Here is a 70,992-nt window from a genome sequence, read left to right as displayed (position 1 = left end):
ATTCCCACAGCATTTGTTCTCTTTTTCTAATGCTCCAATCTCTAAACTGACTCCATACATTTTCATTCCTGGCTAAAACCCATTTAAAGCCAGTTTTGTGAACAAGTCAAAAGTCACAAGGATCCTTTGCCCGAGATGTGAACAGTATGTCACAGTGTCTCTGCTCAGAGACAACCAAACATTCATTCCAAAAAAGCACATTTTTCTCTTCCTCTGTTAAGGGCTCCTACATATTTGCACCGAAACTGAGATTAGAGATTATGTATGAGACAATTACACATTTGTTTCCCTTTTGCCTGATCTGAAAAAGAACAGCTTTAGAAAGAGGGAGAGAAAAATTCAGGGCAGTGTTTTCAATAGGGCACAGTAATCTGCCACAGATAAGCAGCAGTCTTTTTTTCCTTATTCAAATGTTAAGCTTTCCCAGGAAAATAATATTTTCCCCTGACTGGTCATTCACTCATCTACAACTCCATGCAAACAATTTCTTTTCATTAGCAGGGTCACTCTCACAGCTTCATTTCGGTCAGACATTGCTTTTGTATTGCGTATATTGGTTTGGGTTTTTTCCCTTTTGGCAGCCTCTCTCAAGACCTTTGACAGTAAGTCCACACACTCATCTTTCATTAGGACTAAGCTCTCTCAGATCACTTGGTATTTATCGAGCCAGGAGCTGAGGAGGTAGAGCAGGATCACATGCCTGGGTACCACACACCAGGTTCTCCCAGCACACCAGTGCCAGGCTCTGTGTCCCATTCTCTGTGAGTGCACAGAGCACAGCGGCGAGCACTGGCCAGAACATGCCAGGAGACACTGGCTGCTCCCCACCCAGTAACTTCTGTAACTTCTACAGTCCTACTGGGGTCACTGCTGCTCTCTGGGGGTTTCTCTGTCCTCAGTGACAGCCTCCAGATGAGACTGATGGGAAACCCAAGCCAGGCTTTGGAGCATCTCTCTCTTCCCATCTCTGTGAGAGCGTGTGGGGAGACTGGCCAGCCAAGAGGGACACCTAAATTACATCTCATGGAGTGGACTTCCCACAGCTAGAACAGATCCTGGAGGGAAAGAAGGCAGCAGAGACAAAGCAGGGCTGGAATGTGATTTCCTTGCATATTTGAAATGTTATTTACTATCTAGTAAAGCTGTTTTATAGCACCCTGCATTTTATTTTCAAACACTTCTATCGGCACTCACTGTATATCAGTCAGTATCTGATTATAGAAGTTTTCACAATGGTTTCCGGGCAGCTTTAAAAAGCTGCCAAAGAATTCACTGCAGCGGAGGTTTGAACTTCATTGCTGTTTTTCACAAGAAAAAAAGGCTGAAGAACAAATAACAAAGATGGAAAAAATGGACTTCAGTGGCCTTTGTGAATGCCATAAGGCCCAAATCATGAAAAAAAAATGACCTTTTTGGGGTTATAGAGTTCAGACAACCTGCTCACAACTCTCTGCCAGGGAATCAAGAGATCTATAGACCTCTCTGACTTCTTTATTGAGTCTTGATGAAGAGCAATAAATAAATGTCCTGTCATTACCAAAAAAGCACGTATGAGACACAGAACAAATATTAATTGTACTCAAAGTAGTCCAGTCAGATGTGTGCATCCTAGGGAGATGATGGACAGGTAAAGAACAAAATATCTCCATTTAAAAAAGACAACTGGCTCAGCCCATTTGTTTTTGCTGGCCACACAAGAATAGCATTGTGCCTGTACAGATTACTTTTACATTCTCTGCTTATCCTCAGGGACAATACCTTGTCTTTTTAAGCCATTTAGTTGTGTTGATAATTTTTATTCTTTACACTAGGCTGTTAGCCAAGGCAAATGTTTGTGTTGTTTTAAAAACTTGAAGTGTATCACTGTGGGAAACTTAAAATATACAGATAACTTCAGAAAGCATTTTTGAAAAAAATTGTGATAATATCCCATGTTATTTCACTTTCCTTCTGGTAGCTTACATGTAGCAGTGTTCAGTGCCTTCACTGCCTGTTTTTCTGTCCTCCTCCCTTCCCATTCCAAATATATGAAAATACTGATATGGTGATACTTGAACCAAACCATCAACATTTCTGTAGAGAAAAAAGTTACAGAAAAAATCAAAACTCTAAAACCAAATGTTATTTTTGTCTCTAAAAGAATGTGTGAGATATGCAGCTGAAATAAATAAAACACTTAGAAATGTGTGTATATTCAACATTAGGGCTAAACAGGGCCCAAAACAGTACTGGAAGGACAGGCAAAACTTAATTGAAAAAGACATAATTAAATAAGACACAGACTCTGAGTTCACATAGAGAACATTGGTCTTAGTCAAATGCTACCAGTGCTCTGCTGGGGCTACTGAGCACACAGGGGCTCAAATTGGAAAGATTACAATTTTGTCTTGTGAAGGCTGCTCAGACTGAGTAAAACTCAGACTCAGACTGCAAAACAAAATTAGATGGATGAAAAGATTCAAGGACTGCTTGGCACCCACTGAGAAACCTGGGGGAAGGAGCAGAGTGAGGAGGATCTTCTACCCTGGGGTTAATTTCTGCTGCCTGCTCTGTCCTGAAAGTGGATCCTGGCAGGATCCTCCAGCCAGCAGAATCCAGCTGACTGTCAAAGTGAATATTGATTAAGGGTGAACCTGACTGCAGAGCCTGGGGGGCAGATCTGAACCAGCTTCACCCTGAGCCTCATCATGAGGAACAACTCAGGCACACCCTGCCCGACCTGGATGACTGGACCAGAGCAGCTGGCCTCAGGCTGAGCAGGAGGAGACTTAGATAAGTTATTAGGAAAAATATCTTCACCAAAAGGGTGGTCAGGCACTGGAACCAGCTGCCCAGGGAAGCAGTACAGTCACCACCCCTGGAAGTGTTAGAAGTGGCACTTGGGACTATGGTTTAGTAATGAACATGATGCTGCTGGGTTAGTAGTTGGACTCAGAGGTCTTAGAGGTATTTTCCAAGCTTATTGATTCTCTGATTGTGTGCTTCTGCCTCAGTTTTCATGGTGAGGGCATTGTTGTATGCTCAGACAAGCCAGAGGCTGTCCTGTCACATGAAAGAACTACTCTTGTGTCTGTTAACCAGGTGGTGATTGAGCCCCCAGGGTCCTCGAGCTAATGGTGGTCCTGTGTGGACCCAAATCTCTCCACCAGCTTGTCCTCACAAGTCACCATAACATCAGCCCTACCTCCCTTTCCAAGACACACACAGAGGCACAAGTTCCCACAGGTTTGTTGTTTTAGGGATGGATGACATTAAAGTGGGACAGAGTTGTGTAATGCAGCTTTACTAAGCATGTGCTTTCTATTTGTCATTGCTTAAGCTGTACTTTCATACACCCAGCCCAGGAGTCCTGCTGAAATCTGCAAAACATTTCCAGCAGCGCAGATGAAGGTCCCGAACCCTCTGCAGGCCAGGAGAGCATCTGGCTGGGGAGGCTGTGCTGGGAAGAAGTCATTTTGATGGAATTAAAGGAAATAGTAATCAGGGTTGTAGTGAGAGCTCTCTTCCTCCCGTTAATGTATTTTGTTGAACAAAGCACAGGAAGCTCTAACAGAAAGCTCCTCTGTGCTCCAGAGGCTCACGGCGCCCAGCATCCCTCGGCTTAGCACAAATCCCCTTTGATTGGGGGCAAAGCAGAGATCCTCCCTCAGCAGCACAATCCTGGCCATGCCCCATTCCATCCCCTCTTTCCCACTCCAGAGATGCTTTTCCTCTTCCATATACCTCCTCGAACAGATGATCTGTTGGTGGAATAAAAAGAGAAATGTCAGCTTTACCTCCTTTTCACTGAATTCCATCACTCCAGCTCTCCTGCTGTCTGTAAGGGTGCTTGGAGCGTCTGTTTTTCAGCAATAAGCATTCCCTAACCAAGGTCACACACACTGTGTAAGTGCCAGCTACCAGAAACTTTAAATAAAGTCTTGCTGAAGTAACTGTACAAATATCTTTTTCACAATAATCTGCTCGTTGTCTTTCATGTGTTTGCTAATGAGCTTTACCTCCTGTGGAAACTCAATGGGCTCTAGCTGCACAATTTTCCAGGATTTGAAAAATGTATCAGTTTTGCTGGAAGGAGAGCTGGTGTTTGTTTTTCTGTGGTGAATTTTGTTTTTATTGCTCTAACTGCAGCTTCACAAAATGAAATGTCTGTCAAAACAAATCAGGAGTAGGAATGCTCCAGACTTGCATTTTTGGCACCATTCTGCAACATCAAGTGTTCATCATCTTGACTCTTAAACACTGAACATGGTTAAAATGAACTTCAAGATCAAGACTGAGTAGATGTCCCATTAATTATATTTCTATGTGCAGCAAGCTTCCAAAGTGGAACCCGGGGCCATACGGAGCTTTCCTGATGCCAAAGCCTGAGGGCTTCTCCAGCTCTGCTCTTGCTGCTTTAGTCACTCTCCACACATTCCATCCCCACAACTCACTAAGAGCAGAAGGGGCTGGAGGAATCCCAGCTTTGCAAACATGTGCCACATTAATCATATTCTCAGTGCCAGTGCTTGCAGCACTTACACTGGGAAGGAAAACACTCATTACCATGGGGTTTTTAGGTGTGCAGTGCAAGCACAAGGAATATTTGCAGGTCCCAACAAATGCTCTCGAAGCACCACAGTGCAGTGAACTGCAGTATCTTGGATTATGAGCTGATAATAAAAGCAGGGATGGTAAAACAGAATATGTTTTGTCTTTGAAAATGAAATTAAGTGAACTTTTAATTGAGCACAAGCAATTGGTGTGCATAAGAGTTGATCTGATACTTGTGTCCTTGAATTCATTCTCCCCAGCACAGCTCATGATTTGGGTCTAGAGCCTGCATTGGACATGATCTCTGTGGTAATGCCAAATGTTCTGAGTCTAGAAAGTCTTCAAGTAACACAGTAAAGAAATGCTGAAATGAGTGAAAGCTTTAAGATTAATAGCATTGTCATGATATTAGGGTTCAATTATGATAATGCTGAAAGCTAGTTATACTTATGATGTTACTTTTAAATAATTAATTTCCTAGTGCATAATAATAATAATAATAACAACAGCAACAATAATAATGTTAATCAAATATCAACCACAAGCTACTAATTGTGCAAACCCATGTGTGCCTAGCCTTGTGTGCCTCAGGACAGCCCATACAAATTTTGATGTGCAATCTCTGTGTCCACAGCTGAACAGGTGCCTTCAGAAAAATGTTGGTAAATACTTTCCTAAACAAAAAATAAATAAAAGAAAGTACAGGTGGGCTGCCCTGTTTAATGTCTTCCACATGCAGAATCCCATAGTACAGAGATTAATAAGGGAAAATTATTCTATGTCAACACTACAGCAAATTTTAAAGGCCAAAATCCTCTTGAGTACGAGCTCAGCCATGAGAATATTCCCTCCATGGAGAATCACAGCTCTCTGGTAATAAAATAATGGGGAGGATAATGCTTTGCACTTGCCCAGGGCTGCATGGGGAGTGGCAAATGAGGACAGTGGTTGCATCTACAGAAAAACAAACCCCAGGCTGGGCTCCAAGCCAGCTCTGCTGCTCACCTGCATCTGAGAGCAAGCACAAGCATTTTCTAAGAAACATTTTATTGCAGCATGAAGAATTGAAATGTGAATATTCCAGTGTAATTTTTTTTTTTGTAATTTTAATTCATCCCCCCTGTGCATGTGCATTCTGATGCATTTTTACCAAGTACATCTTGCTTTTCTTCCACATGTGGTGGCAGCTCATCCTTTTTACCCTGGGGCATTGCTGGGTCACAGCCTGAGTCAGCTCTGGCAGGAGTCACCCAGCAGCTCCAGAGGGACACTGAACCAGGGCCCACAGCTCCAGGGAATTTGGGGCCACAGCTCCATCCCAGCTCCACAGCTTCCCTGGGCCACTCATCAGCACCATTCTGGCCTTTAAGGGATATCCCAGTTAAATTTTGAGGTGGCCACAGACACCACCTCTGTCTAGATCTGTAGGATGGATCATGGTGGCCACTCAGGCTGGGTCCTGCCCTCCAGCAGCACAGGGAAGAGGGTGTTAACACAAAGGTTTGCACATCACCATTCCCAAACAACATCCAGGCAGATTGGCTGGGACACGTGGAAGGAGAAGGGTGGCCAAGAGAGGCTCTGCTGGCCATGCTTCACCTCTGACCACCACTCCTGAGAGTGCTCAGTCCCACTGGGTCAAATGACCACCCTGAAAAATCAGGAGTAGCTATTTACTGCTCCCTCCCCTCTCTGCACTGTGCTGAGCAAGTGTTTGGGCTGATAGAATATGCTTAATCTTAGGAAGAGAAATATCTTTATTAGTTTGGGGCAACATTTTTCTTTCAACTTCCATTCACCAGGTTTTGTGTGCCTTTAGATGGTGTTTTATTATGATTTTTAGATGTTAACATAAATCCTGTTGCTCAGCATTATAGCTTCACTGATCTTATTTCATTAATTCTTATCTTTGCTTCTGTGGATTTTATTAATTTCTATCAGGATATAATTAGATTTTTAAGAGCCATCATTAAATTTCTAGCATTTGAAATGGTCCTCAAAGAGTTGCCCTGTAAATGTGACCATCTTCAAGCACTTTTTCCCCTTAATAAGGAGTGCTGTAAGATCTTTTGTTTTATTCATGAAATGTCACATTGTCTAATATCACAGCACTACATCACATAACACTTCCAGCTCTGTAGTAGTAAATCCCTTTATGTTTCTACATTAATATTGCAATTTGCCATATTAATGCTGCAAGTAATGTATAGTGACAACTGAAACTTTCAAAAGAACATACAATTTCCATTCCAGACACCCACTATCATTCCCAGTAATGGGAATCCAGTCTGAATGTATGTCTCCAGCAGATTTAACAGCACAACTGTCAAAGCACCAGTGGTACTTGTGAAACCACAGCTATGCAGGTAATCTGTGAATAGTGAAACATTTCCAGGAACTTTGACTTTTCCATTCCAAATCTTAATTTCTTGTTATTCCTCCAAAGTATATAATAATAACAACAATCATAATTATAATTACAGTAATGGTCAATGGCAGAGTGACTGTGAAGTGTCCTGCAGTAATGCAGCAGTGCCCAACTACTTTTCTATACGTGGCACAGCAACTCATCCTGTCTGAAAACACCAAAGATTTGATGACTAAACCAGGGATGCCATCAAAAGGAAATTTTGATTTTAGCTCTTGAAGGTCTCAGAGGTTTTCCCACTTGTTTTTGTGCCACCAGGTTGCTGCCTTCCCACCAAGTGACCCATCCACTGTACCCTTGAGAAATCCCTGCCTTTGGGATTTCAAATCAGGCTAATCAGTCTCCTTTTACCTCACCAGAAGTAGCTCAGGCATCTGCATATAAGCTGTCTCAGCAGAGAAACAAGCCTACTACCTGGCCCAAAGTCCAAGGATTTAGCCCATAAATCTCAAGGCTTTGATTAATTCCTTTCCTTTGATTCTTTTTTTCCTTTGCAGATGTTAACATTTTCCAAGCAGTTATATGTTACCTTGGTGAAGTGCTAAGAAAATAGAAACCATGTCTGCAATGACACAAAGGATAAAGTAGAATAGCAGACATTGGTTCAGTGCAGCAGTCGAGATTAGATAAGGAGCATATGCCCAAGGCTGGATCTGAGAAATTAGCAGGAATGCAAAAGACATCTTTAGCATGTGTTTCTGATATAAAGTCACTTTCACTCACAGGGGAAATCTGTTGTGTGCTAATACCGATATTTTCTTCTCTGATCCATCAGGTGAAAACATATTGGAAGAGGCAGGATAATAGCATTTCACCAGCAGCACAGTTCTCTTCTTGCTAGAAATAGATTTATTGTGCCTTCTCAGTCAAAACTGATAGCATCCAGCATCCTCCCATTTACCTCTCGCTGCTCCTGTCATCTGGCATTTTTCTATAAACAGACAATGATTTAAGATTTCAGCAGAAATTAAATCATTTTGCCTGGTAGAGGATGGTAAGCTTTGAGGCTGTGCAATCTTGATTATGCAGATTTAACATGAAAATACATATACAGCTAAAACTTGCTTCCTTATTTTCCCAAAAATTAGCAATTCAGGAACACAGTTGTTTTCATCATCCATTATGGCAATAAGGGTGATCAGGAAAAGACATATCAGCCATGCTTAAATTATTTATTTGGAAAAGTATGTTTAAATGTGGGAGTCCTATAATCAAATCTGGGAACACATAAGTAAAAGTTTTCATGTTACACTCTGTAGCTGATGTGTGGCAGTACAGACGTACCTGATAGTTCAGAGAAATCTGAGATTCTTGTTGAGACCAGCATTCCCAGTCCCAGTTGCACTCAAATAAACAGTTTTCACTGGGAATCTTATGAGTTTGCCAGTGGCAATGAGATAAGGTTTATTTCCATTTTTGAGGGGCTGTACAGAAGGGATGGGGGCTGTTCATAACACTCTGTGGATCCAACAGGCAGGGACTGCTCTGTCCTCCTGACTCAGCCTGTGGAGGAGCCCCAACCTCCCTCCGTGGGAGTCTGGCAAGATGAGCTGTCTATTTTAGGGACTCGAATTAAAGCTAAACAGGAGAGAATACTCCTACAGACACTGAAATTTCTGGCAAAAGAGCGGCTGAACAACTGGACCATTTCTGCAATTATTTCTGCGTATTTTTCAGTCAGATCTTGCAGAGCCTCAGTTGTTTTGCAGTGTAGTTAAACACATGAGACATTAATCCCACCTGGTGAACCCTAAACACTGCTCTCAGACCACTCCTACCTCTAAATTCCCAGTTTTATGTCTATATTAATCTTTAATTTAAGAATCAAATCCCATAGCACACCAATTTCTACAAGGCAGTCTTGAACCTCAAATATCTGATGCTCACCTGATGCTGTTTCCAACGTTATCAAAATCCCAGGGCTGGAATACGAGACTTCTCCCTTCTCCCTTCCCACTAAAGGGCATCACAATCCATTTTTTATAAGTTTGTATACTCCCACACAGCCAGGGCAAACGTGGTGCTGCTCTGGTGTGCTTGTATCTCATAAAAGAAATTCTTTTGCCAAAGAAGCCCCACAAATTATAGCCTGAGGCATAAAAAAGAGAGATCTAGATCCCAAGTCAGATTTAGATGTGAACACACTGTGATCAAAGATCTTGGAACTAAAGATAATTACACCCTACTGCAACCATCATTGCTGCTTTAAAAATAAATCAGGCTGGTTAGAATCTTTTCACTGAAAGCATTTCCAAATCAAAAATGGGAGTTGGATCCAATAAGATTTTGGGAAAATGCTGGATTTTTAATATTAAAAAAGATATTAGAAATCTTCAGATTTTTGTATTAATTGCATTTTCACTCGAAGCAGGGATAATGTTGACATTTGGTTACCTTTAGAAATCACCCACCAAACATTTCAAGTGAAAAAAATGTAAGCAGAAAAGGCTCAGTTAAAAATTTTAGAAGGAAAATAACTCAGCCTAAAAAAAAAATAAATAGAAAAAAAGAGCACGATTGGAGAAAAATAAGCTTCTAAATTAATAATTACAGGATTACCTTTTATTTATAAAAGCACAGGTTTTAATTAGGCATCAGCCTTTAAATGTGGGAGCCCATCATGTTGTCATCTCTGTGACTGTAGCTCCATTGCTGGTAACACTGTCTGGTGACCCACTGGGGTTCTCAAGTGTGAATGTCTCACCACATGAGTTAAGGAAATTATTCCTGTCATGCACAATACCTGCATTTTATAAATTGCATGGATGAAAATTGAAATTCCTGATTGCTCTAAGCACAAAATTAGGGGGATAAATTTAGCAGCTCTTCAGATTTTCAAGGTTCTTACCCCATCAATCCCTCTCTCTTCTCCTGTTATTACCACATTAAGTTAATAAGACCATAGCCAGGAGAACCATCACAAACAGAGTCAGCTGGCAACTAATATAAATAATTTATTTCAGTTCTGAGATTAATCAATATATGACCTAATTTTTCTAGCTGCATTTTCCTCTATGTGCAGAAATTGCAGAGAATCTCAATGGCCACTTCAAAATCCTATTTAAAAATTGAACACTAGAGATCATATTTTCCAAACCTGCCCAGTCTGTCTCTCCTAATTAATGATGTGGTGCACTAAAATAGATTGCTGTGTATTCTGCAGAGTGTTGCTTGAAGTTTGACTTGTATGAGTGCCATTGGCTTTCACAGCTGTTGCCATGAAAACTCCAAATCATTGTAAAAAAAGAAGAGATGCCTGTGCAGCAGAATAAAGGCAAAAGTAGCAAGTAGCACACTGAGAAATGAATCTGCCTAAGCAAGTGTGCCATCCCTGCTGTGCACCAAAGGCTGCTCCTCCAAACTGGGCTCCAGCCAACGAGAGAAGTGACAGTGATGAGGTTTGGTGCCATTTAATCCTCAGCCCTGAGCTCAGCAGCAGAATTAGCACCAGTACCTTTCAAATCAATTCAGCAGAAAGGAGAGTGATGAGTCATTTTGCAGAAGTTGAAAACCGATCAGCTGAGAACACTTGTGATCACAACCCCTCCTGTGGCCCTTCCATGGCCACCTCAGTGTCCCCTTGAGGAGCCCAGCAGCCCACAGGAGCCGGCAGCTTCCCCAAGAGCAACACGTGAGCACAGATTCTTTTTCTGGTGGATCTGTTCATAACTGAGTTCTGTTTAAAACCGTCCAGCTGCAGAATCTTGGCAAGAGGGCTGCTCTAGAGCACAGGCACTAACTCAGCTGTCACTCTGGACACAGGGATTTTGCAAAGTGTGACATTTGCACTGATGGATGATGTACCCAAACACCGTGTCCATGTAATAAATGAATATGAATGAGTAAGCACATTTAATTCCCAAACAAAAATCATGCCTAGGAGGAGGAGAAATCAACAAGAACATTGGGGGAGAGAGGTCAGTGGACGAAGCTTTTCTCATTAACCCCTTAACTTCTGAGAAGCTGAAAATAATATAGTCACTCAGACAATGCACAGAGAACTAAAGATCTCCATTGCCTCTTTCTTCCCATCCATACCAGCACCTAACAACGCTGATATTGCAAAACATATTGTGACTTTGGGTAGGCAAGAATCACTGTGGTCAATGCCCACAGATTTTGGCATGTTCTGTCTTGCTGGTCACAGTTTTGGCTCCTGCCCTGAGCCATACTGTGCAGCAGATCTGTGGTAGCATTGCACCTCTATCAGTCCATGCATGATTTAATTCAGCTGATGCCTTAAGTAATGATCCACACAGATGAGCGGGTGGTGAAACCTTGCCCACACATGATATGGTCAGCAGATCCTCCAGTTCCCTTGGGATATGTTCCACATGCATACCACAGCTTAGCCACTACTGCTTGGAAATCCTGGTGTACTTTGTGCTTGGGTTACAAGTACAGCTTGTGTACTTGCACAGCTTCCTGTACGGCCAATGCCTCTTTTTTCAGATCCAAATGCCTCAGAACGGTGAGTTATCTCTCTCTGAAACAATCTGCCATATTTACTTCAGCACTATTTATCCTTCTGACAATGTTTCTTCCTGCAGATTACAAGAAGCCTGGCTTCCACAGCTATCCTAAATTCCCAGTCCCTGCAGGTCACCTATCCTTTCCCCCTGCTGTTTTCTGTGCTCCATTTCAATGGCTTCTTAGGGAGGGGCAAATTCTCTCCCTTCTCTCCATCAGCACATCATCTTCCTCTTCCCCATCCCACTGGCTGAGTCAGGAAGGGAGCAGGGCACCAAGAGTCAGCCCTGAGGCATGTCTGGCGCAGGAGCAGCCCTTTCTGCTGCATGCTGTGCCCAGAAAGCTCTCTTTGGCCATCGGGAGGTCCAGGAGCCATAACTTGAGAAACACTGACAGGGAGAAACAGGCTTTCTCTGTTCCACTCTAACACCATTTGGTGTTTTCTCTTACAGGCTGTTCTCTCCACCTCACTGCACAGAGAAAACACCCCAGAGTATCCTGTTCAGAGCCACTTCCTTGCCCTACATCCCAGTGGATGCAGCTTCTGAAAGGAAGCAGAGTCGGCAAGGATGGAGTACTTTTGGGAATCATTCCCAGCATATGGAGACTGCATTCTGCAGCAAGCAAGGGCAGTTCCCTCAGCAAGTGGAAAATGGGCTTCACCTCCCTGTGGTCTCCCTGTGGTTTGCTTCCCTTGCGATATTATTTTTGAACAGCAGGCAGGAGCTCTGTGCTTCTTGTTCTGTTTAGTAAATCCAATAACCAAACCTGGCCCACTTCTGGGTGGTCCTCCCAAAATACCCCAAATCCACGCCAAGGCCATGTGATATAATAATCATAAGAAATACAGGGATTGCTTTGACAGATACCTCAAAATCAGTTTTTCAGGAAATGGGATGTTTCAACCAATGTGTCGGTTCCATATGGATTTTTCTCCCCCCTATTTCTTTTACTTATTCAGTGCCTTTGTCCTTCATTCCAGTAAAGCCAGAATTACCAGCCTGGAAAGTGAAGATCACTGGTGCATGATGCTTGACTTGATCTTGGGCTGGTAGACGTTAGACTGCACAAAATGCCTCCCAGGTTAAGGAATTCAGATCTGGATTGCTGGGCAGCCCGACTGCTTTCATGACCAAGAATAAGAATGAGAGATGTAAAAAGCCAGCCATAAAAAGCCAGCCATGAAAACCCAAACGTAAGCACGGTTTCCTTTTATTTTCCTGAATACTTTGTGGGTACAGTCAGTGCTCATGGGCTGCTCGGGGCAGGCAGGGATGCGGAGCGCGGAGCTCTGCCCGGTGCCGGGGCTGTGCCAGCGGTCCCTGGCAGCCTCCGCTCCGTCCCCCCGCGGGGCCCCTGCGCTGCCGCTTCCCAACGCGCTCCAGCCCAGCCCGGTGCCTCCAGCTCCAGCCCCGCTCACCCGCATCTGCCCCAGCCCAGCAGCATCGCTGCCCTCCTGCCCCTGCAGCGGCCTCTGGAGCGCATCAGCTCCCGGCTGGTGTGAGATAAGGGACAGCAAAATAATCCGAGTTCCTTCTGGGCTGAGCTGTGCGACCAGGAGCAGAGGCTGCTGGCAAACTCTTGGTGCTGCCTGGTTCCTTGCAGGGATAGAAGCAGGGTCAGATCGCCAGCCTGCTCGTCTCCCTGCACATTGGGGATATCCCTAAAAGTCCTTAACTCTAAGGGAAAATAAACATTATATTGTATCACTTACAAACTCCTTCCCAGCTCCCAACTATTAATGATGTTGTAAGTTTTTCATTCACAGCCTTTTGCTAGTGCGTTGTATATACACCAGTCTTTTCTGGGAGGATGGGAACCCAAGCATCTTCAGATGGAGAGGACAGGCTGGCCAGAGACACTGTAGTAAATTCCAGTTCTGATAGCAATCAAATGAATAATTATTTGGAGTAAAAAGTCTTTTTCTTCTTAAGTGCCTGATCCAAATCACATTTCATCAGAAAAATGTCTTCATTTTCTCCATATGCCTGTGTAACAGCACCTAATTGGATGTCTCTGCTTTAACTTGTCACTGCCCTGATTTAACTAATTGCCATAGAATTAAAAATACTGGTTTAATTCATGCTCACATAAATATCAATCATTCTTGTCTCTTTTCATAAACACAGGGCCTAATTCAAGTACCATAATTTTGCACTGCAAACACAGCCAAAAAGGTGATAAAGGAGAATTTCATGATCTTATGTTGGCTGATACAGAAACAGCACAGCACAGGATCAAAGCAGAGCAGTGTGATTGATTTACTCCCAGCTGCTGCAATTTTTGTGAAATGTGTCTTGAGACATGGGATCCCACAAAGGGAGAAATTGGTGCCAGGAAGAAACAGTCAGCACTGCAGGAGCTCCATATTATTCCATTGCTCCTGGCATAGATATCTATGTGGATAGACAGTCACTGGATGCCCTGTCATCTCCTCCTGACCTGGGAGCCCAGCTGTTAAATGGTGCTTACTGAGAAGCTCGGGGTTCAACAGGAACACCCTGACCCCACAAAACCTTCCTCCCACTGTCACCTGGCACTTCACAATCCTGCTGCCCTTTCTTTGCCACATTACATTCTCACAGAGCTGCCCCTGCTCTCCCAGCATGTCAATAATGTAAAAGAGACTGTTCTCGTTGTTCTCAGTTACTGGGGGAAATGGGTTTATGGTTAATGGACCAGGTGGGACTCAGGAGATGTGACTTCAGCTCCCAGCGCTGCCACACACTTCCTGCACAACCTCAGCTTCCCACACAGCCTTGTCACATCCTCCCAAGCCCAAAGGAGAAGATCAGAGCAACAAGCTGATTTCAAACAAGTCCAGGGTACCAGATGCCCTGGCACAGGACACACCAACACACCACTGCCCACACACAGCCCCATGCAAGCAGGGTCACAGCCCAGGCAGAGACACTGTGGTCCCTCCTTGTCCTCAGAAGGGAAATTGCTCCCCAAAACTCCCAACAGCAATGATTTAGAGTCTGTTCCCTTGCACCACCTCAGACAGAGCCAGCCGGGCCGCAGGGAAGCCAAGGACAAACTGCGATGGAGGGAGCACAGGCGTGAGGACAGAGAAGGGTTTGTGCAACTGCACAGACAAAAGGTCAAAGCCTTTATTAAAAAAACCTGTAAACAATTAAAGTAGCCACGAATATGGGAGGTATGAGTGCAGCATTAATATTTAGGGGAGTGGAGGAAGGAAGACAGAGAGATGAAAGCTGAACACCTTTTTGAACCTCAGCCAAAGCTTTATCAACCATATAAATAAGAGAACATATCCTGCTCAGTGAGACACGTATTCACCCTGTTTCATTACATTCTGTTCTGTCCTCAGTCATGATGGATCCTGCTGAGACTCGTGTTTAACAGTTCCTTCCTGGAGTGGCTCGAGAAACAACAAGAAAAAAAATATTGTGAAAGTCACACCCCATTGAAATTGCATCCTAAAGGGACCTGGTGAGCGCGGTAATTACCAGGATGACTGTGAGCACCAGGGCCACGCTTGGCTCAGAGGCTGCTGTATGTGTTAAAATTAAAAAGGACTTTAAGCAGATGCAAGGAAAGTGGAAATTAGGGACCAAAGTGTAGGCTCAAGAGCGATTCATCATTCCTGATAAGGAGCCATTAGGCTGGACTGTGATGGGAGCAGAACCCGGGGAAGCTGGCAATTTTAAGCTTACAAATGCAGAGTAATCCCCTTGTTTTCAGATAATGGAAAACTGCATTAACCTTGTGATGTTTCCCTGGTGGCTCCAGCACATTCCCCCCTCTTACCAGACTCTCTGCTACTTTTTTTTGTTCCCTCTGATTTGTACAGGTTCTGATTTCCACCCTGCATTGGCCAATCCCAAAAGGTTTGGTAGGCGAGATCAGAATCCAGCCCCATGTTATTTCAGCCGGAACATGATTTCTGGCTTGTTTTAGCCATCAGGATAGCCTTGACATGCTTTGACTTGCTTGCACCAAAAATGTAAACAGCAGCCCTAAGTAGAACAATTAACATTGTGTCTCTGCAGATGTTTGTTTCTCTTGAAGGAGCTTGGAATTTGAGTGGGGAAAAGCAGGGTAGGCAGCGAACAGAGGCTAATGCAGTCTGGGGCAAACTTCCCAACTGGAGTTTTATAAACAGCTCAAGCTGCTTCCCTTTCTATCAGTGATGTCACTGCTAACCTTAGTTTGGGCTGCAACATTGCTATCCATCATCTGCCAGCTGCTATTCCTTCCCCACTGTACAGCAGCAGGAATATGTGAGGGAGACTGGAGACCTGAAGAGTTTCATTTCCACGAGAATGGAAGCCAATAAGCTCCAGATTCCCTGGATTTTTCATACAAATTATCTCACCCAAGTCTGCAGATAATGCTGTCCAACAGTTGTAGGTTATAATTTCCAAACAGGGAGATAACCTTCATCATGAAGCAAAAGCAAAAATGCCATTAGCAGATAGAGAGGTGATTTAACTCAACCTAGCCATTTGCTCACAAGTCTGAATTTATGTCACCAGTTGTGATGAAATGAGTGTTTTCTTAGATAGATATGGACGACTAACACAGCGCAGAACTCAGCAATCTTCAAAGGACTCTGAGTTTTAAATTCCCTGGCTAAAGTCAAACATTTGTCTTTCTTATCACTTTCACTCAAAGGATGTGTTTTTGCAATATTACATCAGGTTCATTTGCCAACAGAACAGGCCAAAAGGTGATGTCCAAGAGATGAATGCTGCCTTCACTTACACGACAGTAACCCATCAGCTGCACTGGAATTACTCTGGGATTCCAGTGAAGGACTTGACAGCAGGACCATAACACCCTGCTAGAACATTTCTTATATCACCATTGCAAGAGCTCCATAAATCCAGCACTTTCCAGCTGAGACATTTCAGAGGAGAGCTCAAAGTTGAGGTGATCAAACAGCCAGCAAAGAGGTGACCGAACAATGAACAGCAGTAGGACACTTGCCTTCCTTCCCCTGCCAAAAAATCCTGTTAGGACAGAGTTATACTAAATGCAGAGTTATTCTGTGTCTAAACCTATTTTGTCTGCAATTATACCCCTTTGCAGCATGAGACCTGGAGGCTTTGTGAGCAGGACATATTCTTTAACAGGTCACTTGCATTTTCTCTTTCTCCTCTCAAATGCCAGCACCTTGGCTGCTTTTGTATCCTCCTTTAAACTGTTTCTGAGCCAATCCTGTAGGATTCCTTGCACTGCTGCTCTCATCTCTCGACAGGCCATGAAAATCAAAGCAGATTTCATTTGCTTTGGAAGCAGATGTCTTGTGAAAAAGCTTCTGTCTGTTCAGCAGCATGGCAGATTCATTCCTCCAACAGTCAAAAGGCTTTAATTTAGTGAGGTCACACAGACAGAAATTGGCCAACTGAATACTCACCAGAGAACCTCTGCATAAGCCTGATGTGATTCTACAGGACAGAGAAGTACCTGCAGCATCAGGTAGAATATTAGAGCATCTCTCATTACTCAGACACAGCAAGGTGGTCTCACTGCTGAACATTGTTATAATTACATACAGCAAATGCTGCTGCATCAGTTTGACTTTCCTGCAGCTGCCTGTGGGAAGGCAAATGAAGAGAGCAAAGAGGGATCGTGGGTCCAGACTGCCTCAGGTGCAGGAAGGGCTGAAAGTGAGTGACTGCTTTATGTAATACATGACTGCAAATCCTGCTCTGGTCGTTTGCCACTTTCCTACCAAGATAAACAAAACATGTCCCTACTCAGTTTGTGCAATTTTCCACAATGCCCTGAACTCTGCAGGTGACAGCCTGGGCAAGGGAACAGAGACAGCTCTGCACACACGCTGATGGGATTGCAATACACGATTGTGACAGGTGGGGATATTTTTTTAAAACTATCTCTGTACCAGAGGATTTGAAATATTTCTTACCTGAGGCTACCTGCCAATAACTACTGCTATTCTTTGCAGCTGCAAACACCTTCAAAATAAAGGCAAAATTCCAGCTGAGTGTGATTCCAGCTCCAGCGTTAAGATATGTGAAGAATTTATTCAACTTACTCCTGCATCTTGTTGAACAAAGATAAGTTGTTTTCATGCCCATAGTTTCTGGACAGTTGTGTCAAACCTTTGGCAATACCTAACCAAAGATCTGCCTAAACCCAGATGCATCACTGGGTAAGTTTAAATCATGCCAGTGTCTCCACAAAGAAGGAAACACTCTGCATCACAAGCAGCCAGCTTTGTGGCTTGAGGGATCAGCTGGGAATACCTAGGCAAGGATGACCAGAAGGTTTCTGCACAGAAGAAGCTAAAGGAGGGCACTCTAACACAGTGAATTTAGCCATCACTAGCACTTACCAAGTGCATCATTAGAAAAAAACCCCAAAGTAGCTGTAATTCCAGTCTCTGCACTCCCTGTCTTCAAATAGCTTCCAAAGGCAACTTGAATTCTTCACCCTGATGCTGGCATGCTCGGAGTGCCATTGGAAGCCACTGCTGGCAGTCGCTGTTATCACAGCCCCAGCTCCCCACGCTGGCAGCAGCAGGAACGCGGCTGTAACTGGATCTGTCCCAGCCCGGGAGAGTCTGGGCAGCCCCACTCCCAGCTCCTCTGCACAGCGGATATCTGCCCTGCACACTAACTATAGACTTGATGAAACATTATCATACATGAAGGACTAATTAGGTGTGCTGGGCCATTAGCCATCTCTGAACATTGACTGATGAAAAACGTAATTAATGGCAGCTTTCATAAACAGACTGCAGAATGGAGAATTGAATTAAAAGGAAAACAGCTGTTGCTAATGGAAATAAGGGCCATTTCTTGATTAAAATATCTGCCTGTCTTTCCGTGGGAGTTTTTCCAGAGTGGTGGGATGGAAGAGTGTAATGAGATCTGGGAGCAGAGAATCTGCAAAGCTTCCTGCTGAAGAAAGTACAACTTCTCTGGCTGGTGAGTCACAATGTTTTCCTTTTGCAGATTGGAGCAGGGGAAAGAACCATACAATTGCCTTGTTCATCTTGCTGCCAGTCTGAACAGCTTTATAAACCTTGGGGATCAACCCTGACATGTAGGAATCCAGCTCAGCTTTAACATAATGTGATATTTCATTTTACATGAACCCACAGATATAGGATGGTCTATAATTCAAAACCTACTTACTAAGGGCCTACACAGTAGCACCAAGCTCTGAATCCAGGAGGCATCTCCACAAATCCCACTTAAGCACATCTATTGATTCTGACACCAAGCTGCAGCAAGAATACACAGCTGAGAACATCTATCAAAGAGAGACTTCCACCCAGAGACAGCCACTAGGGACTCAACAAAAGTTTGGTGACATGAGTGAAAGGGTCTGAATGATGGAAAATGTCAGAATCAAGATTTTTTTTCAGGTCATGAGACCTTTCCTTCATGCTGTGATGACTCTAATTCCCTCTGACAAGAAACACTGCAGGATAAACCTACAGTATGGAAGAGTTAACATCCACATTTTCATACAGACTGAGCAACACAGCTTCATCTGCCTCCTGTGACAGAAATCATACAGCAGTGGGGTGAAAGGCTCCTTTCTGAGCTTCTGAAGCCATTTACTTCTACATTTACTTCATTTAGCATAAAAATCTTCATGGTGCTTCCAAGTGCCATTGGGACATTCATGTCAGTGGACATGGACTTCTCAGTTTTACCCTGTAGGTTTGAGTGTGTCCTCTTCAAGGCTCAAGGATGCTTTAGTGTCTCTTCATATAAAGTGCTGAATGATGGGGTTGATTCCCTGGGAGGGCACGTGCTGCAGATGAATTTCGGTGTTTCACTGCCGAGCTCTCTCTGTAGATCTGCACCCCACTGTATACTGGGGCAGGAGAGCTCTGCTCTGCTGCTCCAGCTCCATCAGTCTTACTCTGCCTTGTTCAAAATGATAGATCTTTTCCATCAGTGATGCCTGAGAACTAAGCCAAACCCCAAGAAATCCCAAGCCCCACGGAGCCTGCTGACAAGGAAACACGCTCCATCCCACCTGTGCCCTGAGGAATGGAGGCGCATGAAAGGCTGCGTTCAGGCCGCATTATCAGATTCAAAGTGGAAACTAGAGAGAGAGAAAGGTCTGAAAGATGAGCCAGATGGGAATGCCTGTTGCTTTCACCTTTGATCCACGTGGTGCTTTGATGTGGTATTTCAGTCCTTCAGACGAGGTAACTTATCCCAGTCTGCAGCTCATGGCACCTCTGATGGATATAAATGAGGCAGCGAGCTGAGCTCCTGGGCTCTCGCTGAGGCACTGCCACTCAGAGGCATCATTCAGTCCCAGCTCCCTTCCCATGCCCATTTTTTTTCTCTGCCTGCAGAGTCTAAAAGGAAATTCCCTCAAATAAATACAAAAGCACTTGATGTTCATCTAATGGTATTTCAGGGAAAGGAAGCATGAAACCACACAAGTTATTCATCTCCATAAAATGGTTTTATCAGGACCCAGAACACAATTCCTTAGCCTGAGGAGGTCTGATCTTTGTGAGATGTAAATGCATGACATTATGTGCAGAATGGGTGCTGCTTAAGAACCCAGATAGATACAGAGCAGGCATGTGGGAATGATCAGCATAAAATATTTCCTTTTAATGATGTGCACACTTCTGCTCCTTTGAGGGGGAACAGTATGTGCAGTGAATACTTCAGCACATTTTTCTAGTGATATGGAGGTCTTGATCTGCTGGTGAGGGCTCAGACTCAAGTGTTATTTGTGTAGTGACACAGCTCAGCCAAAGGTTTGCCTCTCCATTGCTCTGTGCATGGAAAACCCTGTGTCCAGGTTTTCCCAACAGCAAAACAGAAACAAAGTCCACGTGCATGTGCTCACCATTTGGGCAACAACCTGACCTGGAAAAACAGGCTTCAAACTTCCTGGGGTTTGCTCCTCTCTGCAGTCAACACCAGAAATCTGTCCCAAAGAAGAGAAAGAGAGGTATTAGTTTAAACAAGCCCTCCTCAATGTGCACATGAAACAAATCCTGGGAAGGGAATAAAGCTGGAGCTGTTCTTACTTGCTACCTCCTGTACAGGCTTTAATTGCACATTATTCATTAATCCTTTGCTCTTCTGAGCAAACAGATCTGTTTCAAGACACTTGTATTACATAAAAAGCCAGAAACACTTCTGGATGAGTGTGTATGTGCACATTCACCCAAGGGAGCGCTGCTGGTCCTCATTTCTCTGGTCAAGTGCTGTACTAGAACTGACAGAAATTAGCATCTGTTGTGTGGCTTTGTTGGGCTGGTTTTGACACTGCTTTTATAAAATCCACATGGGAACCCCAAGATAATTGCCTGGAACACTCTCAAGAGTGGCATTTGGAGGGAGATGGGTAGGTATATGCAGGACTGCTTGGAGCTACAGGAGGCATCTCACTGAGGAGATGCCTCCTTTCACCCCCCAGCATTTTGTACCTGCTGTCACCTCCCTGTGATTGCTCTGCTGTCAGACCACATGAAGATTAGATATGAAATTCTGGCTCTACAGCTGCACTGACCACAATGATACAGTTTCATGATCATTAATGGACAGCATCATCTATCCCTGGGCCATGAAAACAGGAAGGGACTAACAACTGTGTTGCAATAGAGGGAAAATTCTCCTTGTCCAGGGGTTTGGTCTCTGTAACACCGCTGTCATCATGCTTAAAATGGGAGAAAAGTTATCCAGAAACAGAAATGAGGGAGAGAAAGGTGAAGAAGCAAGTGCAGGGAGTACAGAAATGTGTTCACAGGTCCCTGTGACCCAGGCTGCATGCTCAGGAGAACCAAACACAACTGTTGCTCTTCAGCAGCTCTGTTGTTTTCAATTCAATAGGAATGAATCCTGGTCCTACAGGGAGGAGAAAGGGGTAACTGGTGCAGCAGGGAGACCTTTTGAGCTGGATCTGGAGCCAGACTAACAACTGGCCAAAGCGGTCTCTGATAGAACAGTGCCAAAACCAACTCAGCATTCTTCACCTCCCCTGAGCTTCGGCAGGGACAAACCTGGCTGGGCTGTGCTCAGCCTGGATAACTCAGATGTGGCAGGACCCAAGCCCAGCAAACCCATCGGCCTGGTGGGCACTTGCCAACCTGACACGTCTGAGTTCGTGAACTGCAGCTGGTGCTGGCCCCGGGTCCCATTTTCCCTCGACATCCCGAGCAAAGCGAATCAGGCCTCACCACAGCGCCTGGGAGACCGTGGGCAGGAAGGGATCAAATTCTCCAGTTTTGCCTCAAGTGTGTCACCACATCAGCACACAACTGCTTCACCTCATGCCAGTGTGTTGTGTCACACCTCATATTTCACACGCTAAAACCCAGCCCGGTGATGCGAGTCCCTTCTCTTGCTGGACCGCTGGTATTTATGGAGATAGCAATTACCAGGAAGCCAGGATTTAGGGCACGCAAGGGCTGGTGGTGGCACAGAGCCCTTGCTACTGGTGGGTGGGATTGCTTTACCTCTCCCTGAACTCCAGCCAGGCCACTCAGCACATCTCCAGCCACAAGAAGTTTCCAGCTGTTTTGGTTTGAAGCACCAGAGGAGGGGGAAAAGCGGGGGAGGCTCTATCAGCTCTTCCCAGGGAATGTGGTTCAGTTCCTCGCACCTCATCTCTGGTCAGGAAACTGAGATGGGGATCGGCAAAGCTGCTGAGCCTACTTAGACAGAATACCTCAAGAAAACATGCAGAGCCAAATTATGTCTCACTAACTTCTCCCGGCCCAACACCTTCCACAGCTCTGCTGCAGGGAAGGCAGGACAGCTCTGGGATCTTTCCTTGGCCTCTGCTATGGAACAGCTCTGGGCTCTCGCATGCTCTCGTTCTCAATGGTGGGGAAAGCCACTGCTGTGAGCTGGGACACTGAAGCACCAAGAATAGCAGATTCAGGTGGATCCCAGATTCCACAGTCTTTGTGCCCAGTGTTTCCTGCTGCTGAGTGATTCTGACAGCCTCTTCTATGGATTTTAAGAGGCACACGGTGGAGAGAAGCCAGGGTGAACATTCCCATGCAAAGAAAATGAGGTGGCTGTGTCAGAGTAACTGGAACAGGCTGGATCCAGCCCTCCCTTGGGTGCAACAATTCAGCCACAGGTCTCTGTTTTTTTCCTGCAATTCACCTCAGGGTTTCAAGAACCCTGAGCCCTCTGTGGTCAATGGTGGATGTACTCCAAGCATAGGAAGATGTGGCCACCACCAAAAAGCACAGCCAACAGGCCCTGGACCACCTTTCCCAGCAGGGATACAAGGGCAGCACAGCACAGAGATGGGGCCACACACCCTGGAGGGCACAGAGCCTCCCGGATCAGCCTACACACAGCAGCAAGGAGGTGTGAGGTCAAAATAAACCTCTGGTCTCTCTGCCCACTGCTGACATCACTCACATCCTGACATCACTCACATCCTGATCCTCTCCCAGCAATGGGCATGGCTGGGGAGTTCAGGGCATGGGTCATTGAAGGAGGTATCCACTGTCACTGCAGAGCAGCTGGAGCCCACAGACAACAGCTGAGGGATCCTGGCATAAAGCCAGGCACGGGGCCATCAGTAGGAGGCAAACTAGAGGAGCCTGGGCTGCGTGAGTCATCCAAGATCAGGCATCCATGACTCCAGAGGGACAAAACAAGGGCAGCTTGGAGAAAAACCAATTGTTGTGTTTAAAACCAGCAGGCAGCGAAACACCACTCAGCCCTCACTCAATCCCTCATGGTGGGATGGGGAAGATGACTGGAAAAAAGGCAAAACCTGTGGGTTGAGACAAAGACAGTTTACTAGGACAGAAAAGGAAGGGAAAATAATAATTATAAAAGAATATACAAAACAAGTGATGCACAAAGCAATTGCTTATCACTCACTGAGCGATGTCCAGTCAGTCCCCAAGCAGCACTCACCACCCCCTGGCTAACTCTCCCCATTTTGTTTGTCCAGCATGGACTGGAATATTCCTTTGGTCTGTGGGATCAGCTGTCCTGGCTGTGCCCCCTCCCAGTTGCTTGTGCCCTCCTCCAGCCTCCTTGCTGGCAGGGCAGCATGAGATGATGAAAAGTCCTTGGCCACTGCTCAGCAACAACTAAAACATCAATATTATTCTCATCCTAAATCCAAAACACAGCACTGTACCAGCTACTAGGCAGAAAAAAATAACCTTCTTCCAGCTGGAACCGGGACGTTGTCAAATCAGCATCACAATCCCTTGCCTCAGTTTCTTCAAACTAGGGACAATAGGATGTGTTCCCATGAGGCTCTGGGGTGTGGAAATTCTCAGATGGTGGAGACACTGTAATTTTTTTATCTGGGCAACAGGAGGAAATAAGACAAAGAAATAAAACCAGATCACTTCTTGGAGCTGCTGTTCTGATGTTCCTTGCAATACCTCTGTTTTGATTTCAGATGTATGATCTGCTCTGGGTTTTTTGGTCTTTTTCCTTATTGTGTTGCTATTTATGGCAGAAAGGGGATTTCATCACCTCCCCGTGGCCATTCTCAGCAGCTGCTCTTGCCTCCCTCCCTGCCTTGCTCACCTTGGTCTAATGAACTTTCTTTTGCTCAGTCCAGTTTCCTTCCTTGCACATCATCTCTTACATCATCTCTGTACTTATCTCAGACTCTATCATTTCCTATTTCCAAGCACCTCTGAGAATAGCAATAAACACCACGTACAGCAGTATCTTGGCATAACACAGCGGCTGCAGGCAGCGGTTCTAAGTGACAGAAAACCAGCCTGGAAATCTAAGATTTCTTCACCACAGGACACCCACTTGGTAATGACTTGGCACCAGTTCATTAAGAAAATCAGTATTTAGAGTTCCTCACCCTACAGGAAGATCTAGGCCAAAAAAAAAAGTGAAGATTTGTTAAGCAGGATCCCACTCTTCCGTGCCCTCTGCTGCTCCCAACTGGCATTGAAATTCCCTCTTGTTTCAGAATGATTTATGGCTAAATGCTATCATTATAAAGCAGAACCAGACTACTTCTGGGCAAGATAACACTCATTAGGCAGACTTTCTGACTAGATTTTTTTCGCTGTTTCATTGATTATTTTTACATTGTAATGTGCAAAAACCTATTCATGTCTTTATTAGCCTGACTTGTTTCCTACGTTTATGAAAAAGATCTTTCTTTGATAACAGTTGTTATTGCTGGAATGAATGTCAGACCATGATCTACTGTAATACATCTTTCTGAATTGCCTTCTCTAATTTTTGTTAGTTGGAAAAAAAACAAAACAAACTACCTAATTTAAAGAGATAAAACCTTCTGGAAGTGGAACATTGCCACTAATTAGGATAACAAGAACATAGGTATGAGTTGCTGGGGATACTGGAGTCTAAGCTTCTTTTTCTCACACAAGAAGAGGCATATTTTTCTGGAACAGTCTTTCTTCTCTTACTGAAACTCTCCTGCTTTGAGGGAAATTATTGACATTAATCTCTTTATCCAGGATTCCCTTAGGAAAAATGCTGACCAGGATTCAGCAGCTCCAGACTCAGGTTCTGGGTTTGCTATAAATACCCTGTACGACCTTGAGCAAGCCACTGTTGTTCTGTGACTTAGATTTTCCCTCTGTAAAATGGCAGTAATGATGAATCCAATGTTTTATTGCCAGCTCTTACATTACACATATCTGCAGGAGAACTTCTCACTGAATCTCCTCATGCCTTGGCGCCTCATCTCTAAAAGGGGAATAATAATACTTCTCTTGTCTACTTATTTTGACTACATTTTGTTCATGTTTGGATGTACTTGAAGCACTGTGGGAGTCTGCCCCAGGATGCAAACAATACATTTCTCTTCTCTCTTACTGCAGGCACGGTGCTGTTTGACCCGTGAATGTCTGCTGTGCTGGTTTGACCTCTCAGGGAAAGCTGCTCTGTCAGTGACTGAACTGACTGACTTGCACTGAAGCACTGAAGCACTCACAGAGTGCACTGTGGTAGATAAATTGTGGGGTAAAATCATCACTATGGTCAGTAGCAAACATTTAGGGGACAGAACATCTCGAATTCACACTATCTCTGCACATCAACATCAAATTACTGCCATACCTCCAGCCCCACAACTTTTGCTTAGCTAAGAACCACATCCATGATGCTAGGAGTCCCACCTGGATCTAAAATTATATATACCTTACAAGGAGGAGATCACTAACACATTTTTATATTTGATAGCTCAATTTAAAACCAGAATATCCTCATGTGACTACTGGAGAGAGAATTAGGGTAAGCAGAGATATAAATGTCTACAATGAGCAACCTTTTATCTTTGCTGCAGAGGTGACCTACACCGTGGTGACACAGGAGATTTAATATAGTGCCCAGCTGAGGGAAGGAATTTTGCACAATATTAGATGACAGAGTTGTTCCATTGTTTAAGTACCACAGGCATTATTAGTCTGTCACGAGACTGGGGTACAAACTCATAGCCTGTGCCTCTCACATCTGCCTTTGAACAAGGTTGCCTGTGTAATTATGTATGTGGAGTATGTCTGCCTGTAAACATCAAATTCATGCAGCTGAATTTTGATTAAAAAATTCCTCCCAGCCCTCCAAGCAGACACATCAGTCTTCACTGCCTTCCTAGCTTAAAGTAAGACCTGATTCCACCCAGATTGATTGCATTTCTGTAGCAGAGGAGGAGTACAGACACATTTGCAGGATCCATTCTACCATTTTTCAGTGTGCAGAAGAGCAGCTGAACTCAAGGCAACACTTGATGTTGAGCAAAAAAGGACAGAGCCCCTTTAGAGATGTGAATTTCTTTCTCTTTATTATTTAAACAACCATTATTTAATGTCTTTGCATGACCAAATTATTATTCTTTTTCAGATGTTTTTCTGGAATTCGCTAGATTCCACAATCTGCTGCTAAAATGCTGGTACAGTTAGATCAATATGAAAAGCCAGTTTGTTCAACAGCAGTTTTCCAGGCAGAGTTACAGAATGTCAGCTGTTTGAACCCAGAGAAAATAATTCTCCTCTGTTTATGTTTCCAATGGGTGCATTCAGATTATAGCTCATCAAGATGAAGACATTATGGGCAACTACCTCTCATTTTCTCGTAAAGAAGCTGGAATACCAAGAGCTGGTTGAGAAACCAAGGGACTGAATTTTAAAAGCAGCACAGGCAGTCCTTGTTCCCATCTCGCTGCCTTGCAGCACCATCTACAGAGATGCTGTCAGAATCACACTGTAAACCTGGGGAAGCTCCAGCTCCCTGGACAAACCCCAGCTCAGTGATTAACCCGCTCAGGAAACTGTGAGTCTGACAGCCCTAAAACCTGAAATCCTTCTGCACCAAGATAAAGGCAAGAACATGATCAATCTTCCCAGGAGCCCCTCAATTCCCGAGCAGGGAATGCACCTCTAGCAATGACAGAGGTAACCCAGACACTTTGTCTTTTTTTTTTCCAGAAACTTTCCTGCAGAACTTCTCTGGCAGAGAAGTGTTCCATCTGCAAAAGGATGGTGGGATTTTTCAGGGCAAAATGCACTTCATGGTCCATTAATCCTGAATTTGGCACAAGCTGATTGCTCAGGCTTCAGAAGAGTGCAATTTTTCACCTCCTCCATGTATCTACTCAATTACACAAGATAAAACATTGTGAGGATTGACCTTCATCTGATCACTGGAGCATAAGGTCTGCTTGCCCTTCACATGGCCTGGGTACCCAAACAGTCATACAAGGGTGGGACCACAATGAAGGTGTTTTAAGCACAAGAGGAGTTTGCAGTTTAAAAGCTGGAGTTTGAAATATGTTTCTGATTAACTTGCTATAAAAAAAAAAAAAAAAAGGAAGAAAGGGGAAAAAAGTATGCTTATCTATTCACCTCAAAATAGAATGTTCTTCTGAATATGGAGTGTTTTTTTCCACCAGAAGCCAGATCCAAATGCCACAGTAGTAACGGAAAGTTCCCCACCAGGCCCTGGCTGTGGGAGGAGGTGGGTGCAGGAATGTGCCAGTGCAGGCAGCATTGCTATCTCATGGCTCACTGGGAGTAGCAGGAGAGAACAGGCATTAAAAAAAGCAGATAAAAGGGCAAAGAAAGACATAGGCTCCAAACCTACGGCAGTGGGCTTAGGCACAGACACACAACAGCCCTGAATAATAGCAGTACAAACTTAGGAAGATGTATTTAGGGATGTGTGCTGTCTTAGGAAGGGAAAATATGACCTGGGTTTTTTATGATCAGATCAAGTGTAACATTCCAATGTGGTTGTTTGCCCTTGCCATGCCTGTAGGGAGGACATACCAGGACCCAATTCCTCTGATGATTGAACATATTCTTCTCATTTCCAGCCTACATTTATTCATTACCAGGCAGCACAGGACTACCAGCTCTTATCTGTTATGAAAACCAACAACCTTACAAAGTCATCACGTTAGTCCACCACTGTCCACCTTCAGTAAATAAATCTATGTTGCCTTGCCCATTTCTCTTTGCCATATCTGCTATTATTCTTTCTTACTAAATTTACCCCAAAGTCCTGTATTTTACTTGGATCAGACTTCGATAATTTTTCCTCTTTTTAAAAGCTGAAGAATTTTTCTTTTTCTCAAATTGTGTTGTGTTGCTCATGCAGGGATGCTGTTACACAGACAGATATAAAGTGCTCTTGGATGTCTGAGTCAGAAATTGGAATATTCCAGCTGAAAGGTGTCTATAACGATCATTTAGCCCAAATCATTGTCGCATTATGACCTTGATGATTTGTTCCACTTGGATGATGTAATTTCTGTCTCCATGCATTCATTTCCTCTGTGTACATTTCCACTACATATTATACATTCATTTGTGTCCTGCCTCTCCCCCTTTCATCACCTCTCCCCCTCCTCTCCTTCCTCTCCTGCTATGTATGCCTGAAGAACATTTTGCTATTTGTTTTAATTTCCTTTGTAAGATCTACCTTAGCTTTACTTCTGGCACATTTCCCTTTATGCCTACACTTCCTAACTTCTAAGATGTAGTTTTCTTTGATTAATCCTTTTTTCCATTCCTTCCACTCCCTCTGCTTATTCCTAATATCCCCTTTGAAGTGGTTATTCACAAAGTCTGGACCTATTCCTTGCAGAGTTTTATCCCTCTGTGTTCAAGTCCCAAATACTTTTTATAGCCCCTGCATAAATACCAAGCCTGCCCAACATCCAAAACTTTATAAGTTGGCAAAAATCAGAAAGCAAAATACGTTAATTGCTGCTGTGTACCAACTTCCAGAGCACTGGGCTTCCTACTGGGTTCATGTTCTCCATCCAAATGAGATATTCCAAAAAGTTTTTTCTAAAAGATCATGGCAAGACCACCGATGGCAGGAGAAATTTCTCTTGACCTCCAGCCACAGCAGCAGTGCCAAGAGAAGGCAGAAAGGTCATTAGCTGTTCTCATAGTGTAAGAATTGTTACAGTAGATTAAAAATTAGCATGAAGAAATGAAGCACACACATATATTTTTAAAGCCTTTGTCAGGCAGCCAAAGTGAAAGCAGATTTCACCAGACCACGAAGAATGAAATGAGTGTATTAGGCCTTGTATGGCTTGAGCTTATTTCCTTGCTAAATTCCAAGTTTCAGTCTCTCCCACTGAGGCAGAAGGGCTGCTCAAGAAAACTCCCCAAATATCTTATAATAGCAGAGGGAATTTTTTCCCCCTATTTTTCACGGTACAGGTTTTCCCAGGAGGTTAAATAAAATGAGATAACATTTCCAGAAAACGTGGTTGTGATTATAGTCCCTGTTCCTACCACATGTGTAAATATTGCTTGGTTTGGGAGGGTGTTTTGAGGGTTTAAGGAGGGAGTCTCCTGATGATCCATGGGCAGCAGCTCCCCTGGGCAGCCACTGCTGTTTCCATGGGGATTTGTCAGATGTCCCTTGGAATAAAGGCATGGGATGCACCGGAGGGAGCCCAAGCCTCATGTGACATCTACCCCACACAGAGCATTTGGGAAAAGTCTTTTTAGTCACCGTGTTGAAAAGTCTTTTCTGAAAAGCCAAACCCCATATTGTCATTTTAAATGGCTTGTTCACTTTCAGGGAACATCCTGGGGTTTGAATGGTTGGGATCAGAAAAACAATTTTTAAAAAGCCAAGTGTCGTTGTTTGGAAAAGAGAAAATTGACTGGAAGCAAAGGAAATGGCAAGGAAGGTGTGGGAGGGACTCAGAGGAAAAAAACCAAATGGGATGTGAGCATGGATGTGGGGATGCAAGAAGGACTGGACTGGGGATAGATGTGGGGATGGACATGGGGATAGATGTGGGGATGGACATGGGGATAGATGTGGGGATGGATGTGGGGCTGGTCAAGGAATGGATGTGGGGACAGACTGAAGAAGAACGTGAAGATGGACGTGAGGATGGACTGAGGATGGACATGGACATGTGAATGGACTAAGAATGTCCATGGACAAGGGGATGGCCGTGTGGATGGCCATAGACATGGGGATGGCCGTGTGGATGGCCATGGCCATGTACATGGCCGTGTGCGCTCCCGCTCCGGCCGCCGGAGGAGCGGAACTCCGTTGTCGCGGCGGCGGTCCCGGGCGGAGCGGCGCGGGCGGGCGGCCGGAAGGCGGCGGGCGCTGCACAACGCGGAAGTGCCGGTCGGGCCGGGGCGATGGCGGCGCCCGGCGGCCGCGGGGGCCCGGGCTGGGGGGTCCCGGTCCCGCCCAGGGGCGTCCCGGCCCCGGCCCTCTGAGGGGTCCCGCTCACGGCCCTCGCACGGGTCTCCGCCCGACCCTCTGAGGGGCGGCCGCCGAGTCTGCCGCGGGCCCCGGGCTGGGCTCGGGCCCGGCGGGGCGGGGGGCCATGGCCACCCGGCGTCTCACGGACGCGTTCTTGTTGTTGCGGAACAACGCGGTGCAGAGCCGGCAGCTGCTGGCCGAGCAAGTGAGTAGTTTCGGCTCCTCCAGCCCTCTGAATTCACGTAGCATGGCTGCTGCGGTGAGTCTCCTCCCTTCATCCTTCTGTACTCGCCGCGCCCCGGGCTGCCGGGCGGCCGCGCCTGCCCTGCCCCGGCCTCTCACCCGCCCCGTTCTCCCTTCCTCTGAACCCTCTCCTCAAAACCCTCCCTCCCCCGACCTTCCTCCCTCTGCCCCTCCTTCCCCACCCTGTTGATTCCTATTTTCTCACTCCTTCACGTTAAAGGAATAGAAGAGATCTGTGTGTGCTGCTCGCATCTCTGTTCGCTTCGGGCATAATAAATCAGTTACTGTTCTAACAGCTTCGTGCTAGCATTGACAGGAGGTTTTTGATGCCTCCTTACCTCCAAAATGAAATAAATTCATAAAGCAGAACTCTTCTATTCACCTTACTGTGGGAACTGTTAATTACACTGGTATAGTTTATTCCCATTGGTTCAGTTTCTCCATAACTTGCTCTGATGTTCATTGCACTTTTTATTTATCCCTAAATATAAATAATACTCAAACACATCTGTGAGAGAGAGTTAGATTCTAGTGTAGCTCCACAGAAACTACAAAAAGTTACTGGTTCAGAGGCAGTTCCTGTAACTTTTTCTAGGTTTTGAGCTAGTCAGGCTGTGATGTGCTGCTTGACAGCTCAGCTCTGCTCAGGTTTTCACACTTTCTGTTTAAACTCATCATTTATTTGTCATAGCCACCAGTAAATATTTGCTGGCATCTCATCACTCTAAATAGCTTTACATTAATGCATTTTTGTTAGGAAAAGCAGCGCTTCCTGTTGCTGTCAATGGTCTTTGTTCACTGCTGACTTTATTACACCTGTACCTAATAAGCTGTGTATTAAATTGCATTTGCAGAACAGGAAATGTCAATAGTAATTTGTATTTTACATGTGTACTTTGGCTCTGCATTTATGGCATACATGCACTTGTTCATTTTTTTTATGTCACTTCTGTAGATCCTTGGGTTTTTTTAAATATCAGCTAGAAAAGGTAGTGACGTTTCAAACTCACTACTGCTGAGCAATGAAACTGCACTTTACTCAGCAGCCAATGCAATAACATTCAGTGTCTGCATCAAATATTTATTTGCAGTGTTTGTTAACATTAATTGAAGGGTTTTGCTAGGCTGCTCACTCAGATGCAATGGAGGCTCTCAGTGACTGGAAATTGTCCATCTGTGCAGTGGGTGAAAGGAGTCATTTTTGGCCCTGGTGGGAATCTCAGAGTCCCAGAGTCTCTACAAGTGAGCTGTTTCAGCAAGAAGTGTGAAGTTTCAGTGTGAGCTGTCTGTCTCTCATGGCTTTAGGTGTCTGTTGCTGTCAGAGCTGCAGATTTCCCTTGGGTGGTGCCCCCAGGCAGAGCTGCTGTGTGCCAGCAGGGCAGGATAGCAAATTCCAGCCCGCAGTACTTCAGCTTCCCTTAGTTCATCTCCAGCTTTCTCCTCGAGGAATCCTTTGCTGTGAGAACTCCCTGTCAAGAGCTGCCATCCTAAAGTCAGACAATCAAAGCAGCATCTTTACAGTAGAGTCCTGTTCCAAAAGCTTGGGGAATCTCATAAGAGGTCATCAGCTGATGCTGCTTTGTTAAACCGCAAAGATTTTGTCCAATTTTAGGTCTGACTTTGTTAATCTTAGAGTGAAATATCCTTTTGCTCACACATTCCCTCCCCACTGCAAGGACTGATGAACAGGGAAGGTGCAGATTCATGTCCTTGTGTATTTTTTTAGATCCCTGCAGGGGATGTTCCCTGGAAGCAGAGCACAGCTCAAGTGTGTACAGAAGTGACTGAACATTTGCTTTTGCATTTTGTCTTTTGCTGTCTGTTTGATCCTGTAAGAACTGGGGTGCTTGTCCTACAAAAGCTTCTCTATACCCCTTCCAATCATAGTCAACCCCAGTGGATGCTGAGTGCTGCAGTCAGACTGCCCTTGCTGTCATTCTTCACTGTATTCTACTGCAGCTTTTCTGCCTGACATTTCAGTATTTAGAAACTTCACCATGCAATTACTTTGTAAAACAAACCAAGCTCTGCACTTGATCTCTTATGTTCTTGCTGTTTACCAAGGAACTGAAATATTTCTTTTAAAAGTTGGTGCATTAGGCAAAATGCTGACTTAAAATGCAATATCATGATGTATTTATTGATTAACCATGTCTTAAAAGCCAGTTTGTTTGTTCTTGGTAAACTATCATGCTTTAAAAATAAATCAGTATTTTCTCAACTGACCATGCCCTATATCTGTCCTATGTCTCTTTTTTCCCTTTTATCTTTTGCTGTCTCTAACTGGATGGGGCTGATGGGATCCACAAATCACTTCAGGAGCTGGATGAGGTATTGTTTTTCACATTTTATTCTACCATGCTGCATCAAGTCTTTGTCACTGAGCTAAAATATTCTTTCTTTATTCTACTAGCTTATAAAATTTCATTGTATAGGATGAAGTGTCTTTGCACAGTAGGATAGGCTGCATAGAGAAATCAAGCATTTTATGATATTATATTGTGAATAGATAAATGTATGAACCAGTCTGACTCATTGTGCACACGTGGGGGAGAGTGACTTTGCACAGTGAAGCCATTAACTATTCTTCATGCTGTGCATAAATTATGCAAACTTTATTGATCAGGAAATAAAATAAGGGATACAGAAATTGCTTTCAAGAAAGAGTCGCTCAGGAAGGATGGGGGATTGTTTTTTAAAAAGGGATGGGGTAGGGAACCACAAAACTTTCCAGGCCTGATAAAGAAAAATTACAAATTTGGAAGAAACTAGGAAGGGAAGTGTTTGTATGAAAGCTTTCCCAAGTAATTAGTTAATGTTGTAAGTGGTATCATTGATGATCATCTCTAGTACTGCCTTGGCTATTAGTGTTTAGCACAATTTAATTATCACTAACTAAGTAATTTAACCACTTGACTTACATGTCACTTTGCAAAAATGTTTGTTCTTCAAAATAACATTGTTTGAGAACAAGCAGTTATAATAAATGTTTTTTCTGAGATTTTCCCAAATGCAGTTTTCAAACTTGCTGGGCCCAATATGAACTGTGCTGCAACATTGGCTGTGAATTGTTGTCTGATAGAAATGTACCAACACAAGAGCTACTTGAATTCTCACTGCAGTACCATCTTTCCTCCTGGAAAATTTGCTAAGAATTTATTCTAAGAGTAGCTCTGAGCTTTCAGATGCTGCAGGAAGTGGGAGGGTGTAGGTGCCTAACCCAGAGGGCCAAACCAGGAGACGAGATGTTTGATCACGAGCAAACACTTCTCTGAGGTTAATTTCTCCGGGAAGGCATACAGGCACTTTTTCTGATGCTCAGGAATGATCTAATTAGAATCAAGCTGATTTGCTGTTTTTTTTCCCTCTGCAGCTGGCTGATGATCGCATGGCCCTGGTGTCGGGGATAAGCCTGGATCCCGAGGCAGCCATCGGAGTGACCAAGCGGCTGCCTCCCAAATGGGTCGATGGGGCAGACGAAGTGAGTGCTCTGCTCTTGCACATCCAGCACACAGCTGGACTTCCCATGGAGGGATTTGTTACTGTTGTCACTCACATTCTCTCAGTTTTGTAGCAGAAATAGTATTGGAAGAAAGATTCCAATAAGAATTCTAGTTTGAATTCTAAGTAATTTTTTAGTAAGAATTTTATTTGAAGCTGGTGAGGAGTCCAGTTGAATAAACCCTAAAATGGTGAGGATGAGCAGTTCAGTGTTTGAAAATAGGAAACATTAGTGTCTTATGGGAGAACGTTCCTATCTCTGCCATCTGGATGCCTTTGAAGTTATGGAAATATTTGGACAAACACAAGGGAATGATTCTGGAAGCATCCAATTAAAAACCTTTTCCAGTATTTGGAGTGTGAAGCTATTCTTGACTTTCAGAAAACTTTTTTTCTTAAATGTACCCTCAGAACACATGTTGGCTCATCAGTTTGTGTGGACAGAGCCCATTGTGCAGAAAGATGCTCTCCTTTTTACTGCTATCATACTCATCCTTACAGATTTATTTTTAATTACTTGGTTGAAAGCACGGCATTTAACTTCTACTGCTAAGTTGAAGCTATTCAATTTCTGACAAAGTTGAAGGTGTGACCTGAATTTTCATTTATTTTTTTGGAAGTTGGCTAAATCTTCTTGCTGTGATGCTGTATAATTATAAAAATATTATTCCAATTTTATGAAGCATATCTGAAAGGAGCAGTCTTGTCTAAGATTAATGAGCAGGTTTAAAAAAGTAGCAAACTCAAAGTCTTACATTAAGAGTATTCAGTTTCTTAGTCAGCTTTTTATGTGGCTTTTAATAATATTTGGTCTGCCTTTTATGTTACAGATTTCTCTCAGTGATTTCTGTCTAACATTTGTCAGAACATTTTTCCCTGAAGCATGAATTTAATTCCCTTTCTTCCTGTTGGGCTTTCTGTTTTAGATTCAATATGATATTGCCAGGGTTAAACAGAAGATGAAAGAATTAGCCAGTCTTCATGATAAACATCTGAACAGACCCACACTGGATGACAGCAGTGAAGAGGAACGGGCAATAGAAATAACAACCCAGGAGATCACACAGGTACAGAGTGCTTTGGGTCCTAAACCTCCAGTCTGGCACATCTTTAATGCATTAGGATGAGGCAGTGGCTTGCTCTGAGCAAAGGATTTATTTTGTGGTCAGTGCTGGAGTGAGCCAGAAGTCCTGGGCTCTGCTCTGAACTTCCCAATGAGTCACTTAAACTTCCCTCTTGTTTCCCTTACCTGTTTGATTTTCTGCTTGGAACAGGATTGTGAGATTAATCAAATCAAATTTACAGTTATCTCAGAGAAATCTGAATCTGCAGATGTCTATTCTGAGGAAAATTTAAAAATTACTTTAAAAAATGTAGAAATCAAAATATAGTCTTCAGTGTGGCACTTTTGCCATGTGCTGTTTAAGATATGTGCTGCTGTACGTTTTTCCACTAATGGAATTGTTTTCTCAGTTATTCCACAGATGTCAGAGAGCAGTCCAGGTGTTGCAGAGCAGGTCACGTACTTGTACAGAACAAGAAGCACGTGTTCTCAGGAATGTAGTGTCTTCCTTAGCACAGTCCCTTCAGGACCTCTCCACCAACTTTAGGCATGCACAGTCTGACTATCTCAAACGTAAGCATAAGAGATGTAACAGTAATGCATGTTTCCCTTCTGTGGAAAGCACTCACTGACGTGTGCTTATTTTCATGGTCGGGAAAACTGAAGCACAGAAGGGTTAAGTGATGCACACAGGACTAATTAGAGGTTAGAACTGGACAGTTCCTGGTTCACAGCCCATGTTCAAACTGCTTTGTTCTATTTGTTTTTCTTGTTGATAAAGAAGTATCATAGTTGACTGTATCAATGAAACAGTATTTCACCCATCCACATTTTTTATGCATATTGCTTCTCAAATTGTGGTTTGCAAAGTTGCATCTGTTACTCTGGTGAAGCAGCCACTGGTCTTCAGCCATGATACCTGCTGCAGATGGCAGGCTGGGATAGATAAAGCTTAAGAGCTAGTCTGTGATAAACTAAAATTCTGCATCCATAAACAGATTGGAAGTTGAACCATTTCTTTTTAAAAGTAAGATTTTGTTTGGTTCTGTTCTAAGCTGAGTCATATTATTTTAATCTTGAAAGAAATGCACGAAAACTTTATTTTCAAATTTAAAGTTGGTATTTCTTCCTCCTGTGGTATAAATGGCACAGGTGGAACTGAAGATCACTGTTCAGACATGGAGTGTTCCTAAGAGAATTTGTTACAAAATATCCTGGAGTGTTCACACGTCAAGGCTCTTAACTTCCCTAAATTTCTTTTCTGTCTGGTGCTTCAGACCTTACCCTGATTATAGTGGGCTTAAATATCATGCTCAAACATAGTTTGTCTTTTACAGGTATGAAGAATAGAGAAGAAAGGTCCAAACACTTCTTTGACACCTCAGTCCCACTGATGGATGATGGAGAGGATGATACCCTTTATGACAGAGTAAGTTAAAATAATATTGCACAAATTCAATATGAATTGCATTTTCTCTTCTCAGATCATAAATATCTGAGTCATGAAATCTTGGTATCCTTGTAATTATTTCTAATAATTTCATACTGTTAATACTAAGTTTAATGTGTAAATCTGGTATTTCAACAGGGTTTTACAGATGACCAGCTGGCATTGGTGGAGCAAAACACACTGATGGTGGAAGAGAGGGAACGAGAAATCCGTCAGATTGTGCAGTCAATCTCCGATCTCAATGAAATATTTAGGGACCTGGGAGCAATGATAGTAGAACAGGTACATTGACAGTGCAGAGTTAGTAAGAAATGGGACATTCCATGGAGTGTGAAGGCTTCCAGACTCACTTTTCGTAATTTACTTCTTCATGCTCAGGTTTCCTCTGCTTTAAATATGGCACAGGTTGAGTTAATGAAAATAAGTGAATAATAATTCAACTGGTAATGTGTGTTAGACTTTAAAAAAAATACTGTAGAAAGCCAAAGTTCTCTTGGTTATTTCTCCCAGAGATTCAGTTTATGGTAAATGTGTCAGCCAAAAGCACCTGGTCTGGAATCAAGATGATTTTTAGGCATGTGATGTGAGATAGTGACAGAGCTGCTGTTAGGAGCTGAGCAAGGGTGTTGTTTAATAAGTCCCAACTAGTTCTGTAAGAGTTCGTTGTTTACATAGTTCATGAGCTGTTTGCTGAGTGCAGTTAATTACTCTGCTGCTTATGATAACATTTTCTTTAAGAGGTTCATTTAGGTTCAATTTGGTGCTTGTTTTCTCCATTTTATTTAGGGAACAGTTCTAGATAGAATTGACTATAATATTGAACAGTCATGTATGAAAACTGAAGAGGGCCTAAAACAACTGCATAAGGTAAGCTGATGGAATACTTAATCCATTTTGCATATCTAATAAGCTTTTATAAATAAATAGCTATTAAGTTATTCAGTCAGTTTTCAATTGGACATTACCCCTTTTAGAAATTCCTTCTGTACAGTATGAAATGTCCAGCTGTACTGTAGGAGGAGCTCTTCATATAACTTCTGTTAATGTCATGCTTGATGCCTCGACTTAATTTCTTAAATGACTTTCTGGGCATCCAACCAATGTGCTTTGATATTTATACTGCTGACCTGGTGGGACCTGTCTGCAATTCCTTCTCTGTTTGAAAAGCCAGGCACTTGGGAATAGGGCTGGTTATTGGGTACCTCACTGCAGATTTTAGTTTGAAAACATTATCTCAATTATGTGAGCAGAAAGAATAATTATTAATGTTTTCCCTTACTATCTGACATTTGTTAGATGTCAGGTCCAACCTCTTTCTTTAATGTGAAGCTTTTGCTATGAACACCTGAAAAGTTGTAAAAACAATGATCTCAGCAGATCAGAGTTTTGTGGTCATTTTGTTTTGGTTTTATTTTGAAGGCTTATTAATTAAAAACAAAATGCAAGCTTTGTTTTGTTTAGCTTCTATTAGTAGACTTTCATTTGGCTTTTGGAGAGTTTTCTCTATGTTGTGTGCTAATTCCCCTGGGAAAAGGAGGAGAGGGATGAGAAAATATGGTTAGAAGAAAGAAGGAATGAAGCAGAAAACTTCAGAACCAACTCAAAAATAAAGCTTTCAGTTCTAACTGAAATTTAATGAAAATGCACAGCTGACCAGGTACAACAAATGTGCCTATTAAGAAAGGAAGTTTGTTTTGAATTTTAATGTCCTTCAAATATGATACAGGAGTCTTATCTCAGCAAACTGAGTCTTTAACACAGGTGGATGTGACTTCAGTGCACATTTCCTGTCCCTGGAGCTTCTGGTGTAGATCAGAGTTGGGAATTGTGTGGGAATTGCCTGCAATATACATTGTATGAGATGTCAGGTTACCAAAGAGCAGTTTGAAATACATGGACTTCACTTACACTAAAGAAGAGTCTGTACTCCAGCCTTGCAGAAATCTGATTATTAACTCTTTCCTCTCTCTTTTTATAGGCAGAGCAATATCAAAAGAAGAATCGGAAGATGCTCGTTATTTTAATTTTGTTTGTTATAGTAATTGTCCTTATTGTTGTTCTTATTGGTGTAAAGTTACACTAGGTTTCACTTCATTTTCTCATTTTTGGAGTTTCTGTGAACTTTTTTCCCAATGTGAATGGATGGACCTGCACTCCAGAAAGCTGCCTTTGAATGTACGAGCCCTTGTGGTGCAACGTCTGTGCAATGTTTCAGTAGAATTCTTCAAAGTACAAGTTTGGTGATCTGTGAGGTGTTTGTAAGGATTATATGGAAAATGTCAGGAAATTTGATGCTCCCACACAAAAAAAAATTGGCGTTCTATGCAGAGTTATTTTGAAATACAGTATTTAAGAATAATTAAAAATTGAAGTTTACCAGTGACTACAGTAATTAGTGTGTTACTGTTAACAAAATGTGTTGTCTTCTATATTCTTATGTCATAATTGTTATAGGCTTCAAATTTAAACCATGTTACTGAGTCAATGCGACTGGATATCAAAAATTGATCTTGATGTAAAATTTGTTGAGATGCAAAATTGTTTGATTGAATGCCCTTTCTTCCAGACTCAAAAACTCCAAAGAACTGGATAGACAGCTAAAAAGGAAAGCTTTTAGCAACCAGAACGTAATCCAACCCCTGTGATCTTAATTTAGATACTGCACCATTACTAAGAATCAGAGGTACTTGATCTTGTAAATAACAAGATGTAATCACTGGCATAATTTAACACATTTAGTTAATTAAAAAAAATTCTGAGCTTGAGTAATCATGGGAATAATTTTCCTTCATTGGGATGATCATATATTTTTCTCAGGCATTATTTTTTTAGTTTAAAGTACAGACATTACATTAAAGCAGTGAAATTAACCTGACAAAAATGGAGTAGAAACTCAAAAAGAGAATCTCTCTGGCCTGCTGCAGTGGGTCTTAGATGTTTCAAACTGTAGCTGCTGTAAAAGTTGTTTATTTAACAATGCATTTGTCCATATGGGTTATGTTTTTTGTATAAGAAGTGGCTTCACTACAGTAAATATTATATCCATTTTCCCTGACAGAAAATTCTCTTTCAAATGTCAGCCTGGGAGAGGACGTGTTCGTGGTCTTTCATTGACCATGAGAGGTGTCATGCAAGTGACATTTTACAAGGCCTTCAGTGGAGAATTTGGGGTTTTCACTGCTCTTTTCAGTGGAAAACTTTGCTGCAGGCTGTACAACAGAAATTAAGGCAACATAAAAGTAATAGAATACTTTTAATTTAATTCAGGCCTGAAGTGGTGTGCAATTGTAGAGGCCTTGTCTTAATGTTTTTAATACTGATTTTTTTTATATGTTTGGGGTTTTTTTTCCCAAAGGGACTGTAACTTCCTTCATTTTTTGACTGATACAAGTGCTCCCCATAGACCTGCAGAGATGTTCTGCTCCAAGCTCCAGAAGTGCAGTTTCAAAACACTATGATATTGAAGTTGCATCTGTCGCCTGCCCCGAATTTCTTGACTCTGTGCTAAAGAGGACTTGAGATGTGGCTTTAAACTGACCATTTTCAGGGATGGACCTGAAAGCAAAGACTGCAAAAACATGAAAGCCTTGGCTTTTTGTGGGGCTTATGAAAAGCTTTGTACCACTCTTGTTACCTCTAGAGAAAGGGGATGTTGAACCACCAAAACTGCCAGTTCAAACTCTTCATTGAATTCATGAAGTAAATTGGTGAAAGGAAGAATGAGGCTTGTGTTGTGTGTGCAGCTCCCCTGTTCTGGTGATAGATCTTTCAATGATCGTGAGTAAAACTACTGTCTCCCTCGTGCTGTCTGCATCACTGGGTGTGAAGCAGCAAATTGCTATAATTTAATATACTGTACTTGCAACTTTCTCTTTAACATGAGATCGTGTTATTTATTTCTGTCTTGACAGGTGCTTTTGACATTTTATCATGGCAGATGGTTTCAAAGAAGTAATAAAACACATCCAACCTAATTGGACAATTACTCTTTTTTCTTATTTAAATTATAAACTGAAACATACTTCTGTGTTGTTAACACATTTCTGTTCTTCATAATAAATGAAAGTGGCAGTGGCATGAAATACCTTTTTTTTAAAAAGTAACTTTCTGTAGCACAATGTATTTTGCATTGTCAAGAGATATTTCCCATGACTGCCTACTGTCTACCTTTTTTCTACTCAAATTCTGTACAAGGGAATGCATTTTTAATAAGGTTAAACTCAGATGTCAAGTGTCATATGTGACTTGAGCTGGATTTTATTGAAGCTTGATTCTGTTGATGAAGAAAGCTCAGGACAGGCTGGATTCTAAGTCATTGCTGGTGTGTGGCTTATTTTGAGTCAGTCTGAATAATATCTGCAGTTCAATCAAACCTGATGCTGTGCTTTGTGGGAGTATCCCCACAAAAGGGGATCTGTCTGTGCCTTTGGGCAATGAAAGCCCAGAAAAGCCACAGCAGCTGCTGCCTCCTCAGGTATTCCAGGAGCTGCCAGAGCCTCCTGCCTTCGCTTCTGCCCAGCCCTGGAAATCTCTGTGTGCTGCTGCAGGCAAAGCTGGGACCTTCTCATCCTGGGGCTTCTTCGTGGGTGCTGGATTCTTCTCAGCCTGTATGGAAGCTCAAATTCCTTGCTAAAGAGCAGAACATTGCTCAGAATTGCATTGCTAAAGCATCTCCCAAGGGTTTGTGTCTCCTCACCTGGCGGGAGTGGCCTGTAAAGCTGTTGGCTTGTACACAATTTCTCCACTAAAATGCATGGGAGCATGCAAAAAATTAGCTGCAGCTTATTAACAGAAATTAATTATATGCTGAAAGGACAGTATTAAAAGCACTGTAATAACAAATTATTTTTACTGAAAGTTTTCTCTAGAAACTGAAAAGTAATGTGGAAAAATTGTTTTTTTGCTTGCTGATTTTTGGAATTTGCTAAAAATTGGAATATCTATACTTAATGCTGTGTTCACTGCATAGATTGCATTGATTTAAGGTTTGCTTTCATGAACCACAGCACAAAAGAGTCTTAACTCTTTTGTTTAAGTGTTTGGAAACCTGCAAACTTTAAATTCTTGGATAGGTGACAGTGAAACTGATTTGGTTGGAAAAAAATGTGCTACTATTTAAAAAAACCCAAACCAAACAACCGCCTTAAACAAAACTCATTAAAACAGTGAATTCATTATAATTTTGCATATTAATTATGGTGGATTGTGTAAGATCATATTTTACTGGCTTAATTCCGTGAATACTTGGAGAGGATCAATAACTGGAAGATGGGTCCTTGCTGAAGCTTCTGGTGGAGCTCAGACAAATAGAAATGTTTGCAGCTGCTGGTGGTGGGATGTTCACAGGGAGTTTCTGTAGATAAAATTGATTTTCTCAGTCCATTCCCTTCACACGGACCCTCCTCTGCTGCCCTTAACTGCAACAAAAGGATTGTGGGTTAGGTGTTTCCTGCTGTCTTATTTGCTTTTCAGATGCCGTGGATTCAGGGAATGTGCTGGTTTTGGATGCTTTGAGCAGCAGGAACAGCAGATTTTGAACTCCATGATTGGGAGCTTACTGCCTGGAGGAATCTTTGGAATGTCTCAATCCTGAAGTAATTGCTGTGTGTCCTCTCACTCCCACGCTGCTCTTATGTATTGGGATAACAGTGGACCCCTGAGCAGTATTTTCTGTGGCTCAGTAGAGACTCGTTAAAGCTGGAGCCTGTATATTGAGTTACCTTCCCATCTGTGAGGATGCACGACTGACCTCTGCAACAGATGTTCCTACAACTTTTACTTTCAATAAAGTTTCTGTGATGTCCCTTCAAAGACCTTACTCTAAGGAAGTGTTTTTTTCTGGAATTCAGCCTGGGTTTTGGGTTTTGTTTTTCTTTTTAGGTGTATTTCCATTATATGCATCAGAATTCACCCTTCCCGCGTAGGTGGAAGATTGCACAGACCTTCCCGGCTTTCCTGGCTGCAGCTCAATGAGCATCAGCTTCTCCATGGAGTGGCCACAGCACCAAACCTGTCTGAGCTCCAGGAGCGTTCGGACAGCGCTCCCAGGGACGGGCTGGCATTGTCGGGGTGTCTGTGCAGGGCAGGAGTTGGACTCGATCATATCTGTGGGGTCCTTCCAAATCACCATATACTGATAATTGTCCGCTGACCAAACATTAACAGGAGGCGCTTGGCAACTACAAAAAAAAGATCAGAATAAACATTATTCTATTCCAGCCCACCATGCAAGTGCACTATGAAAGCAGCACTGGGAAAGCCCTGTTGGCTCAGCGCCGTGCCCGGCTCTGCCCCGGCCGTGCCCGGCTCTGCCCTGGCCGTGCCCGGCGCTCCCGCGGCACCGGCGCGTCCCCGCCCCGCGGAGCCGGGGCCGGGCCCGGGGCGGGGCGGCGCGGCCGGGCCGGGCAGGAAGATGGCGAACGTGCAGCTGGAGTTCCAGGCCAGCGCGGGTGAGGCGGACCCGCAGAGCCGCCCGCTGCTCGTGCTGGGGCAGCTGCACAACCTGCACCGCCTGCCCTGGGCGCAGCTGCGGGGGAAGCTGCAGCCGCGGGTCACCGAAGAGGTGAGGCCGCGCCGCGGGTCCGCGCCCCCTCAGAGCCCGGCAGCGCCCGCGGGGCCCCCGCGCCGCCTGCCCGCCCGGCCCGGCGGCCTCGTGGTGCGGCGGCCGCCCCGGCCCGCGGGGGCTGCGCTGCCCCGGCCCTGGGCCCGGCCCTGAGCGCCGCTGTGCCCCGGGGACCTCCGCACCGGGCCGGGCCGAGCCTGTTGCTGCGCCGGGGCCGCCCGGGCAGCCGCTCCCGCAGCCCCTGTGCCCACCCCGGCCGGGGAAAGGCGCTTTGCCCTCTCTGAGGGGACGGGGGGCGGCTGCAGTGAGCGCTGAGAGCCCCCTCCCCGCCCGCAGCCACTGCGGTGGGAGCTGCGGACCTGTTTGTTTAGTGGTGGTAATGGCTTGTGGTAGAATGATAAACGTTTTGCATTGCGGCTTTTTAGGTCGCTAGATATTTGGCAGGGGTTGTTATACGGGGCTCCCCAGTCTCTTAAGACAATATTTACCCTTCTTGGTTTTATTTGTTTTTAATTAAATTGCTATGTGAAATAATAATTCAGAGCTACTAAATCAGTCCTTCTATTTATCACTAGAAAAACTGTTTCAAGTTAAGAAAGCTCTGAACCAGCCTGTGCACTAAACAGTGTGGTTTTAGATTGTAATTCATATGGCTTAAAGGAGATGCTTGTAATGGAAAGTACATTTCTGTTTTCTGGTTAATGAACAGGTTTGTCAAATTTCCTGTTTCTTTTCACTCCAGAGGTTCTTGTGCACAATTTCTTTGTTTCCAACACCTAAGCCCCTGTCATTAAAAATTGCCTAAATACAGCAGCAGTGAGGTGGGAAAGAAAGTCTGGCACAGTTCTTTGTCTTTAAATCCTTCGTTTCTCCCCAGATCTGGCAGTCTGCTCTGAGCACTCTGAATCCCAACCCCACGGACAGCTGTCCCCTGTACCTGAACTATGCCACGGTGGCCGCGCTGCCGTCCAGGGTCAGCCGGCACAACAGCCCGTCCGCAGCGCAGTTCATCACCCGCCTGGTCAGGAACTGCCTGCCAGGAGGGGTCAACAGATGCATTGTTGTAAGTGGCTCTTCAAATGCTTCTGGTAAAATGTCTAGCGAGTGTTTTCTCGACTTTTCCGGGTTGTAGCTGTCTCCAAGGAGACTGGAGGTGGACAAGTTTGACTGATATAATTACACTGACATGAGTGGTTTTGCACTGACATGTAGGCAAGACCTGACTGTAATGGCTTGTGCATGCTCAAGCACATTAGGAGGAAGAAATTAAATCTGGATTCCTATGGAACATCTTCAACGTGGAATGCCCATGCAAAGTGAACCATTAGTGGCTTTTTCTGAGCTAGGATTTGGGATGTCAGCACATGCTTCAGGAGACTGATGTAGCCTAAGTGGAGAGTGTTATGTCTGTATCACAGAACCCATGAGAGGTGCCTTGCTTGTGTTGTTCAGTGAGTTTTAAAAGTCTTGATGCAAATAATGCTCCAATGTGAGTCCTTTGCAGCACTAGCTCTTGGACTTCTTTGGTCATCTTCTCTATGAGCCTGATGAATTTATTTGTTTCTGTGGGTTCTCCAATTAATATCAGATTTGTGGATTGTTGGAGGAGACTCATACAGTCAGTGTCAGTGAATAAATTTAATTGTACTCTTCATTTGGACAACTTACTTGTAAGAGTAATAACTCTACCTAATTTTTACCCTTTCAAAATGTTCAACTAAAACTGCTGTCCATTGGTAATTTCTATAATGAACTTAAGAAAAATAAACTACGTGTTAGCAAACTTTTGGGTTAACATTAGCCACATTGTCATACAATTCCTGCTTTCACATTCTCATATGATTTCTTTGTTATATTTGTTTTGAGCAGATATTGGTGATTCCCATGACTTTTTTTAGTCCTGCTCTGTGTTAATTGCACTGGTGTAATTACAGCAGTCCAGCTCCCTTATAAGGATGAACTAATTCCAGCAGTGTAATTCATTTCCATATGGGAAATGAACTGGACCAGTTCACTGGGATACTTTCACGCTGCCTCCCTGTCCATGCAAAACATGATGAATGAGCTTGTCTTGACTCAGGGTTCAGTTATTTCCCACCCACCTCATTTTTTCCCCCTCTTCCCCAGTAGTACCCCAAGTAACAGATCCTTTTAAGTGCATCCTTCCCCACCTGGTGTGTGACATATTTTGCTGCTGGCTGCTGTTCCAGATGGTGTGTGAGCGCTCTGAAGTCTTCGCCTCCGCCTGTGCCCTGGCCAGGGCCTTCCCCCTGTTCACACATCGGTCCAGCGCCTCCAGACGCACAGAGAAGAAAACTGTCACAGTGGAATTCTTCCTGGTTGGCCAAAACAATGGACCAATGGAATTGGCAACACTTAAAGTAAGATTTTGGGGGTTTTCTGTCATCTTTTCCTTCAGTTTGCTGCATGTGCAAATGGATCTGTCTCCAGCTGCCTCTGGAATAAGTGTTGTGTAATTATCTTAGCTCAAGGTTCCTTGAAGTTGATCAGTTCACAGCATCTGTGACTAGAAATACTGAACATATTACTGCAGCAGATGCTCAGGATGTTACTCAGAATTTAGATTTCAGGGATGGAAAACACCAAACAAACAGCACAGAGAAAATGTCTCTTCTCTGTGTATCACAGATGCAAGCTCTGTTTTTAGCCTTTAATATTACACTGCTTTTAGTGTGTGGGCTTCTTACTTTTTTCTACCCAGGCAAAAGCTGTGTGTGACTGTGCAGGTGAACATCACAGTGAAGCCACTAAAAGTCTCTTAACAGGGATCACATATGGCCTCTGCTATTTCTGTCTGGTGTACCTCTTTGGCTGAGTTTTTCTGGCAGAACTGTGGCCAGAAACAAGACACTAAGAAACAAAACAGCTTGGAGCTGTACATGACAGTGAAATATATCCAAGTCATCTTCCAATGGCAGAAAATCAAAGACTGTTTCCCTTGTTTAACTGTTACAGAGAGGAAACTCCACATCAGGTAACTGTTGGCATGCCAGGACATTCCTCTTCAAGATCCATAAACTTAAAAGCTATTCCAAGGCTTGCTGTTAATCTGTTAGGGAACTCCCTGTTCAGTGATCCGGGCTCTGTGCTTCAGTACAGATGGATACTTCCTTAGCTGACCAGTCAGTGAGGTTACAGAAATCCCTTAAAACTTTTGGCAATGGATTTGACAAAGGATATGGTGTTGCTTCATTTGCAATTCCCAGAATTACAGTTTTAGGGTATTTTTTTTTCAGTGTCTTTTCCTCTGTGCTCGGTCCTTACTCCATGAACTGATTTGGCCCCAGAAAATGGTGCCAGCCCAGTTTTCAGCAAAGTGGCAAAGACAGGCATGCTGAGAGTACAACTCTTGATCACTCCATTTTTCCATGCCCCAAATCAGAAAAAGCATAGCTGCTGTCAAAAATAGTTCCTTCAGATAGGTAGATTCCAAACCACTTGGGTTATTTTTAGCTTAAAAACAAAGCTGCAATTATTTCTACCTCCTGTTTTTCCCCTTGATGTCAATGCCAAAAATATTACTGGCTTCTTCTTAGCTGAGTTTGCACCCCTTAAATTCAACCAGCACCAGACAGCTAATGCAGAGCATGGAAGAGGCATGTGGTAGGATGTTTTTATCTAAACCTCTCCCTTGGCATATTGTATTTTACACCTACTGCATTGTACAGGGTATTTTATGGTGAGGACTAGCAGGGATTGTCAGAGCTTTACAAGGCACTTATTAAAGGCTGCCATTATCCAGGTTCTCTGGAGCACTCTGGAAACACAAACACAGGCACAGCTTATTTCTGGAAGTCATGCTGCTCCCCTGGGGCTTGGCCTTGGGGTTAGAGCACCTCCTTTTACCTGCATGGGCCTAACAGGGAATAGCCCAGACAGAGCTTGGCTCCTGAGGAGGTCCTTACCCCTTTAGGGACAGTAAAGCAATCAGAAGTAATTGCAGGGAATTGGGAACCATTCCAAAGCAAGCCAAGGTTTAGGAGTGTGCTGGGATACAAATGTATGGAGTCCTTAGGCTGGTCTGGCCAAGCTAAACTTCAGATGCCTCAGCATGAGTGTCCAACACCTCAGATTCCTGTGAAACCCATCTTGACTCACCCCAGTGCTGTGTGTGGTCCTCAGTGTAGTGTGTCTACTGGAGAGCTTGCACAAAGTTTCCTTCCCCCAGGTCTTACAGCTTCAAGTTGTTAGTTCATGGGAGTTAAAAGTTGAAGCTTCGTGTCTGGTGTCTTCATGGTCTTTTTTTTGCCAGGAGAATCCTTCTGATCTAGGGGAACAGCCTTGGCTGCTTGACCATTTTGATTCTGTCCCCTCTTGATAAGATAAGTTTTTGCTCAGTCCAGGTGAGGGTCAGTCCATTTTGCCACAGAAATCAGGAAACAGTGCATGCTGTACACAAACATGAAATATTCCAGTTTGCCCATTGGCCTGCCATATAGGACACAGTCACAGCAGTAATCTTTATTGCCCTCAGCCACTCTGCCTGCCCTGTACAAACTCTGCAGTTTCCCATGTTGCAGATTACACAATCTCTGCAGGTTTCCAGCCCTGGCAGCCCGTAAGCTCATTGTGACTTCCTGAATTAGCTGCCTCTTATCTTTCATTCCTCCACCTCACATTGCCTCCTTGGTCTCCCTTTCATAACGGAGAAAGATACTAATTTTGCAACACCAGTGTGCTGGGTAAAGGAGTACAGTTGCTTAGAAATTCAAGCACATAGAAAAATAAGTCGGACACGTAGAAAAACTAATGGTTAGCTTGGCTGACATTGTTTAACTGTGCAGTGCCTATGGTGATGGCAGTTAAGCATTAACATGCTCCAGAGGAGCCACACATCTGCAGAGGGATAAATGCAAAGCTGTGCCAAAGGCCAGCCCCTTCCCAGGTGTCCTCCCTTGTGTTTGCAGTGCCTGGCCAGTGCCACCGAAGGGGTCCGGCTGGCCGCGCGCATCGTGGACACCCCGTGCAACGAGATGAACACTGACAACTTCCTGGAGGTTGGTGATGCACCTGATGAGTGAGAATTGCTAATTGGAAGTCTAGACTGCAGTAATCAAACCCGAGTGTTGCTGTCTCTCAGTGAAAGCTGAGTGTCAGCAGTGGGAAGAAAATCAAACCAGGGGTGCTCAGGCTCTTCCTTTGGCCTTTCACGTTCTGTGGAGCTGTGCAAAGTTGGAAGGAGGCAGAGTTTACAGCTTGAAGTTGGGCACTAGGAAGCTGAAAAAATGAGTTCTTCATTTGGTCATGGCACTGGATTCTTGTCTTAAACCTGATGGGGACCAGAGTTACTGAAATTAAGGGACAGTTGACATATTTTCAAATGAGCTTCATCATAAAGATCTGGAAAGCTGTTGAGAATTAAATTATTTCTGTCCTATTACATCATGATCCAATAGAGTGAACAGTTGTCCTTTACCTCAGAAGATTTCTTTTACTGGCAGAGCCTAAAGGTCAAATTTATATTTCATGCCATAGTAAGTCAAGGATGTGTCAGTGGAATTAGGCCATTGGAAAGGCAGCACCACTCCCAAAATTGTGAATGTTTGTATGTGTCTGCATGCAAAAATCACAAAAACTCCTCTAACCTGGGTACTCATTTGTGTGGAAAGGCACAAATGTGTCCTGATGATTGAGTGACAATGTCCTTTTTTCTGAATTATTAAGGAAATCAAAAAAGTTGGTAAGGATCTTGGGATTACTCCTACCATTATCCGAGATGAGGAGCTGAAAGAGAGAGGCTTTGGAGGTAACTCTTGTTGAGTATTCCACTTTTTTCATAACAGATAACTTTTTTTTTTTGCCATCTCCATTGTAATGTTTCATTTGCACATTTTTGAAACTGTTTTGTTGCCCATAGTATTCCAAGAAAATACCCACAGGGGCTCCCTGCAGTCTTCCTTCCCCACAGGTTCATTTCTCTGTTTTCCAGGTATCTATGGAGTTGGAAAGGCAGCTCTGCATCCTCCAGCCCTGGCAGTTCTCAGTCACACTCCAGATGGTGCCACACAGACCATTGCCTGGGTGGGCAAAGGTATTGTGTATGACACTGGAGGACTCAGCATCAAGGGAAAGGTACAGAAGCATTTGTTCTGCTGCTGTCTGTGCTTACACTGTTGTTTTGTGATGAAAGTAGTTCAGATAATGTCTGTAGGAAACAAAAGTACCTTTTTATTGAGTTAAATGCTTGATCTGTTGTCATCCATATGGACACAAACTATCAGGGGAGAAGACCAAATGGGCTTCAAGGACCACTACAGAACAATTCAATAGCAACATGATATTTTGCCTTTTAAATATTGCCTTCTGAAAGGCATAAGGTAGGAACAAAGATGTTTAATTTCTGGTTTCAAAGACAGAAACAAAACACCTTGGAGTTTGGCTCAGCATGAAACTTATACACAAAGTTTTTCTTTTTACTTTCCTAAGTTTAGCAGCCCAGGTTTAGTATTTTTCAGTTCCAAGACCAGATCCACCAATAAGCAGAGGCTCATGTTCCTTGTTTGCGTTGTTGACAGCTGAGCGCTGTCAAAACCAGAGCCTCAGAAGCATCAGAAACACTGGTTCTAGCAGGCATTCATGTGAAATTCTCTTTCAAAGACAAAAAAAATTTCTATGGTTCTGTTTAAACAGACTACTATGCCTGGAATGAAACGAGACTGTGGTGGAGCAGCTGCTATTTTGGGTGCCTTCAAAGCCACTGTAAAGCAAGTAAGTAAAATGTGTTAATTGATATCATGTATCCCAGCACTGCCAAGGAGCTTGGATATATTCCCAGAGACAGAAGCCTGTCTAATCCTGAAGTTCTGACCTGCCACTGCTCTTAGTGAGCTTGAGCCACTCTGCTCTTTCTGCTATTCCAGGAAAATATTTCACGTCTTTACTGGGATCTTGAGAATTGTGAGAAATTCCTTGAGTGCTGTTTTTTTTTAAGGATCTTCCTTGAATTTCAGGGTTTGTTCTGTGGACTGAGTGGTTTCTAGTTCCTTGAATCAGGTCTATACTTGAGTTATCCAGTGCTGATTTTGTTTAAGCTGTGGGATTTGGGGCAGCTGTTGTCACCTTAGCGAAGAAGGGGATGAGTGACTTTGGGATATGAAGTCTTTCTATATTCCAAATCCTGTGCCAGGTCTAATATTAACCTAGTGGGGAAATAGCAGCTCTAGTGTCATCAGGAGCTCCTTGTTGGTTTGCTTCTGTGGTCAGAAAGTAGTGGGGGAGCTGAGAAGAAGCCAGGTATTGAAATATGAAGAATTACAAATACTCCTATTGCGCTTCAACTATGCAAACTGGGGAAAAGTGGCTGCTGCCAATAAAACTCTGCCCTCTCCACAAATCCAGTGACTGAGTCTTGCTGACAGAGCAGCTATTGCCTCCAAGGAGTATCCAAAGTTCAAAACATATTTACTGCTGCAGATTAATGCATAGATCTGATGGATGCTTTGTCCAGGGGCTGATCAGTGCCAAATTCCCATTTCTCAATAGTCTAGCTCTGTGCCTTGGCCCTAACAGCATGTTTGATGTGGAAAGATTGTGAACTTCACAGTTGTCTGCTGAGAATTAAAATTGAAAACAGATTTGTGAGCTGTATCTCAGGCAGAATAAGTACCTTGCATAACTAAATCCTTCAGAAAGTTATGTCAGAGGTCTGCAAGTGACAAGAGCTTGATTGCAGTGCTTTGGGAAACTTTGGGATAGCCATGGATGTGGAACATCCTTTCAGTGGTTCAGTCCTTGTTTCCAGAGTAGTTTTGTGTGTGATTGTCTGCACTGAGAGAAGTTCCATTCACAGTCACAGTAGATGTGAGCACAAGTGATCTGTCAGTTCATACACAGTTACTGCAACAGTGAATAAACTGCCAGTGATGTGTTTGGACAAACTAAGCCCAGAGAAATCTTTATATGCCTTTATATGTAAAAACAAAAGAATGAACTCACTGCTAAATTTTACAGTCTTGTGTGAGAAGACCTGTAAATGACATCCCTGCAGAAAATGTGTTCAGAGAGGCAGTGGGAAGAATTTGTTGTTAGTGTTTCAAGGCTTCACTTATTTTTTTAATGCTTTTAAGAATAAAAGAAAGATAGAAGAGGTTTCACTGAGCTGTGCTTTGTCACAGAGACTGAAGTGGGAAATGTGTGTTGGATAGAAAGCTCATTGGGAGGAGGGGTAGAGGTTATTTTCCATCTTCATAAAATACCTGGCTGCATGCTGTTCAACAGTTACACAACATGTTTTTAAAAGGCTTTGGATGGCAAAATTAAACAAGTGATTTTTCCTAGAAAGGTGCATTTCCTCCATTGTGAGCTTTCCAACACAAGGGAGACGAGAAAAACATTGACCTAAATTTTTGATTTCTTTCTTGTTAACATGATCCTGCATGTTAGCATAGTGAATCCTGCTTTTGAAGAGCTGCAGGCAGAATGAGGTTCAGGAAAAGGTACCTGATACTGGAAATAGATTTTCACTTTTTGACAGTAGATTAATAACATGTCTCTCTTGGAGGAGAAAACTCCAGTGCAGTGCAGTGGGACTCTGTGAATAGTTGGGTCATGGAAGGAAGGTCCATCTCCAGCAATGCTGTTTGTCCACCAGCTGGGCTAGAAACTGGAATTACTTTATGGCTTCTAAATGCTGCCCATTATTTTGAAAGGTTTTGATTGATGCCTTTGCCCTTCAGACTTCAGAACATGAGCTGATTCAGCAAGCCCAGATTTCTTCAGCCACAGACCTTTATCAAGAGATTAAGAATAAAACTGGCCCAGGTTTTCCCCCAGAATTTGCTGCTGTTAAGGTTAACTATCCCAGTTAAGGAGGAACAATGTTTTCATTTGTTAAATGCTGCTGACTCCCTGTCTGTTCCTAGAATCCCTCCACACAATACAACTGATGTATAAATAACAGAATCATCATCCATTTTAAAATACCATCCATAACCACATAAGCACTTGACTTTAAATCAAAATTAGAGCATTATGAGATAAACCAGAAGAGAGGAGGCTAAGGGAAAAAAACAAAACAGGTTAAAAATGCTGTGTTCCTCCCAGTAAGAACAACACATTTAAGAACTAACACCCACCCACCTGTCCTAAAACCAGATTTCCTTTGAAAATTGTAGCATTGCTGTCAAGAAGTCTTAATCCCTCAGTGACTTCAGTCCCAATAAATCAGCTTGATGTGAGTCAAAAGCCATTTCTTCCCTCTGGTTCTTACAGGGGTTTAAGGACAATCTTCATGCTGTTTTTTGTCTGGCTGAGAACGCAGTGGGACCACGTGCAACGAGACCTGATGACATTCATGTTCTTTACTCTGGAAAGTAAGAGTGTATCTATCCCTTTTCCATAAACAGAACAAACATAATTTTTGTGTTAATTTGAGAGCCATGCAGATTGTGAGGCTGTCCCTAAATCAGCTTCCCTAAATATTGGTAATTGCATTCCAGACATCCATAGTAGTGAGTTTTAAGTGTACTTAGATTTTCCTGTGGGTATATAAATATACATAAAAATACATGTATATCATGAGCTGCACTTGCCTTAAAGCCCTCAGATTTACATGGTTTTGTAGTAGAACCAGTTTTCTGTGTCCCTCTGCAGCTGCACTGTGTGGCAAAGCAGCAAAGACAGGGCATCAGAATCTCTTTTAAGGACAGATGTTACGTCTTTGGCAGTAATTTGTAGAATCCCAACAAGGTATCACACAGGTTCAACAGGCAGAGCCTGCCACAGAACTGTCATTTCCCTTTTCCTTGTGTGCTCTGTCTGGGTGCTTGGAGCTGGGGAATAGCAGCCCCACAGACTTGCAGGGTCAAATAAGAGAAGCACATGAGGCCTGAGGCTGCTCTCTCAAGTATTCTAGTCCAGACAGGTGAGTCCTGACTTCCAGCCTGAAGCTCTCCAGTCTGACATGCCCTCTCTTCCTCCCAGAACTGTGGAAATCAATAACACTGATGCAGAAGGTCGCCTGATCCTGGCTGATGGAGTCGCTTACGCCTGCAAAGACCTTGGAGCTGATATCATTCTGGATATGGCCACTCTTACTGGAGCTCAGGTACAACACTTTACATTTATAACTCAGTTTCTTTTCTGTTCTTTATGCAACTTTTTTGCTTTTGCATACTTAAATTAAAAGTAGTATTCTGGTGACATCAGCAGCTGATGGAAGCAGGCCAGTACTCCATGTTTGCATGTTTGCAATTCAATTTATAATTACCAGAACTGATTTGTTAATAGTGATCAGGATTTTCTTGTCCATGAAATGGCTTTTATTTCAAGTCACACACAGAGTGATACAAGGCCATAAATTTAACACTATTATTTTCTAGCACCTCTTCCTATTTTATACAAGGTTATATTGATGAGCAGTGGTGGAAGGTGACTTCTTCCTGAGTTTGTCCTTTACCTCACCAGGGAATTGCTACAGGAAAATACCATGCTGCTGTTCTTACCAATAATGAAGAATGGGAAAAGGCTTGTGTTAAAGCTGGCAGGAACTGTGGAGACTTGGTCCATCCTCTGGTGTACTGCCCTGAGCTCCACTTCAGTGAATTTACCTCTGCTGTAGCTGATATGAAGAACTCTGTAGCAGTAAGAGTTATTTTTTCTTTTAAATTTCTCTGTTACATAAAGATGTGTGTTTTCTAGACAACAAGCTGTCCTGCTGAAAGCTCTTCATGGGGGCACCTTTTATAAATGGTCCATATTATCCTGGTCTTCAGTGTCTTTCACCTGGGGCTCTGCAGACTGTCTTTAGTGTCAGGTTTAAACAGGGTGAGCTGCTGCAAAGGTATCTTTGGGCTGTTTGCCTTTTAAGCATGGCTCTGAATGAATGCTGAATTCCTGGATGGAGCCCTTTTAGGAAATCAAGATGGACATTCCTCAGATCATACATCACCAGCAGAGGAAGTAGCTGGGAGTGCAGAAACCAGGAAACTGAGGACGGAGGCCTCGGAATTGCTGCAGCTGCTTTTACTGCAGCTGCTTTTGCTGCATTTGAGAGTTCCAGTGTGCAGTGTGAGGTTCCAAAACCTCTACAGAAAGGAGTGTGGGCAGAAGAGGAATTAAGCAGGGCCACACTGCTGCTAGGAACTAAGTCAAGGGTTTACAGTAAAGTTGGTTTATAAGACTGTTTCAGGGCCATTCATTAAGCTGTAACTGCCTTTCCTCTATGCAGGACATTTACATTTTCTTTGCTTGTGAGACCAGCTCTATTTTTATTGCTCCCACAGGACCGAGACAATACCCCAAGTTCCTGTGCTGGGCTCTTCATTGCCTCTCACATCGGCTTCGACTGGCCTGGGGTGTGGGTGCACATCGACATCGCTGCTCCTGTGCATGCTGTGAGTGTTCCTGCCCCTCCCTGGGCACACAGGCTGGGGAAACACACCTGCTGCTGCCTGCAGGGGCTCTGGAGTGTGTCCATTCAGTTCAGAGGGACAGAAATAGGTGGAGAAGGGTCCTTTAGAAAAGCACTGACTCGTCTCCATTGTGAGTTTCTTGGTTTGGTAGTTTCATCTGTTCATATTTTTCATTTTGGTTTTAAAATATTCTAGCAGCCACTTTAATCAGTGACATCTTTATCATTGTGAGCATTGACAACTTGCCTGGTCTCTGCTCATGGCAATAATCCCAGCCTTCCATTTTCAACCATGTTGTTTTAAGATGATTGACCAGAATTGATCATCCTTCCAAAAATACGTTCCCTCTTGGAGATTTTCTCTCCTCCTTTTGGTGGAACATGTGTATATTCTTTTCTCTTTCCTAAAAACCAAGCCAATTCACTCCACTTGCTTCTGGTTTTTTTAAACCAGTTTATTCAGCTCGTATTCCAAATCCGTGCTCAGGCTGGGTGGGAGATCCCCTGCCCTGAACAATGCTGGCCACTCTCCACCCACAAGTCAGTGGGAGCTCAGTTCTCATGTGTTGGTTTAATCCAGCTGGGCCAGATTCCAGTGGCAGGGAGGACACAGCAGCACAGAGCAGGGGTTGGCTGTGGCTGCTGACCACCACAGCTCTCGTTGGATGAGCAGCCAAATTAAAACTAATCCAAATCCTACAAGTGTGAACTGTGAGGTTTTGGTTTTGTTCTAGGGCGAGCGAGCTACTGGCTATGGCGTGGCTTTGTTGCTGTCCCTGTTTGGAGGGGCCTCTGAAGACCCTTTGCTAAACCTGGTGTCTCCCCTGGGGTGCAGTGGGGACTCTCCCCCCGAGGAGATGGAGAGGGACTCCAAGAGACGGCGCCTGGTTTGACACGGCCGCAGCCCTGCCAGGGTGTGGGGTTACCTCACTTTGCACTGATCTGTTCTCAAGCAATGAAATGTCACATGTCAGAAATTGCCTTTTTTTTTTTTTTTTTTTTTTTTTACTATCATGATAAGATTTATTACTTGTTTCTGATAAAAACAGCCTGATGTATTGTTTAGTTTGTTTTGGGTTTTTTTTTTAAATTATTGGTGCACACAGTTGATGAACAATATCAGTGGTGCAGAGTCCAGGCTCAACTAATTATATCAGGAAGAGGCCACGTCCTCCTCTGAGCTCCTCACAAAACCTAACCAAGTGCATTAATGCATGAGAAGCTCTCTCTAGTCTGAACAAGCAACTGCAGCTATTGCTTACAAAGTCTGAATTACTTATTATATGTGAGGTTTTATCAGACATTTCTGCAGGCCCCACTACATCTCAGAACACAGGACGAGGAAAAAAAACTCTGTAGACTTGGCTTATTCAGAGACAATTTAGCTTAGCAGCAAAGGAGATGTAATGAGAAAAGGCCTATAGTTTTAATAAGGTGCTGTTTCCGCATGTTTTAATGTTCTTCTGACCAGTAAAATCAGCAAGAAGGGTTCAGAACATATCTCTATGTAATTGTTTCACATACAAATTACAGAATGTATTCATGTTAAATGAGGAAAACAATAGAGGGACTGTGATTGAGTAAAATCGGTTTACAAAGCAGAGTGGCTTCTTGCCACTTAATAAATTTATTATTATTAAAGAAGCTTACATATCCCATGTGGTGTTTTCTGGTGTTATTTACATTTCTGAGAACACTGAGTGCTCCAAAACTTTGTGTACAACATCATTACCCTGTTCACATTCCTTTTCCCAGTACTCAGACAAAGCTGAGAGGAACAGCTTGCAGCAAGTGCTTTGGGACAGTTCTGCAGAACTTTCTGATTCATTTCATTTGATTCAGCAGCAGTCAGGGATGCTCAGTGTGAGCTGCTCTACAAGCCACAGGGAGCTTCCAGGCACTGGCTTGGCTGGGACACCCATGGGAAGTGACTGGTCCCAGTTGATGTCATGGCAGTGACCGGGCTGGGAGCAGAGACACCAAATCCCTGTCCTGGGGCCCCAGGATCAGCCTTTGGAAACATTTCCTGGCTCCAGCAGCGTCAGTGGTGAGAAATCCCCCCCAGCACCCCCCTGGCTGTTTTGCAGATCAACTCAACCTGAGCTGTGAGGGGTTGTCCCTTTCCCTGTGGAGGGCATCTCTGGAGAACTGGTGTTGGTTTTACCTGGAGTTCCAACACTGAGGAACACCAAGAGTCTTTTTGATTAAAAACTTCTTGGAAAGCGTAATGCAGAAGGGAGAGGGAATGTGTTTCATTCTGATTGTGTGGCCCTATTTGGTAGGCAAAATGTAACTTAAAAAAAAAAAAAACAACAAAGCCACAACCCCAGATCTTCTTGACTTCTGTATTTGATTTTCCCTTGCTGTTCTGGCTCCCTGGTCCACTTGAATTTTAAGAGATCTGTATCTGAATGAGTTCTGCCTTTGGTCATTCTTTACACTTGGTATAAAGCACTACCTGGTACCAAGAGCTGCTGTGGGAAATGTGTTGATGAAGTTACTCTTATTACAGACTCAGCATTGAAGCAAATAGCAACATGTTCTAATTTCAATGCTCTGAGATCATCTTCAATCTCCATTTCACAGAAGAATTCTTCAAAATAATTCTAATTTTGAAATGTAGTATTTTGCCAGATTTTTACATAAAAAGTAGCCTGTGGCTTTGTGGTACAAGGCTCAATTCTGATGTTATTCACTGAATGATAGCAGAGAAGTTTGATTGTGATGGCTCATTATCATACTCTTCAGTTTTGCCATGTCTCAAGGCATAATTCTGTTGGATTTAATTTGGAAGGCACTTAATAGAATCCATTTTTAAAACTAAGTACCTCATATTAAAGAAATCTATTAAGAAAAACCTGAAAAGCAAATTAGATGTTTGTGAAATCAAAACCTGAAAACCAGCTGAAGTTTGCTAAAGGACAATAAAATAAATTAATTCAACACCTAATAATAAAAAAATCAGAGATACAAAATAAAAAACGAGGCTCTTTCTTTCAAATCCATTATAAAATCTCTTGCTATTCCTCATGTACATTATTATTTCCTTCTGTTTTGATAAAAGGTCTATTCTCCAGAGCACAAGCTTTGGACCTACACAATACAGTGATTTGTGAGCTGTATTTGCCAAATAAATGATTCTTTTTCCTCTGTGTTTCACAGAGCTTGCACTGGGATCATTCCCATGGAGCTCACAATGTTTCTTAACCCCTAATGAGTAGAATTTCAGTTCCTTTAGTTTACTCACCCATTTCTGGGTGCTGAACAATTTTAACTCCTTTTTTTGCCCTGAAGTATCCTGGTGTGAGACCTGGAAGCAATTTTCGAAAGGGGAGATCCCAAAACCACCTTACAGATAGCAAATACATAGAAATTACTATGTGGGCTTATTACCATAATAAGAAATAAGCCCACGTTGAGCAGCAGAGCTGGAGTTTGTCCCTGCAGCTGCCACCACTGCCTGTCCTGGGGTGAGCAGGTCCCAGAAGCCGCCCTGACCGCGTGTCCCAGCATCAGTGACAGCTCCCAGGCCCTGCTATGTGACAGAGCAGCACTTACAGGAAACACCTCCAGACACCACAGCTGTGACCTCTGGGTTCAGGTCTGCACTTGAAGTGTGTTCTGGCACCACTTAAGCAACTTTACACACAAACTTTACACAGGCTGGGCAGGGAGCAGCACCTGCAGAGCTTTGCAAACCTCGCTGTGAGGAGCCCCGAGCAGCCCTTCAAAGGTACTGACCTCAGTCTCAGAGAGCTGAACGTGGGGACCCCCAAACTCCCCATTCCCAGATGTCCTCCCCATCCTCAGCTGCATCCTGAGCAAGCACAGGAGGCAGAGCAGGGTCACAGAGACAGGGAAGTGTCTTTTTGTGTTGTTTTGGAGGTCTTAGAGCTTAAATTTCTGCAGCTGTGAGCCCCTTGCTTTTGAGAGGAGATTTTAAACCAGGAGCTAACACACCTCTCCAGGAGATCCCCTTCTCATTTCCTCCTTGGGGCTGTGCTCTGCTACCAGGATGGCTCAGTGACACAGGCAGCAGGTGAGTGAAGAAGTGTCTCTGCCATGGTCCAGACCATCCCTGCTCTTTAAATTGTGACAGCAGCCTCCTCTGGGCAGCAGTTTGCTGTGAAATGTGTGGCAGGCAGGCTTAGGAGGACAAGGCTGATCTATTGGTTTGTTTTTGAAGTGAAGTTGGTGCTCACTCAGGGAAAAACCTGTGATGTGTTCAACTTGTAAACCTTACTGCAGGAAAGGCCTTTTCTGGCTTCCTTGTGTTTTGACTGGAGGAAATTTAGCCAACAGTGGGTTTTATCCCATTTTGGCAGTGCCAGGTGCTGTCTGAACTGGGAACTGGCAACAGACACATCTCCAGAGCTTTACCTGGTACTCCAGAAAGATGGATTTGGGCAAAACAATATTTAGGAATTAACTTCTGCTGGGCCCAGGCCCTGGGAAGGTGCAATAGAGATTTCCCTTTGGGTGTGTTGGACTTTACCTGTAGCCTCTGGTTTGGAGCTGGGTGTGGAGAGATCAACACCCCCTGCTCTCCCTGGGACCCGTGTGAGGCACAAAAATCCCATCCTGTTTGTAATGTGGGCAAATTTTGGACAAAACAGTTTTTTGGAAAGTAGTCTTTGGGACATCAAAACAAGCACTTGTGTTCCAAGGTTGTTCCTGGTGAGTCAGGGCATGTTTTATCTTCCAGTTACCTGTGCACAGAGCTACTACTAAGCACGTTTGCTACAGCTGGAAAAGCATCCAAGCAGGCAAAGGGCCCTTCTGTGTTACACTGCAGTGACCCTGAAGCTGCACAGAGACACATTAGGCAATTAAATTGATTTTTCTCCATTTGCATGTGTAAGGGTTGGAATTAGTACATCTCCCTCCTCTGTCCCCATTGTGGTTTGTGTCTTGGAAATTCTGCTGCCTTGGTATGTGATGTCTTCTGGGCTCTGGATGGGAAAGCAGTAGTTTTCCAAAAGTGCTGTGCAGAGATTTTTATTTTTCCCTTTCATGTTTTCTTTCAAACACTTCTCCTACACAAAACCCACAGAGAGAGTTCCAGGCAGCGTCCACCCAGATGAAACCAGACATTTTTTTCCATAATCTTTTTATAGATTTGATAATATTTAACTCGGCATGTATTAAAAATGTATGGAGTACATAAAATTCATTATAAATGTCACAAAATGGGCCAATGGCTTTTTAATATCACTGCCACAAGACTGTATTTTAACCTATTTCCTGTCTGGATCCATTCCAGTAGCAATTCCAGGAGGGGAATATATTTAGTCTATATTTACTTAGTCTGTTTAACTTTCAGTTAGTGTCTTTGGCTGATCCCATGGCCGTGCTATTTTGGGATGATTTATACAATATTTACATTAAATTCTGCTAATATTTCCTTGCCTCTTGAAGTCGGATTACACTATTTACATCTCAAAGGCCCAAGCTGGAGGAATAAGCAGCTGTTCCAGGCACCAGAGAGAATTTAGTGTAGGGGAGACTGCCAGCAATGAGACCATGAGTCTGAAATACTCTTGGAGGAATTATTAAGGATTGGACCAGTGCTCCATGAAGGAAGGAGGAATCATGGAATGGTTTGGGTTGGAAAGGACTTTAAAGACTGTCTAGTTCCAAACCTCCTGCCATGGGCAGAGACAGCTTCCACTGTCCCAGGCTGCTCCCAGCCCTGTCCAACCTGGCCTTGGACACTGCAGGGATGGGGCAGCCACAGCTTCTCTGGGAAACCAACTCCAGGTGTGAGGTGGTTCCCCTCATAGGGAACAATTTCTTCCCAATATCTAATCAAATCTGTCCTTTTTCAACTTTAAGCCACTTCTCCTTGTCCTGTCACTAAACACTCTTGTCCAAAGTCCCTCTCCAGCTCTCTTGGAACCCCTTTAGCCTCTGGAAGGGGCTCTAAGGTCTCTCTGGAGCCTTTTCTTCTCCTGGCTGAACAACCCCAGCTCTTTCAGCTGAGCATCCTCATGGTGTCCTCTGGACTTGTTCCAGCTTATCCATGTCTGTGGATCAGAGGGAATTCCCTTCAAGTCTGCAGTGGTGGAGCAAAGCCCTCAGCTGAAGGAAGTGTCTCACTCTGGTCCCTGTGTGGTGTGACAGGACAAGCAGGACAATGGTCCTGGGCCGTGTGATTGAGCCTTTTACAAAGCTGAGAGAAACCTTCAAATCAGAGTTTGGATGCTGAGGTCATATTGTCTAATGCAAAAGAAAGAAAATAAGTGTATTTTGGATTTATAACAAAAATTAAGAAAAAATAGATTCAGCATCACTTAATTTAACTGCAAACATGCATCACAGCTGGAGGGGGAAACTTCCACTCTGAATGAATGGAAATTTACCTTCAGGATTGACCTGTGCAGTAACAAAGCAGCAACTGGATGAGATCAAAGTGCACAGAGCCAACCACCCTCAATCCCAGCAATATTTGGCAGAACAAACAATTCTCCTGTATTGAAGGCAAAATATAATTTAGTGGTCCAGGGAAAAAATCCAAACTGTGAAAATATTTGACAGCTACTGTTATCTAGAGGAGAGGAAGAAACCAAATTAGCTGGAATTTTAATCTATAATTATTCTCAGAGGAATCTACAGGTTTTTAAGTATAGGGGATGGCTCCAACAGACATTCTTAATGGCTTGGAACACGGGAAACAAATCTTGCTTTGAAAGCCAGTGAAACTTTAGGATGAATAAATATTTTTTTTTTCTTTTTACTCAATTTAGTTCATATTTTCAAGTCCATGAATTGTCTACAGTTCATGAACAAAATGGTTCAAGTCTTATATTCTTGCTAATCCACTCTAATATTGGACTGAAGGACATTCATTGTACTTTAAAAATGTCTCGTTTATAAAGTTACTTACTTCAATACTAAGAAAAATTTCATCAGTAGTAAGAAAAACGTATGTGTGGATAAATAACCTGTCATCCAGAAGGATTTTCTTGGCCTTGGAACTGATAAAATGACATAGAAAAAAAGAATAAAGGGCAGAGCCAAAGCGAGAATTGAAGCAGAAATTCCTGTGATTCAGAATGATCACGAAATTGAAAGTCTCTCTGGCTTGGACACCACAAAGCAAAGCACAAGGCAGACAGATAAAACACCTCTGACTCCTCCAGTTCATTCTCATGAAATATCCTGAACCACAGGGGTGGGAGAAAAAAAAAGAAATAGAGTTCAAATGAATCATTTCTGTTTTCTAGGAACAAGGGGGTGAGATTGCTAAAGAGCATTTTTAGCTCAGATGAATAAATAAATCAGAGCAGGGTATGGGATAATGGAACTTTTTAATCACTGCAGGTGTGAGGTGGTAAGAGAATATTAACCAAGTCTTTCCTAAAAGCTTTTGCTGACTCAGTCACTGATAATCCCAGTCTGGGATACTTGGGCTGATTTATGGGCACTAGAAGGATGATGTGAGTTAAATCACCTGAATTGCACCCATTCCTTAGCCCCTCTGAATTACCAGGGTGTGTTTACACTTACCCATCACTCAAGGCACTAAACTGTTGCCAGATTACTTTGTCAGAAGTTGAATTTTCCCTAAAAAGGCCACAGAGATGATGTACAGTGTGAAAATGAGCATCAGTCCCTGGTATGACACAAGGGCAAACACTCACACCCCGCTGAGCCCAACCCTCAGTGCCCATTTAGGACAACTGACACCACCTTTTTAGTCCACACAGGATTCACATCCTTAAAAACCTAAAACTATTAAGTGTGATTATATTTTAAATTTTTTAGATTTTTTTCACTCTGATCACGTGCATATTGTGACAGGTCTGGCTTTTGGGTTTTTATTGCCTGTTCAGATCCCTGGGCAGTGATCATAGTGAGAACTTTATTTAATATCCTGCCTGCTTCTTCACTCCTGGAGTGATGGGGAAGGGATGTGATCTACCACTGATGAATGATTCTTCAGGCTGAGGAACAGAGGCAGGGGGAGCAGGTGAGGTATCCATCTCTGATGCTGCCTTTGGTTCACATCTTTTCTGCTGCTTCAGCTCCACTTAATTCTTCAGCACTTGGTGCAAATGTGTGGGTTGGAACATCTCTGAGCCTATCAGAAAAGAAAAGTTAATAGACAATGATCATTTGGGGCACAGGTAACAGAAAGTTCTTGCCCCATAGCAAATATTTCTCCTGTGTGCCTGGGTCCTCCTCTTCCTGCTCAGCCCCAAAGAGGGGCAACCACCAGTTCAGATGACTAAAACAATCTAAAAATCAGTGGAGACCAGAGTTTTGTGGATGATTTAGAAAGACAAAATCCAAGGGATCTGTGCCTGCAAATGCTGTGTGTGCTGGTCTCAGTGCATGTTTAGATTTTTAGTGCCAGTTAACCATAGCATAATGGAACACAAGTTCATGGTTTTAGTCCCTTTATTAGTGTTTTTAATGTGTTCATATAGTTGAAGGCAGTTATTGAGCTCTAAGTAGAAACATCTGGAAGAAAATAATTTTCCATGTACATTGAAGTGTGCTGGGCAGCAGCAGCAGTGTTTGGGAGGGACAGAGTGGAAAACTCTACATGTCTGGCTAAAATACACCCAGTCCCTTTGGGCAGCTCTGGGTGCAGCTCCTGGAGGGGAGGGTTTCATTCCTGCAGGTCCTGGCTGCCTGTGCAGACACATCTCCATCCTGCTGGGCTCTTTCCACCTCCCCACATCATCTCTCCTGCTGGAAGTGGCTCCTGGGCTTTTCCCTGCCCCGAGCTGTGGCTCAGCCAGGGCTGCCAGCGGCTCCTTTTGTGACATTTTTCTGCACAGAGACACAAAGTGATGCTGCTGCTTCACCTGCATCTTGGACATGCTGCTCTTCCTCCAGTGGGCTTTTGGTTTGCTTCAAATTCTCACATTTCTTGTCTTATTTTGATTCGTTTCATCCAACTGGTTGAAAACAAAGTTAAGGCAATGACTGCTCTAAATTAGGTGTGCACTTTATCTCACCTAAGTGTCTTACAAACACTGTTCTTGAGACATAAACCTGTAACTTCAGTGATCTAGAAACCACCAGAAAACTCAGATTTTATTTAGAAAGTACTTAAGAAATGAGAAACATTAAGGGTTTTTTAGTCTAAACTTTTTTTTAACTAGTCACATACTTTTATTTTATTCTATTGTGTTTTGTATTTTTTTTTTTAATTTCCTGTCAGACCAACCCTAATGAATAAATCCAGATTGTAAATTGGGAAATATTTTTCCTGAAGATGTAAGGTTAAACCAAAGCCAAGGAGGCACTGGCTGTAGCCCTGGTGTATAAAACACCAGCCATTTGTTTGTTATGGGCTTCCACACTCAAAACTTTATTTTCCATCTGGCTATCACATTCTTTCTCCTAATGTATCCCACCAACATTCTTCTCCCTGAATCATCCTTCACAAGAAATTTCCCAGCACTTCACCACTTTTCCATCTGTCTGAAGTCCTTCCATGATAACAATATAGCATTCCCTTTGTCTCCAGCAGACTTGCAGTGGGCAAGCCCACAATCCTAACCCAAAGCCCTTTGTATGAATATCAGAAGGGATGAGGACGGTTCTTAACGTGTATTTTGTTGGCTATCACTTTGACATGTGAGATGTAAAGGCTGTGAGAGCAAGAGACTTTAATCTCTTTGGCCAGCAGGATTTGAGCATATGCCTTTTAAAATTGCCCCCCTCCTCGAACACATGTAAGCTTGCAAGTCAGGAAATAATAGAGAGACAATTATTCATCCGAGTATTAATACTTCTTCTGATATTATTGTTTTTATTTTTGCAGAGCACAGCTTACTTTGGACCTGGCCAGCATTTGGAAGCTCTCCATCCCCAGATCTGATATCCAAAACAGGAAGAGGATTTGACAGGCACATGCAACACTATAGGCAAACACAAAGCACCACCGTAAAGGGCTGGCTCTGGACCAGCTTTGTATGTGATGTTGAAACATTTGGTGTTCTGCTTAAGGTTTCTGCCAGGAAACATCTGTGAGATTCTGCTGCAGATAACACAAAATGTTTGATCAATCCTTGTTCACCTGGAGGGGCACTGGGAAAGGCTTTGCTGCAGAATCCAAATGCGCCCTGTGTTGGGGTAGCCTGGGTGACCTGAAGCTTGCAGGGCTGTTTGTATCCTCCTGCTGGAGGTCCTCTCACCATTTCCTTCATCCACCTCCTCTCCATTGGCTAAACAAGTATCTATATGGAATTTTTGTTTTAAAGAACCTTTTACACCCTGTTTATCCCATGCAGGTTAATGGATTATTTAGCCTGCCGGCTGAAGCAGAAGCCATTGAAATTATTTCTGGCCAACTGGCAAATACATTCCAGTTTTCTTTAATAGAGAAAACTAAACAAAAATAGAATGATAAAAGTTAGTGAAAAAAAAAAAACCAACCCAAAACCACTCAGTGCAAACCCTGCTCACACCAAAAGGCTTTTCTTCTCCTGGTGAACACACAGCAGAGCTTGGTAGTGCTTGGCCCTCCTGTGACATTGTTCCAGCAACCTCTCAGTGATTAAAATAAGGCTCCTACCTCGAGGCAGAGTCAAACAGCCCTGCTGCTCCTGGAGACCTCAGCACCAGCCTGGGGATCAGCAGGAGTTCAGGCTGCCACAGTGGTGTAAATGAAACTGCAGCTCACAAACCTTTATTTTCTCTTTTCCCCAGCAAAATTCAATAGAGAAGTGACAGGTTTTCCTCCTTCTGAAAATCTGTGCTAATGGACACTCTTAGTTTGGTTTTCCTGCTTCCCTGGTGCTGAGCCACACAGGACCAAAAGAGCAGAGTGTATTTGTTTCAAATTTGTTCCATGCTGCCATTGAAGCTGAGAACTGACAATGTGGCAGCACAGAAATATCTCCAGTATTTAACTAATGTTCCCTTAAGCAGCAGGCCAAGGATTTCCAACAGATGATGTGGTTTGTCCCCTCCTGTAATAAGAAGAAAACAAATCTGTTGGGTGTGATGCTCTCACCATACTGATTTGACACCTTTTCTATAATTATCCCCGTGGATGGCTGCAAACGCCCCTGGAGGAGGTGACTTATCTCGCCTTAAGCATTGTCACTTAGCAACTGAGGTCAAAAATGCAGAGATTGGTGTCCTGAACACATGTAATTTCATCTTTCAGGAGTTGCTGCTCCTGAGCACATATCATGTGTTCTCCTCTACCTTCCATGGCATCACTTATCTTTCTCAAATGCTTGAAGCAGCAACCAGTGGAAGCTGGTAAAAACAAAGGAACATTCTTGGCAGTGGAAACTTCTGCTTCAGGAGCCAGGTATGGTCCTTGCAATACTCTGTGTTGCTCCCAGGTAGGCTGGAAGGTCTGTGAACCCTTTCCATCTCTATTCCATGTGCTGTTTTGTGATACCCAAAAGCCTGTTCCCATTCCAGCACCAAAGCAAAGCTCACTGAGGGGTTTGCAAGAGCACACGTGAAGCTTCCCAGCCCTGCTGGGTGCTGTGTCCACAGATCAAATGCTCATGTTTGCACAACTGACATTTGGTAAAACTGTCCTAAGGACATTTTGGTAGCAGGTCACAGCCTTAGTTTAGCACAATGTTTAACTGTGCTGCTAAAGAGAAGGTCAGAGCACCACACCAGGAGGAACTGGTGCTGTTTCCTTACTGTGCCCATTGCCTGTCACTTTTTGGAGAGATCCTTGTTTATCTTACGTCTCTCAATCACATATTGCCTTGGCAACAGTCAGACTGTGAATGCATAGAGGAGCTGCAATTAAACCACGTTTTCACCTTATTTTTCCCACAGAAATGGTAGAGGCACACAAGCAACACCTCTCCTGGTGTGGCATTGAGAGATTTAGAACATTACAAACTACACGAGTCAAAAAGGCAGCACAGTTTGGAGGGGTTGTCATGTCTGTGCCAGAGGCCACAGCTTTTGTAGGTGTAAATCAGGGAATTCAGGTTGCAAAGGCTCTGGGGGCAGGAGCTGCTCTCTGTGGGCATTGCACAGCACATGGTGAGGTCTGAGCACTATCAGAAAATGGGGGTGAAGTCTCATTGCTGCACTTTTCTTCAGTCTCAGCAAATGGCTCTTTTCCCCAGCAGTTAATTAAGTCAGCTGAGGAAGCAGAAAGTTTCACTTGGCTATAAAGAATTCTCCCCTCTGGATTCCACATCCCGCATTGAAGTGCTGTGGACAAACCAAATGACAAGTGTTCCCAACACCAGTGTTCTCCTGTCCAGCACTGGCCACTCACTGCTCCAGGCTCTCCTAAAGAGCCAAATTCCTGGGCTGTGATAAACTGGTAGGGCTGGAACAAGCTCCCAGGATTTAATAATGGGAGTTGGACTTTGCCTGTGGGCTGCCCTCAGAGCTGATGGTGAACACGCCAAACTGCAGGGATTTCATGAGTGCCTTTGCCAAGTAATTCTGGTTTGTCCCTCACATCATTCCTCACATCTTTCATGTTGAGGGAGAGTACAGTACAGCACCAGAATGAAAACAAAGTTTTGCTTTTCTCTGAGCCTCCTCAGGCTCACCTGAGTCGGGAATGAAAAAACGTGGAATTCCTCTCTTTGTGCCAAGAAACACGCTGGGCAGTCACTGTGGTTTGAAGCCAAAGCTGATGAGAACTGATTGTGTGATTCGAGGGAAGAATCCCTCTGGGGAGGTATTTAGCCTGCAAAGAAACTCGGGACAAGCAGGATGTTCCCGTAAGCAGGAAGGAATGGGGAACTACGCAAGGCATGAGCGCCTCTGGTCACGAGCCACCAAATAGGAAGATGAGAGAGGAAGCAAAGTGCATTGTATGGGGTGATGGAGCTCTAAAATAGGAGCTGACTCTAACTGAGAACCATGATGGAATTAAAAGAAAACCCACATTTGTTTGGCAGTACTGTTGATGGTGGGAACCAGGTATTTTAATTCAAAGCCACCTCTCCATCATTCCACGAGCTCTGCTGTGCTCTGTGAGCCTTGAGCATGAACTCCACTTCTCTGTGGCTTAGTTTTGATTGTGACTGCAGCATTTTATGTCTTTATGAAAATTGTTGTAATCAGAGTGTCCTAGACCCTTTCCCTGCAGTTTGAAGGCAAACTGGGAATGTGGATTATTGGTGCAATTTGGAGGGGAAATTCTCCAATAATAAGAAGTGAAAGGTTTGGAAGTAGCAAGAGGTTGATATGAATGCAAATAAAATATATTAATAAGAAGCTTTGGGTAAACTTTGACTTTTAGATAATGAGAGATGGATTGATTTGTTTTGTAAAGCACAGAGAAACACATTTTCCTGATTTCTCTTCTGCCCCAAATGTAAAACATATTTTATTGAAATCAGAGTGGTTATTGCATAACCAATGAAAGTAGAATTGAGTTAATAACCTTTGATGAACAAAATCTCTATTTAAAATTAATCAATAGCACATGGAAAAACCCTGAAATACTGATTTTTCTCATACTCAAATACTGATTTGTTTCTTCAGACACAAAAGTGACCAAATGCCAGTTTAAAATAAAAAAAAAAAAAAAAGAAGAAGAAGAAGAACTGGTATGCTTTGTAAGTCAACAATTTTTTATTGCCAATTTATTCTCTCGAGGTGTGGGGCTGTAAAATTTGGATTTTTAATGGGCTGGAGAAGCACAGATTTCAGCTACCTCTTCATTGCAGTGGGTATTGCCAAGCTAATAATGCAGTTACAGGGTGCTGCTTTCAATGAGGGGTAAGTTGTGCCAAAAAAAGCAACACTCATAAATTAGGTCATACATTCATGTTGTCCAATTGTTTCATGTACCAAGTTTACTAAGTATTTTCTTTAAAGGTAAAGAATAACCAAGGGTATATTGTACAGACTATTTTTCAAAACAAGTTTCCAAAAATAATAAACACAGGAAAGAAAGTTCGTATCAGTTATTAAAAACTTAGCTAATAGAATTTAAAGTAAGTAAAGTAAAATTTTTTTTGTAATAGAATAGTGGAAAAAAATTATCATTCTTTTCCAGGAGAGCTTTCCATGCTAAATTGCACTCATGTACAAGAACTGTAGGAATGCTACAGTTTCAGCAGGATAAATGAAGTTATATATGATAGACTGCAATTTAAACCAGGCATATTTTATGAGTAAGGAGAAACCATTTATGAAAACAGAAATCCAACTGGTGAGGTGCAAAGAGTGTCCCTGTGCCAACAGCAATTGTTCTCATTGCTCCAAAAAGGGGGAAGAAGCTCGCAGGGAGCTGTTCCTGTTTCCTCGCCCTTCAGTTCTCAGATGGAAAGCACAAACTGTGTCCATCGATTGCTTTGCAGGTACATTTACTGTATACATTTCCAATCATCAAACCAAAGGCTGAGATTTGCTCTCTGTCCAATAATCCTCATTTTCTCTGAAATGGGAACTATTGATCCCTTATGTTTCACTTTAATCCAGACTATTTATTGCTGAACAAGTACTTTGAAATGTGACTGTAGGATCATTCTTTCTAAATTAGAGTTTCTCTGCTTGGTTTCTTCCCTGATACAAATAACAAGTCAGAGAAGAACTGTTCTTCACATTGAAAAAAAAACAACAAAAAAGACCTGATTTTTTTAAATTAATACTCAAAGGTCTAATTCTTGAGTTTAAGATGAATGCAAGCAGTCTCTGTGCAATATAACCTTGAATGCTTAATAGGCCAAGTGAAGAGACATTAAAGAACATTCTCAGTAGCAACCCAAGCATCACAGAGGTCTGCCTGATCCACCTAAATTAACTCAAATGCTTTTGAGGAATGGCTACAGTGTTAAATATTCCAAATTTCCACCTATTCATCCTGTACCAACCCAGCTCAGAGCAATCCCAGGCCAGAGACTGGGGACAGAAGAGGTACAACAGCACAAGACTTCTGCTTTATTTCCTTAGTAATTCTCAGGACAGGATTAACTAGCAAGGCAGAACACAATTAAGTTGATCTAGTAATATTGGTAGTGTTGCCTTACTCAGCAAATCCTCTTTCTGTCACATTAATTATTTACTGAAGCCATTTGCTACTTAAACTGTGAAAGCTGAAATGCATCTGTGATTTTTCCTTTTAATCTTTGGCTAAGGATTTTGTAGTAGATAATCCAGCAGAGAGTGTATGGTGGGTCTGTGATTTCTATTGCCAAACTTATTTGTGAATGAACTTTGCAGCTCTGAAAACACAGAGCCCTTTATGACTATTTGCCAAAAAAAGCAATTACAAGCTGTTTGGAGGCTGGTACTTGTGTGCAGTCTCCTTTTATGTTATTGTTAGCTTTAAAGAGAATTAATCAGTGAGTGAAGCAGAGCTCCCATCCAGAGTTCAGTCAGAATGCTGGAATATGTTTGCACCCCTCAGCACATGGATGGAAATGTTCAGTTGAAGCAATGCAGGTGATCAGACCATGCCCTGGATCACACCAATTCCCAGCCAGCCCTGGCAGCTGCCTGCTGCTCCCACACAGGAATGGGAATTAGTCCAGGGACTGTGCTTTAATTGCAGTCTGTCCAAAGGGAGTTTGTCTCTGTGGAGTGTCAGTGCTGCAGAGGAGCGAGGCCTGAGCGAGGCAGGTAAGGAGCGACACTCTGCAGGCTCCACACACTCATCTGTTCCTCTATTCCAGCTCCAGGTTTTTGCTGCTCTCAGTGGAATTTAATTCAGTCCATGTGAAGGCTGAATGATGGTCAGTTTTGCATTCTGCACCTAAAATCTTATTGGAAAGACTGCAGACTGGCTGGTGCTGGCTGTAGGAAGAACTGTTGCATAATGGGAGCACTGATGTCTTCAGTAGAATTTAATAAAGCTCATCAAAACTCTTTGCTGCCCAGCAAAAAAACACTCCTTGAGATACAGAAAAGCACACTTTTAAATGGAAGAGATACCACAGTACCTCGTATCATGTAAGCAAAGGTGCATTTTTTGCCACATGGAACTTTCTTACCATGAAAAGACTTCGTTGCCTTCATTGTTCCATTCTCTTGTAATGTTTTTCAGTAATAATAACAGCGAGGGGAATCATGAATGCTTTGCATTTCCAGGAGGGCTTTATAAATCGAGAATTCAAGGTGTTTTTTTCCTTGACACTGCTGTTCTTTCACTTGAGCCTTTCCATTTGGTTCAGTGGAGGCTGCAGGTCTGCAGGTCAGCACAGAAGGACACTCCCGGGTGTCTGTCTGTCCTAACAAACACAAGTCTTTTCCCTGGACACTCCAACCTGATGTGTTTTGGCTCTGTCCAGGCAAAGAGTTAATCCTTACTCTACAGAAACCATTGGGAAGTTTTCAAATACGACAGTGCAGTAGCAGAGAAACAGAGCACGCGAGGAGGACAAGGAGGAACATTGTATTTGCCAAGGGATTTTTTCTGTTGTTGCACTTGAAGAGGAAAGAAGATAAATTCCTGATCTCTCCCTTTTGTGCCTGCACCTGAGCACTGCAGCATCAGCAAGGAGGAAGAAAATGCAGACACCTGGATTGATGAGACACCAGATGTGTGAAAGCACGGAGCGAAGTAACAACAGCCAAAACTGTGAGAAGGAAATGAAGCAGTGTCGTTCTTTTTTTAACTTATAATGAGGCTGGTGTTAATACTCCGGGGCCTCATTAGCAGCTTACAGACGGCACTGAAGCTGGCCATCTCAAAGCAGAGCTCTGCCTTTGTTCCTGGTGGACACTCGGAGGTTGGTGGTACCGCAGGAGCCGGCACAGCCAGCCCGCGGCACTGGTGACATCTAGAGGACTCCGGCTCTCGGCAC

At 43.4% G+C, this 70,992-nt stretch overlaps 2 protein-coding genes and 1 long non-coding RNA gene across 6 annotated transcripts; all 3 read left to right on the top strand.

The window, feature by feature from the left end:
- The first annotated feature begins 11,356 nt into the window (after positions 1–11,356).
- On the top strand, positions 11,357–20,720 carry LOC107213186. Its single transcript, XR_001524663.2, has 4 exons — positions 11,357–11,432; positions 11,884–12,626; positions 14,766–17,274; positions 17,370–20,720. It is a non-coding gene; the product is annotated as an uncharacterized LOC107213186 (long non-coding RNA).
- A 9,243-nt stretch (positions 20,721–29,963) lies between these two features.
- Positions 29,964–42,152, top strand: STX16 (syntaxin 16). Of its 4 annotated transcripts, none has more exons than XM_015647813.2 (9): positions 29,994–30,289; positions 32,647–32,658; positions 33,701–33,808; positions 34,755–34,895; positions 35,302–35,464; positions 36,229–36,320; positions 36,480–36,623; positions 37,128–37,208; positions 38,320–42,152. In XM_015647813.2, exons 1-9 carry the CDS (start codon positions 30,209–30,211, stop codon positions 38,422–38,424), a joined length of 927 nt encoding a protein of 308 aa, XP_015503299.1. In that variant the 5' UTR covers positions 29,994–30,208; the 3' UTR covers positions 38,425–42,152. The 4 variants fall into 4 exon arrangements, with proteins under 4 accessions (XP_015503300.1, XP_015503299.1, XP_015503296.1 ...); XM_015647810.3 differs by having other exon boundaries at positions 30,055–30,343; XM_015647814.2 differs by lacking the exon at positions 32,647–32,658 and having other exon boundaries at positions 29,964–30,289.
- Positions 42,153–42,714: 562 nt separating this feature from the next.
- On the top strand, positions 42,715–55,932 carry NPEPL1 (aminopeptidase like 1). Its single transcript, XM_015647835.1, has 12 exons — positions 42,715–42,903; positions 43,781–43,966; positions 45,114–45,284; positions 47,832–47,921; positions 48,589–48,670; positions 48,854–48,996; positions 49,555–49,632; positions 52,135–52,235; positions 52,846–52,969; positions 53,329–53,505; positions 54,147–54,257; positions 55,009–55,932. Exons 1-12 carry the CDS (start codon positions 42,754–42,756, stop codon positions 55,165–55,167), a joined length of 1,572 nt encoding a protein of 523 aa, XP_015503321.1. The 5' UTR covers positions 42,715–42,753; the 3' UTR covers positions 55,168–55,932.
- The last annotated feature ends 15,060 nt before the right edge of the window (positions 55,933–70,992 follow it).

This window comes from Parus major, chromosome 20 (assembly GCF_001522545.3).
Source record: "Parus major isolate Abel chromosome 20, Parus_major1.1, whole genome shotgun sequence".
NCBI classification, from domain to species: Eukaryota; Metazoa; Chordata; class Aves; order Passeriformes; family Paridae; genus Parus; species Parus major.
This window is presented reverse-complemented; position numbering and strand designations above follow the sequence as displayed.

What these genes read in the sequence shown, in the direction of transcription:
- STX16 (XM_015647810.3), top strand. Translation starts at nt 30,209, where the DNA reads ATGGCCACCCGGCGTCTCACGGACGCGTTCTTGTTGTTGCGGAACAAC. An exon ending in ACAGTCTGACTATCTCAAAC is followed by an intron (nt 35,465 to 36,228) that starts GTAAGCATAAGA and finishes TGTCTTTTACAG; the next exon opens with GTATGAAGAATAGAGAAGAA. An exon ending in GAGCAATGATAGTAGAACAG is followed by an intron (nt 36,624 to 37,127) that starts GTACATTGACAG and finishes CATTTTATTTAG; the next exon opens with GGAACAGTTCTAGATAGAAT.
- NPEPL1 (XM_015647835.1), top strand. Translation starts at nt 42,754, where the DNA reads ATGGCGAACGTGCAGCTGGAGTTCCAGGCCAGCGCGGGTGAGGCGGAC. An exon ending in GACTCAGCATCAAGGGAAAG is followed by an intron (nt 48,997 to 49,554) that starts GTACAGAAGCAT and finishes CTGTTTAAACAG; the next exon opens with ACTACTATGCCTGGAATGAA. An exon ending in TCGCTGCTCCTGTGCATGCT is followed by an intron (nt 54,258 to 55,008) that starts GTGAGTGTTCCT and finishes GTTTTGTTCTAG; the next exon opens with GGCGAGCGAGCTACTGGCTA.